Source organism: Hesperophylax consimilis, unplaced genomic scaffold (assembly GCF_061612785.1).
Source record: "Hesperophylax consimilis isolate HC1 unplaced genomic scaffold, BYU_Hcon_1.0 scaffold_32, whole genome shotgun sequence".
NCBI lineage: Eukaryota > Metazoa > Arthropoda > Insecta > Trichoptera > Limnephilidae > Hesperophylax > Hesperophylax consimilis.
The window spans coordinates 2,419,245-2,491,333 of NW_028301262.1; the positions used below are offsets into that span (position 1 = coordinate 2,419,245).

General features: G+C 38.0%; 1 protein-coding gene across 1 annotated transcript; it reads left to right on the top strand.

Annotated features, from left to right (window-relative positions):
• Positions 1 to 31,060: 31,060 nt before the first annotated feature.
• Positions 31,061 to 52,778, top strand: LOC149409290 (salivary endonuclease-like). The gene is made up of 7 exons (XM_089649995.1): positions 31,061 to 31,145; positions 38,044 to 38,202; positions 39,344 to 39,531; positions 43,179 to 43,473; positions 43,596 to 43,849; positions 44,387 to 44,542; positions 52,527 to 52,778. The coding sequence occupies exons 1-7, from the start codon at positions 31,061 to 31,063 to the stop codon at positions 52,776 to 52,778; spliced, it is 1,389 nt and encodes a 462-aa protein (XP_089506121.1).
• Positions 52,779 to 72,089: the final 19,311 nt, after the last annotated feature.

Here is a 72,089-nt window from a genome sequence, read left to right on the forward strand (position 1 = left end):
ATGGCGGAATACAGTGTTGTCTGAAAAAAAAAAACGCCAATACTTATGAAAAAAAGGTTGGAAATTAAAAATAAAGGGCCACTGCGTCCTGACCTCTCCTTAAACCAGGTTTGTGCCGCGAAAACCGAGAAATCTTCACTCGAGTTTTTAAACGTGAGTGGTACGCGAGGTGTACTTGGTGATTGCGAGGAAACCAATCGATTATTTTGCTTCCCCTGTTTAGTTTTTGGAGGCGACCCATCGTGGTGTAAAATTGGAGTAAACGATCTTTCCTTTATTAATAATTATAAATATAATTTAATTCCTATAAAACTTTTCTCATTATCTAATAATTGTGTCTAGTGTAAAGTGATTTAAAAACAATAATATGTAGGTACCCCTCCCACTAACTTTATTTAAGTTGTGTGACTGCTGCCGTATTCGACTATTTGACGAAGGACAACAGTAAGTAAATTTTAATTAGATAAGGTTATCTTCTCTTGAATTTCTGAACCCCCTGTTAAAAAGACCACGAACCGCCACTGGTGAAGACGGATAGTACTATATCTAAAAAATATTACAAAATAGGTAATGCATGAGGATTCATCACGTACGGAGCGAAAAATAGTCATTTGACTTAATAAATCACTAGAAATAATATATTATAGTTGCGTCAACGTCGGCGTAATTTTCAACAGTTATTTTCAACAGTTGAAACTCGTCAACGTTAACGACATCGTTAACACCCAGTACTTCAGTGTATCCAGGAGTTTGAATATATTTCTTCTGCTGCGGCGCAAGGCCATGTGTCGAGAGACTAGTTGGAGAGGTCAAAGGGGGTCCAAACCAGTCTCTCACTATCTGGCACTCCACGCAGCTGGCGGGCAGGTGCATCCTGATCACCACACCCACTTGGTGTGACCTATGGCAGAGGTGTTGGTTATCCAATAAATGGTATCCGGGGCGGCGGTACCCAAACCAGTCTCTCCCTATCTGGCACGCCACGCAGCTGGCGGGCAGGTGCATCCTGATCACCACACCCACTTGGTGTGACCTATGGCAGAGGTGTTGGTTATCCAATAAATGGTATCCGGGGCGGCGGTACCCAAACCAGTCTCTCCCTATCTGGCACGCCACGCAGCTGGCGGGCAGGTGCATCCTGATCACCACACCCACTTGGTGTGACCTATGCAGAGGGTTGGTTATCCAATAAATGGTATCCGGGGCGGCGGTACCCAAACCAGTCTCTCCCTATCTGGCACGCCACGCAGCTGGCGGGCAGGTGCATCCTGATCACCACACCCACTTGGTGTGACCTATGGCAGAGGTGTTGGTTATCCAATAAATGGTATCCGGGGCGGCGGTACCCAAACCAGTCTCTCCCTATCTGGCACGCCACGCAGCTGGCGGGCAGGTGCATCCTGATCACCACACCCACTTGGTGTGACCTATGGCAGAGGTGTTGGTTATCCAATAAATGGTATCCGGGGCGGCGGTACCCAAACCAGTCTCTCCCTATCTGGCACGCCACGCAGCTGGCGGGCAGGTGCATCCTGATCACCACACCCACTTGGTGTGACCTATGGCAGAGGTGTTGGTTATCCAATAAATGGTATCCGGGGCGGCGGTACCCAAACCAGTCTCTCCCTATCTGGCACGCCACGCAGCTGGCGGGCAGGTGCATCCTGATCACCACACCCACTTGGTGTGACCTATGGCAGAGGTGTTGGTTATCCAATAAATGGTATCCGGGGCGGCGGTACCCAAACCAGTCTCTCCCTATCTGGCACGCCACGCAGCTGGCGGGCAGGTGCATCCTGATCACCACACCCACTTGGTGTGACCTATGCAGAGGGTTGGTTATCCAATAAATGGTATCCGGGGCGGCGGTACCCAAACCAGTCTCTCCCTATCTGGCACGCCACGCAGCTGGCGGGCAGGTGCATCCTGATCACCACACCCACTTGGTGTGACCTATGGCAGAGGTGTTGGTTATCCAATAAATGGTATCCGGGGCGGCGGTACCCAAACCAGTCTCTCCCTATCTGGCACGCCACGCAGCTGGCGGGCAGGTGCATCCTGATCACCACACCCACTTGGTGTGACCTATGGCAGAGGTGTTGGTTATCCAATAAATGGTATCCGGGGCGGCGGTACCCAAACCAGTCTCTCCCTATCTGGCACGCCACGCAGCTGGCGGGCAGGTGCATCCTGATCACCACACCCACTTGGTGTGACCTATGGCAGAGGTGTTGGTTATCCAATAAATGGTATCCGGGGCGGCGGTACCCAAACCAGTCTCTCCCTATCTGGCACGCCACGCAGCTGGCGGGCAGGTGCATCCTGATCACCACACCCACTTGGTGTGACCTATGGCAGAGGTGTTGGTTATCCAATAAATGGTATCCGGGGCGGCGGTACCCAAACCAGTCTCTCCCTATCTGGCACGCCACGCAGCTGGCGGGCAGGTGCATCCTGATCACCACACCCACTTGGTGTGACCTATGGCAGAGGTGTTGGTTATCCAATAAATGGTATCCGGGGCGGCGGTACCCAAACCAGTCTCTCCCTATCTGGCACGCCACGCAGCTGGCGGGCAGGTGCATCCTGATCACCACACCCACTTGGTGTGACCTATGGCAGAGGTGTTGGTTATCCAATAAATGGTATCCGGGGCGGCGGTACCCAAACCAGTCTCTCCCTATCTGGCACGCCGCGCAGCTGGCGGGCAGGTGCATCCTGATCACCACACCCACTTGGTGTGACCTATGGCAGAGGTGTTGGTTATCCAATAAATGGTATCCGGGGCGGCGGTACCCAAACCAGTCTCTCGCTATCTGGCACGCCACGCAGCTGGCGGGCAGGTGCATCCTGATCACCACACCCACTTGGTGTGACCTATGGCAGAGGTGTTGGTTATCCAATAAATGGTATCCGGGGCGGCGGTACCCAAACCAGTCTCTCCCTATCTGGCACGCCACGCAGCTGGCGGGCAGGTGCATCCTGATCACCACACCCACTTGGTGTGACCTATGGCAGAGGTGTTGGTTATCCAATAAATGGTATCCGGGGCGGCGGTACCCAAACCAGTCTCTCCCTATCTGGCACGCCGCGCAGCTGGCGGGCAGGTGCATCCTGATCACCACACCCACTTGGTGTGACCTATGGCAGAGGTGTTGGTTATCCAATAAATGGTATCCGGGGCGGCGGTACCCAAACCAGTCTCTCCCTATCTGGCACGCCGCGCAGCTGGCGGGCAGGTGCATCCTGATCACCACACCCACTTGGTGTGACCTATGGCAGAGGTGTTGGTTATCCAATAAATGGTATCCAGGGCGGCGGTACCCAAACCAGTCTCTCCCTATCTGGCACGCCACGCAGCTGGCGGGCAGGTGCATCCTGATCACCACACGTAGCTTTCCACTTGGTGTGACCTATGACAGAGGGTTGGTTATCCAATAAATGGTTTCCGGGGCGGCGGTACCTAAACCAGTCTCTCCCTTTCTGGCACGCCACGCAGCTGGCGGGCAGGTGCATCCTGATCACCACACCCACTTGGTGTGACCTATGGCAGAGGTGTTGGTTATCCAATAAATGGTATCCGGGGCGGCGGTACCCAAACCAGTCTCTCCCTATCTGGTACGCCACGCAGCTGGCGGGCAGGTGCATCCTGATCACCACACCCACTTGGTTTGACCTATGGCAGAGGTGTTGGTTATCCAATAAATGGTATCCAGGGCGGCGGTACCCAAACCAGTCTCTCCCTATCTGGCACGCCACGCAGCTGGCGGGCAGGTGAATCCTGATCACCACACCCACTTGGTGTGACCTATGGCAGAGGTGTTGGTTATCCAATAAATGGTATCCAGGGCGGCGGTACCCAAACCAGTTTCTCCCTATCTGGCACGCCACGCAGCTGGCGGGCAGGTGCATCCTGATCACCACACGTAGCTTTCCACTTGGTGTGACCTATGGCAGAGGGTTGGTTATCCAATAAATGGTTTCCGGGGCGGCGGTACCTAAACCAGTCTCTCCCTATCTGGCACGCCACGCAGCTGGTGGGCAGGTGCATCCTGATCACCACACGTAGCTTTCCACTTGGTGTGACCTATGGCAGAGGGTTGGTTATCCAACAAATGGTTTCCGGGGCGGCGGTACCTAAACCAGTCTCTCCCTATCTGGCACGCCACGCAGCTGGCGGGCAGGTGCATCCTGATCACCACACCCACTTGGTGTGACCTATAGCAGAGGTGTTGGTTATCCAATAAATGGTATCCGGGGCGGCGGTACCCAAACCAGTCTCTCCCTATCTGGCACGCCACGCAGCTGGCGGGCAGGTGCATCCTGATCACCACACCCACTTGGTGTGACCTATAGCAGAGGTGTTGGTTATCCAATAAATGGTATCCGGGGCGGCGGTACCCAAACCAGTCTCTCCCTATCTGGCACGCCACGCAGCTGGCGGGCAGGTGCATCCTGATCACCACACCCACTTGGTGTGACCTATGGCAGAGGTGTTGGTTATCCAATAAATGGTATCCAGGGCGGCGGTACCCAAACCAGTTTCTCCCTATCTGGCACGCCACGCAGCTGGCGGGCAGGTGCATCCTGATCACCACACGTAGCTTTCCACTTGGTGTGACCTATGGCAGAGGGTTGGTTATCCAATAAATGGTTTCCGGGGCGGCGGTACCTAAACCAGTCTCTCCCTATCTGGCACGCCACGCAGCTGGTGGGCAGGTGCATCCTGATCACCACACGTAGCTTTCCACTTGGTGTGACCTATGGCAGAGGGTTGGTTATCCAATAAATGGTTTCCGGGGCGGCGGTACCTAAACCAGTCTCTCCCTATCTGGCACGCCACGCAGCTGGCGGGCAGGTGCATCCTGATCACCACACCCACTTGGTGTGACCTATAGCAGAGGTGTTGGTTATCCAATAAATGGTATCCGGGGCGGCGGTACCCAAACCAGTCTCTCCCTATCTGGCACGCCACGCAGCTGGCGGGCAGGTGCATCCTGATCACCACACCCACTTGGTGTGACCTATAGCAGAGGTGTTGGTTATCCAATAAATGGTATCCGGGGCGGCGGTACCCAAACCAGTCTCTCCCTATCTGGCACGCCACGCAGCTGGCGGGCAGGTGCATCCTGATCACCACACCCACTTGGTGTGACCTATGGCAGAGGTGTTGGTTATCCAATAAATGGTATCCGGGGCGGCGGTACCCAAACCAGTCTCTCCCTATCTGGCACGCCACGCAGCTGGCGGGCAGGTGCATCCTGATCACCACACCCACTTGGTGTGACCTATGGCAGAGGTGTTGGTTATCCAATAAATGGTATCCGGGGCGGCGGTACCCAAACCAGTCTCTCCCTATCTGGCACGCCACGCAGCTGGCGGGCAGGTGCATCCTGATCACCACACCCACTTGGTTTGACCTATGGCAGAGGTGTTGGTTATCCAATAAATGGTATCCGGGGCGGCGGTACCCAAACCAGTCTCTCCCTATCTGGCACGCCACGCAGCTGGCGGGCAGGTGCATCCTGATCACCACACCCACTTGGTGTGACCTATGGCAGAGGTGTTGGTTATCCAATAAATGGTATCCGGGGCGGCGGTACCCAAACCAGTCTCTCCCTATCTGGCACGCCACGCAGCTGGCGGGCAGGTGCATCCTGATCACCACACCCACTTGGTGTGACCTATGGCAGAGGTGTTGGTTATCCAATAAATGGTATCCGGGGCGGCGGTACCCAAACCAGTCTCTCCCTATCTGGCACGCCACGCAGCTGGCGGGCAGGTGCATCCTGATCACCACACCCACTTGGTGTGACCTATGGCAGAGGTGTTGGTTATCCAATAAATGGTATCCGGGGCGGCGGTACCCAAACCAGTCTCTCCCTATCTGGCACGCCACGCAGCTGGCGGGCAGGTGCATCCTGATCACCACACCCACTTGGTGTGACCTATGGCAGAGGTGTTGGTTATCCAATAAATGGTATCCGGGGCGGCGGTACCCAAACCAGTCTCTCCCTATCTGGCACGCCACGCAGCTGGCGGGCAGGTGCATCCTGATCACCACACCCACTCGGTGTGACCTATGGCAGAGGTGTCGGTTATCCAATAAATGGTATCCGGGGCGGCGGTACCCAAACCAGTCTCTCCCTATCTGGCACGCCACGCAGCTGGCGGGCAGGTGCATCCTGATCACCACACCCACTTGGTGTGACCTATGGCAGAGGTGTCGGTTATCCAATAAATGGTATCCGGGGCGGCGGTACCCAAACCAGTCTCTCCCTATCTGGCACGCCACGCAGCTGGCGGGCAGGTGCATCCTGATCACCACACCCACTTGGTGTGACCTATGGCAGAGGTGTCGGTTATCCAATAAATGGTATCCGGGGCGGCGGTACCCAAACCAGTCTCTCCCTATCTGGCACGCCACGCAGCTGGCGGGCAGGTGCATCCTGATCATCACACCCACTTGGTGTGACCTATGGCAGAGGTGTCGGTTATCCAATAAATGGTATCCGGGGCGGCGGTACCCAAACCAGTCTCTCCCTATCTGGCACGCCACGCAGCTGGCGGGCAGGTGCATCCTGATCACCACACCCACTTGGTGTGACCTATGGCAGAGGTGTTGGTTATCCAATAAATGGTATCCGGGGCGGCGGTACCCAAACCAGTCTCTCCCTATCTGGCACGCCACGCAGCTGGCGGGCAGGTGCATCCTGATCACCACACCCACTTGGTGTGACCTATGGCAGAGGTGTTGGTTATCCAATAAATGGTATCCGGGGCGGCGGTACCCAAACCAGTCTCTCCCTATCTGGCACGCCACGCAGCTGGCGGGCAGGTGCATCCTGATCACCACACCCACTTGGTGTGACCTATGGCAGAGGTGTTGGTTATCCAATAAATGGTATCCGGGGCGGCGGTACCCAAACCAGTCTCTCCCTATCTGGCACGCAGCGCAGCTGGCGGGCAGGTGCATCCTGATCACCACACCCACTTGGTGTGACCTATGGCAGAGGTGTTGGTTATCCAATAAATGGTATCCGGGGCGGCGGTACCCAAACCAGTCTCTCCCTATCTGGCACGCCACGCAGCTGGCGGGCAGGTGCATCCTGATCACCACACCCACTTGGTGTGACCTATGGCAGAGGTGTTGGTTATCCAATAAATGGTATCCGGGGCGGCGGTACCCAAACCAGTCTCTCCCTATCTGGCACGCCACGCAGCTGGCGGGCAGGTGCATCCTGATCACCACACCCACTTGGTGTGACCTATGGCAGAGGTGTTGGTTATCCAATAAATGGTATCCGGGGCGGCGGTACCCAAACCAGTCTCTCCCTATCTGGCACGCCACGCAGCTGGCGGGCAGGTGCATCCTGATCACCACACCCACTTGGTGTGACCTATGGCAGAGGTGTTGGTTATCCAATAAATGGTATCCGGGGCGGCGGTACCCAAACCAGTCTCTCCCTATCTGGCACGCCACGCAGCTGGCGGGCAGGTGCATCCTGATCACCACACCCACTTGGTGTGACCTATGGCAGAGGTGTTGGTTATCCAATAAATGGTATCCGGGGCGGCGGTACCCAAACCAGTCTCTCCCTATCTGGCACGCCACGCAGCTGGCGGGCAGGTGCATCCTGATCACCACACCCACTTGGTGTGACCTATGGCAGAGGTGTTGGTTATCCAATAAATGGTATCCGGGGCGGCGGTACCCAAACCAGTCTCTCCCTATCTGGCACGCCACGCAGCTGGCGGGCAGGTGCATCCTGATCACCACACCCACTTGGTGTGACCTATGGCAGAGGTGTTGGTTATCCAATAAATGGTATCCGGGGCGGCGGTACCCAAACCAGTCTCTCCCTATCTGGCACGCCACGCAGCTGGCGGGCAGGTGCATCCTGATCACCACACCCACTTGGTGTGACCTATGGCAGAGGTGTATGTTATCCAATAAATGGTTTCCGGGGCGGCGGTACCTAAACCCACCTCCCGAATCGAATATTAATATACTTTTTGTATGAATTTTTTTCAAATTTTTTAATAATATTTTCTAACGTTAATTATGTTCTTTGGTATTCAGATTGTTTTCGATTATTTTTAACTTTAAATGCTTATATTTTCAAATTACGATAAGGCAACATGTCAAAAAGTATTTAAAAAAAAAATTATTTGTTAATTTCTGTAGCTTTCAAATGAGCCTTGAAACTTAGTATGCCATAACCCCAAGCAACGCCGGGTAAAAGTGAGCTTGTTTTTAAACATTTATTGTTTTTTATTTCTACTTCCTTGTTCCTTCCCTGAAAACTCTTTAAAATTTTTAAGCTAAACCCTATCTCAGAAGCGGGTTAGACCCCTGGTTCACATGATCGTGTCATTCTTCAGGCATCCCTGACTTCTTGTAGCATCTACATTCGCGTCATGTATTCTCCGTTCACTCCTTTCTTCGTTCATCCGCTCTACATGCCCAAAACCAAGTAATAAAAATGCAGAATTACCTATTTTTATGAACGTGATGAATTCGCGGGTTAATTTATTTTATCTTAGAAATGTTGTGCATATTTTGTTCTGTAAGAGATTTCGAGTTATTGCTGATGGCTTATAAGCTTCTAAATGGTTTCTTCTTAACACCGGACATCCTAGTAGTGAAGTGGGATTCTGTCCCGGATAATCTCACGCGAGGCCTCTAACGCAGGTTTCTGAATCTTCCCATGTGCAGAAGTAACTTACCTAAGTTGATACCTGTGCCAATATTTACAATCTTCATCAGCCTGGTAGGAAATATTCATATTTGCCATATTTCCTTTTACAAATTTGAACAGGAAATATTATTTATTAAATTTGTTATTTATTTATTTACGCCTATTAAGGCTTTTACATACAGAAATAACAATATTTAAGAAATTATACTTATAAATAGTGCAGATAATGATTGTTTAAAACACATATTTCAAAAAATATATTGTTGAATTTGATCCACACTGTATGTAGGTACAAAATATAAATATAAAAAATCCAAAATATTTTTTTTCTTTCAGCCGATAAAATACTGTACTACTGTCAATTTAAATAGCTTTATCTAAATATTCCCCTACTTGATGCAAAAATCTTCAATAAGGTATGCTTATATAATGAAATTGATGTACTAAATATATCAACAACATCGGAGTATTTGTTTCCTAGCTGTTGAATCCGTCGCATAGGAGTGTTATATTGGGACGTTGATATAAAATTGTTACAACAATATGGTAGGTACTGTCTTGTAACCGACCTGCTTGGAGTATGAAAAGAGTTTACATATAATAAATCAGGGGTATCAAACATTGAATAAATGATTTCATACAAACAGGTTTAATCGGAAATGATTAACGATCAGATAATTTTATTAAATTTAATGAAGAAAGTACGTTATCGTAATTTCGGTTTTCTCTATGAATGCCCATTTTAAAATTTACATATCTTAAAAATTTATTTTGGATTCTTTCAATCGCATGTGAATGAACCTCATAATTTGGGGTCCAAACCGTGGAACTGTATTCTACACGACTCCTTACTAGTGACATATATAATGTTTTACAGTATTGACATTATTGAAATCACTAGATACCCTTAAAATAAATCCCAACATTTTCAAATCTTTATTGATTATATGGTCCGGCGACCCAAGAGCAATAAAACCATCGGCCAAGGATGGGCTTTATTGAGAATATTTGAAAGTCGTAGTGAAAATATGTATTATGAAAATATTTAAAAATAATTATAAATCTAGATATAAGAGTTTGATTGTAAACATAGCTTAAGAATTTATCTGCAAACTGAATATCAATTAAATTTAGGTGTGTATAATATTAATGTACCTATTAGGATTTTGCACATTACTTAGATCTGGAGATCAGAATGAGCCAGCCAGCGACATCTAGCGGTAAGAGTGGCGACGCCATCGCCATGGACCCAAACAAAGTCACGAAGTGGTGTAAAGCGGAACCACGACAGTTTAGCATCCCACGACAGGGGTGCGAGTGTCGCCAGATCGTGCAGCTGAAGAAAGATGATTCAGCACCAGTCAGTTACCATCTCACCTCCGCAGAGGAACCTCCTACCGTCCCCCTTGGAGCGGTCGCCGAGGCTCTTACCGTAACCCTGCGAACTTCCGCCCAGGAAGCTGCCCTCTCATGAATCGCTGCCTGCCGACTCCGCCCTTCGGAGCTTTGGCCCAGGCTGAACTGCGAGTGACAGCCCGACTATCAACAATATATTGATTCCGCCTTTCGGAATAAGCCCAAGTTGGCGCGTGTTTTTATTAATGATAAGTGTGAACTCGAAGATCTGCAGGTTCCAGAATCATCTAAAAGGGAAGTGCCTGAACAGTTTTGTATGTTTAATTTGTAACGCGAACTAACTTTTGAAAAATATTGAATAGACAATAAATTAGAATTAAGAAAAAGGACAATTAATTTTAAGAATTACAATTTAAGAATAGTATTAAGCCTAGATTAAAACTACCCTCAACTGTAAAAAAAAATTTAAATAAATGTTTAGTATTTTTGTAACCGCGTAACTTCTTTTTTTACTTTTTCCTCCTTTCTTTTTACATGCGCAGTTTTAATATTAGAACTCCCCTAAGTATAGTTAAAACAATCTGTAAAGAAGAATTCATACATATACATTAAATGATAAAAACTTAAATTGCGTCAGTGAAATTATTGACCTAGGTATATTGTTCGATAGCAAACTTACTTTTCTGTAGCATATTAATAACATTATCAATAAGTCTCTTAAGACTCTTGGATTTGTTTTTTGAATTTCAAAAGACTTCAATAATTTAGGCACATTTATCATGTTGTACAAAACCCTTATTTTTTTATAGTAAATACCTCACAAGAGTCCCAACTGCTCCCGTCTGGAGCCAGTGAGACTATGGCATCCCCAATTGGGGGATGTTGTGAGGCTGAAGGTAAGTGGGGAAGGGAAAGAGGAAGGTGGGGAAGTAGATGTAGTAGATGCCAACTAGAGTATAACTCTACATTATGGTCTCCCTTTTACAATATTCATTCCGATAATATTGAAAAGATTCAACATAAGTTTTTGGAGTATATAAACTATAAATTGCATATTCCTGTAGAAAACATTGATTATAACTACTTACTAGATAAATTGTCCCTATTAAAACTTTCTGAAAGAAGAATAAACACAGATTTAATAGTACTACATAAAATACTTCATTACAAAATTGACTGTCCTGAGTTAATCCAATTAATCAGCATCCACATACCCAAAAGATCTTGCCGAAATTTACTACCCTTTTATTTTTACAACACCAGGACACTGTCTTATCAAAATTCCCCAATTCCAAGACTTCACAGTCTCGGAAATAAATACTCTGATCTGGGAGATATATTTCATCTTAAAAATAATCAATATAAATATTGTTTATTTCTATTCTTTTATAGATCGAGACACAAATAGACATCTATAATTTCCGCAATATATGTATTTTTATTTTTATTTTTAATATCTATTGAATCTAATGTATCTTATTTTATTATATGCTTTTGTTGTAACATTTAATATTTTTTTTCTTTTTTCGTTGTATTATGTTTCCTTTATTGTTTTAATTTTGTAGAATCTATAATAACTGTGATACTCTACTATTAAACTTTGTAGTGTGTAAAAGCCCATTAGGGCGTGTAATAATAATAACATAAAAAAAATAAAAAAATAAAATAATTCTTTAAGGCTTATTTTCTTTCTTAGGACAGCGCTTTGTCAAATGGGACTTTGTGGTCTTGGGAGACATTTTACTTGTTTTAGGCTAATGAATTGAATTCGGCGGGTTCCGAAGCAGAATTATATTGTCTATAGACGCGCCTTTTTAAAAAATTTCTTCTATCTTTTGTCGATGGTGTAGTGTGACGTCACCGATGCCCGGTTGTCTTAAAATTTGCCAGATCTAATGTTAAAATCTTGACCAAACCAATTCTAAGGTCGAGTTCAGGGGCATTTAACTAAGCTTTAGCCTTGAAACTCATTTAAGAAAGCCACGCCCATTTCATTATTCTTGTAGAAAAAGAAAAGTGTGGCTAAAAGCTCAGATGTCATTGGTTAGATCAGAAGGATTTGTTTAATCTCTTACTCTCTACTATAGTAACTCGTGTAACAGAAAGAGAGGACGGAATGTTGTCGTTATATATATATATATATATAAGATCTCACTATACATGAATGTTGTCGTTATATATATATATATATATATAACGACAACATTATGTATAATCAATTAAACAAAATGAGAGTGGTTTATTTATACGCGCGAGTTGTCATTTGCTACCGAAATACTATCATTTCGCGTCGAAAATATTGCGTGTTAAAGTTGTTCGTGATAAAAATACAAATTTTGAGTATGAAATTTTTTTTTTCAAAAACCATTTTTTTGTCTTCATTTTTTTATAATTGGATTTAGAAAAGTTGTACAATAATCATACTTATTACCATAATATATATTTTTTGCCATTTGTGCTCTTGTTAGCAGCCCACCATGCGTTTTACGAACAAGCTTGTCAATTCCCGAACCACACGCCATTTTGAAATAATTCAATGAAGCTGAAATATAACAAAATTTCAATCGTAAATATCATGAAAAAATTTTACCAACCGTGTCCTGCCAATTACTAAGAAATAAACGCTTAACTATCTACAGAGCGATTGGCATTTAAAATTTTAAACACAGATGTCAATAATGTGTCCGTTTTTCGTTTTTAAGCCGACAGACATCAGACCCGCCGGGACGGCGTCGTTTGATTTTAAGACACATCGCCGTACACACTAGGGTGGAACACTTTTGTATGATTTTTTTTTTTTTTCGATATTCGAATTGGAATACCAGGTAAAAGTTGCTTTATGTAATTGTAAATAATACTTCTCAATTTGGAAGTTCTAGCTCGATAGCTTGAGGTCCCGCCATAGACTTGAAATTTTATTTTAAGGATTTATAGACGTTTTGTATTAAACACGCTATAAACAAAATAATAAGTGAATATAATATATTATGCATTGAATGACAAAATAAAAGTAGATTTTTATTAATAAAATTATTTATTTCACAAGTGAACACAGGTTCAGAAAGTTATGTTGGTATGAATAACATCATTTTTTATAGCAAAAATCCTTTTTCGGCTCAAACTTTGGCTTGAGTTTTCGAGATGTTAATTTAGATTTTATGAATCCCTCTAGTCTTGTCTTGTCGAATACACTTAGAGTTGCTTCTGTCACAACTTTTACTGATCTTCAAACAGCCTGGGTGTGGCAAGGCAGTCTCATAAACTCCAACACTGTATCTTCTCCATTTTCAGTAAGATCTTGTAACTGCTCATCGGAAATATTCATCAGTATTGGGGGTTCGTATATTATATTTTGTTGCCAGTCAATCATGTCTATGTAAGAACATGCATTTAAGTCCACTTTTTGCACCTCAAACATGCGCGAAACAGAATTTTTATTAACTTGACGAGCCTTTAAAATGCGTCTTGCAGCGAGTTCTCTAGTGTGTTTACGGGAATCTGTTATCATACCCAACAAGTTTTCTGGATGAGCAAAGTAACTGTTTTGAATTATAACAGGGTCCACTATCTCTAATAACTCGTTGGACAAATATCTAGTGCTGTTAATGAGCTTCCATAAATGATTTGAACCATCTTTGCAGGATGAATGTGTTTTGATAGCAAACCAAACAGGAGGGTATGATTATACGACAAACGTTGCTAAAGTCACAAGATTTTGTTGTGGATTTTCTTTAGAAATATACAAATGCAATATGCGATTAGCTCTTGTCAACCAGCGAGCATGGGGTAGTTTACCTGGGCTTCTCTGTAACAAATCAGGAGAGCAGGATCTATTTATGACAGCAGTAGTAATTTCTTGTAAATATTTCTGGTCTGTACTATTATTTGTGGAGGTAGTTCACCTTCTATCTTCTCAAAGTTGGCCAACGGCAGCGTCTCGCATATCTGGAATGCTTTACCAATTTGACCAACAAATGATTTAGGTCCTGCAGTAGGGCCGTCCAAATAGGTAAACAAATATCTCAATGGTAACTCATTGGCGTGTAAGAGACAAATTATCCATTGCAATGGTCGAGATAGTCTGTTTTCCAAAAGACGAATCACGCCTTCCACTTTCCCTGTATTTGTGTTAATTCCATCACAGCCAACAGCCATTAAGCCCTCTAGTGATATCTTTTCAGTCGTTAAAAAGCTGTGGATAGCTCTTTCAATATTTCTTGACTGCCCGATGTTGGAACCCCTTACCCAACATAAACAGTACCTGGTTCTTTTATAATCGAAATATGTTCCTCTTGAACAATCACTCTAAGCCTCTTCGATCTTTTTAAAATAGTTTTAGCCGTCTTGTCTTTCCTTCCATCGAAATATAATGAAGGAATTTCCGTTACTCTTTCTTCGGTTAAAATTTGCTCGCGTACTTTCTGTCTTATTCTTTTTAGTTTCATCCTATCTATTATGCCTCATTTCTTGTTTTAGAGTGCGTAATCTTCTATTATATCTGGATAAGATCCGTTCTTTCTAAAGCCATTAGTCAGTTAGTGTGATGGTCTTCTAAAAACATTTGTTCCTCTTTTGGCACTTTTTTTCTCTCAAACAAGTACAGTTTACAAATTATTTACATTTACTTGCACCTATGTCAAAAATCTTTCTACTTTATACTTTTAACTTTTCTAACTTTTCTTTTTTGAAGTTTCTTCAAAGTCTTTTTAAAATTATAACACTTCGAGTGATAACTTTTTAGTAACTGTAAGATTCGTTTGTGAGTGACAATTGGAATAAAAGATTTTATCCACAATTCTTCAATTTTCGTTCAAACCATTTCGGCAATTTCCAAAAACATAGGTTCTTTTGTTGTGTTATTCCTTACTTTTAAGTCTTATTGAACCCATTCGTAGAATTTCATCACATTTTCATAAGTAGGTAGGATATTCTCTTTCAACTCTGCTCTTACACCAGATATCGGACATTTTAAATTTTTTCTTCTAGAAGTAATGTTAATTCACTTAAAAAATGTTTATCAATAAGTACCCGTTAATATAATTGACGCGCGACCTTTCACCTTGAGACAATTATCGACACTAGTTTAAACAAAACACTGCATTTCGTAAACTGTCACGTGCCGCCCCGCGCTTTGTCCAAACTTTGCTCCAAAGTATATTAAAAAAGAAATATTTGATTGCAATAGCTAGTTAACTATATTTGAATATGTTATTAAATAAAATAAACCTATGTTAACCCATTCATGACGAAGGTGCCATATGGACCTCGAAAAAGTGTTGGACCTCAATTAGTCACATCATGCCGATATATTAAAATGGCGATGCGAAATTCAGTTTTATGTAGTCTACAAGCATGTACGAACACGTTTGTCTTAGAGGCGCTCAGTTCGTTTGCATGTGCCGGCGTGGACAGACGTGTATAAACGGAGTTTGAAAAAAAGTGCAAATTTTTCAAAATGTCAAAGCGAGTGAAGTAAGTAATCCAATAAACTTATGTGTAGATTTGATTTTTTTTTTCCAAAACCGTTTATGATCCGTAAAGAATGAAATTTACTAACTATTTATAGACATATTGTTACAAAAATAATCCTTATTGTATCAAAGAGAGTACTTTGAATTGAAGGTTTTGATTTTTGGCTCCATATGGACCTTTCGGCAGATCTCACTATACATAAATTGTAATTTTTCGCAGATTTCTTGTTTTTTCGTGTTTTTTAGGGGTCTGACTGTTGAAGAAGTGATGTTACTGCTTGAAGAACAATCGGATACGAATTTGGAGGATGATGAGGTAGTGGATGTGGATGTGTATGTGGAGCCGCCAAATGAGAGTGATTTGTCCGGAGCAGATTCAGCTGATGAAGATGACGGTGGAATAATTGCCAATATTTCTCGAGCGCAATTGTTTTCTAATTGCCAAATCGTAAATCGCCGTCGACACAAAAAGGGACAAGATACGCCCGATTATGATTCAGATCAAGAGAACCCTAATCTAGAGCATTTCGGAGACGAGCGTTTGGATTCAACTTTCAGTGACTTCGACATAAATTTATTCGACGCTTCAGCATCACACGGTCAAGCGTCTGCAAGCACTTCTTTCGAGCCTCCTTTGAAACGATGCCGTGTTAGTACTGGAGACAGAGTGAATGATCCCGCTGAACCACCTTATCGCATTCCAAAACGTATGCCTGGTCCGAAAACTATGTTTCAATGGAAGTCTAACAATGTGACGCTAATTGTTTCTAGCATATTTCCCGAAGGAAATTATACCGACGTAGCTGCTTTATCACCGGTGGAATTATTTGAACTAAATTTTGACAACGAAATGTACGAATTCATCGTTACAGAATCCAACAAATATCAGACCAAGCAAGACCCTGAAAATAGTCATAAAGTATCACCTTTAACTGTCGGGGATATCAAAGCGTACATGGGTATACTTATAACATCGGGATTATGCCCGATTCCATCAACTCGATTGTACTGGAGCAGCTCTCGCCCTTTCTACAATAAGCAGATTGCGTCCACCATGTCTCGTGATAGATTTGAACAGATACACAAAATGATACACTTTGCTTCACCAAATCAGTTCAATAGTGCAGACCGGATGTGGAAGTTACGTCCATTTACAGATAGGCTTATTGAACGGTTTATGCGAAACTTCCACCCAGAAGAAAATTTAAGTTATGATGAATCGATGATTCCATACTATGGCCGCTATGGATGTAAGCAATACATAAAAGGCAAACCCATTCGATTCGGATATAAAGTGTGGAGCCTAAATACACCCTCCGGTTACTTGATCAATTTTGAGATCTACCAAGGCAGCAATCCCCGGATTCCAAAGGAGTATGGTGTTGTAGGCTTGAATGCTTCACCACTACTTATGTTGGTCGATCAATTGCCAGTGGAAAAGCGCGAATTGCCATATCACTTCTACTTTGATAATCTTTTTACGGGTATGCCATTGCTGTACTATTTGCATTTTTATGGATACAATGGCACAGGTACAATTCGAGACAATCGGATTCCCAGTTCATCTCCTATCCCCAAGAAGAAGGCAACAATGTCAAAATACAACAAAGGTGTGCTTTCTCGAGGACATACTGAAAGTGCGCAGACATCATTTGGCATAACCCCCATCTACGTTACTCAATGGGTTGATAACGCTGTTTGTTCTGTAGCTTCAACAAAATACGGAAAGAATCCATTGGATCTAGCAAGCCGTTACTCACGGAAGGAGCAAAAAAAGATCAGTATACAGAGGCCATATGCAATTCATCAATATAACACGAATATGGGCGGAACTGACAGAATGGACCAAAACGTTGCATGTTATCGCATTACTGTTCGCCAACAGAAATGGTGGTGGTCCATTTTTACCTGGGCCATTGATGTAACCATTCAGAATTGCTGGCTTCTGAAGCGCAAAGCCACGGGAAATTTTAAATTGGGGCAGTTAGAATTCCGTGAAGAAATATCAAAGCATTACTGCGAGAAGTATTCTATCAAGAAATACTTCAAGGCACCCGACAAACTCACCAAAATAGGTCAAACGGCGATGCAGTATGATACCTCCGTCCCCCATTATCCTAGGCCAATACCGATAACTGAGACTAATAAGGGAGGAAAACTGTCTTGTGCATCTTGTAAAAGCAAGCAGCGCATCCGTTGCATCACATGTAAGGTCGGACTATGCGTGAAATGCTTCGAGGGCTATCACACTAAATAATGTTGTTGAAAATTACACTTTTTGAACAATAAAGATGAAAAAATGAAATTTCTGACTAGTTATTTGCCGAAAGATCCATATGGACCTCATCCTTCTCGAGGCTCCTGGGGGATGAGGAGACGATTTTTTCAAATTCCGAAAAAAACGTTATTATTCTACTTTCAAAACCAACCACTCTGTGAATTTTCTGCGCGAAATTCGAAAAAAAAATAGTTCGTCATGAATGGGTTAATACATTCTGTACTATTTTGTAGGCCTCGCAAATAGCCCCTAAACTGTCGTTTTTGTAAATGTTCGATGTCTTGGCGGGGGCTCGTACCGTTGTCTGATTTTTTTTAAATATTTTTAATTGAGGTAATTGATGGCAATTGGCAACTTAATACAACTATTCCAAATAAATATTTGAAAAAAAAAAAAATCGTTCCGCCCTAGTACACACGCCGGGACGGCATCTTTTGAGGCCAATGGGTTAAACAATGCTTCATACTTGGCATATGTCTTCCTCCATAACGTGTAAATTTTATTTATTATATCGATCAACTTATTGATGTTGTTGATTAGTGTTATCCTGTATTATTGTTTTGGTGAAATTAAAGATTTTTAAACATATGTAACCATGAGTTCAAAATAGTCATAAAAATGTCGGAATTCATCCTCGTACTGTCGGACAATCATGTTTTCGAAATTTTCTTCAGTGTTTTTGCAAATTTCTTGTCATTTTGGGTTTCTTCTTCTCAGATTAACAAGTTTCATCTGAGGGAAATACACTGAAAAAGTTTACTTTCTTAGTCAGATGAACCTTGCCCTTGAAATCATTTAGACATTTTTCTGCTTCAAGGACTTTTTTATTTTAAAAATATTGTTTTTGGGCTAGTGAATGAATGGAGTAGGCCGAGAGCAATTATATTGTCTATGGTTACATCTTATTTTAAGATGACCTTGAGTTTTTTCTACCTTGTCTACTGCTCTTTTCCACACGGTAAGTACTGCTTGTATTTATGTGGTTAAGTACTGTATAATTCTGTTGGATACAAAAAGCCCGAAGATATCGATCTAGAGAGTGGTATATTTATGGTCGGGTTGTCAATCTTTATGCATTCATGCTTTTGTGCAAGGACCCGGGATCTCTGTTTTACTTTAACTTTATAACGAGGTTGATGGATTCCTCGAGAGGAGTAAATGTTTTCGACGAAGTTTTACAAAAAAGACGAAACTAGTAAACGCAAAATCTCACAACCAACAAATTAGTGACAACTAGCTGGCGACAGGCTTTACCATAGAAATTACAGAATTAAGGTAATTATTTAGTTTTTGAGATGAAAACTCAGTGTTGCAATTTCATTTTTAACTAGCGTTCACGTAAAGGAAAATATTAATATTGGCAGATTGAATGCGATAGGGCCAAAATATTAATTTCCCCGTGAAAGTAAATTGGTTCTATACCATCATAAAATGGTAAGTTTACCCGACCGATTAGAAAACAATTTCTTTGTTTTATTAACCCGTATCCAAAGTTTCGAATCTTGTAATATTATATTTATCAGGTACATAACGGTATCGCGTTTTTTTCATATAAATTTTCCTATTACAAGCAGACTAGATCACAGCAGGTCTGTTGTTATTTACGACAGGCAATGGCTAGAGCCAACCACCTTTACCTAATTGCAAAATGAATGCATTTCTTAGCCGCCAAAGAGGAATAATTAATGAACCCGTGGGTAATTTTTTTCATCCATGGTCTACGACATTATTATTGTCTATGTAAAACGAAATTACTTTCTATATATTTGACATAACGCCTTTTGACTTTTTCATTGCCAGCCGTTTCAACTCGTTTCTACTTTGTAATTCTTCTACTTAATATCGCTTTAACTGTTTTACCCACGCAGTCAAATTTATCATGATATGCTTGTGATAGTTACTGGTAAGAACTGATGCTTATATTAATCGATATTATCATTTTGATAGCGGCCGTTATTCCAAATGGAAAACTGTTCTTTAACTTTGGCTACGGGATGCTTAAATGCACAACTGTACTGTATCTAAAGCGAGCGATTTTAACTTCCGCCCATCGGTGCATCTGAATTAGGTACTCTATTGGCATTTTGTTTGAGGAATGGTTAAACTATCAGTTAGACCTCAACCCATTTTAAAAAAGTGTTACGAAAGAATTTAAATTATCGATTAGATCAACAGATATGAAGTGTCAACTTCACAGTCAAGATAGTCACAATATGTAACCCTTATTTCAAATATCAGTTTCATATAAATATCATTGTTTTGACAGAATATTACAAGCAAACAAAATATTGTATTTAATATTATTAATTTTAAAATAAGGGATACATATTGTGACTATCTTGACCTTGAAGTTGACACTTCATATCTGTTGATCTAATCGATAATTTAAATGCTTACACGAAAGCTCATAGGATTACGTTACAACTATGTTTGTTTCAGGTATATATATATTTGTTTGTGCGTTTACCAATTACCAAACCCTGCAACAGCGGTGCCATGCATCTAGTAAATCCAGAAACTGTTTCCATCAAAACGGAACCAGGGCCCCAGGAAGAAGGCGGAGGTGAAATGCCGTACACTTATATGGATTTCGACCTCCCAGATGTAAAGAAAGAATGTTTGCGATATGCGGAAAGTACTCAGACAGCCAGTGAGTTTCATTGATTATGTTAAATAAATTGTATTAGACCGGTCGGTGGCTGAGTTGACATTGCGCTTGGGTCCCACCCAGGCGTAGTGTGTTCAATTCTTCGGCTGGCTAAGTGTTCCATAACAACATAAGCAACTTTTTCCGCTTAATGTGGTGGTAGTTGGAGATTTTCAAATGTTCTCAGGTTATTCGTAACCCGGGAATGTTTGTTTCTTAAAAAAATAAAAATACAAGTCCATTTTGGATTGCCATGGCGACAGAAAATTATATGTGTGTTAACGCTGTCCTCTTTAATGGCAGTTATTTTAGTTTTTACCAGATTTTTTTTATCTTTGCCGGAAACAGCCAAAGTTTTTGAGTGTAACGTATAGTTCTTATTATGTTATTTTATGAAATTTTGTAATATTGTCTTTTTTGTTCTTAAATCCATTTTGTAATTTTGTGTCTGAATTTATTTTTGTTTTAATAAATTTTATTTTCAAGTGTTAGACTGTTGAAAGCTTTTATAGCATGGTATTGATAGTGTATTTGTCCAAAACTTGTATTTACCGTCGGAGTTCTTATGTTTTCTTTGTACGCTTGTCTAACTGGTCTGTAAGTGATATTTTGTGCATGTTGAAATTTGTTTTTTTGGTCAAAAATTTAGTTTAGTAGTGTTTTAACGTATAATTGACGTATATCTAGTACGTCACAACTGTTGAATATTTTGTCTGTATCAGTCAGTCTATGTTTTTTTTAATATTACCTTTCAGATCGGTTTCTGTGCGATTTCTAATGAATCAATAGCCGAGCTTGTTGCTCTTCCCCAAGCATTTACTCCATATTTTTTAAATGATTGGCAAAGTGCCAAGTATACTGTGTTCAATTGTTTTATTTTATATAAATTTCTTATGTTTAGGAAAATGTGTATAGTTTTGAGTTTATTTATGATTTGTTTGATGTGACCATACCCTACGATCACAGAAGCCGCCAATGCTTACAATAAGTGCTCGATTCCTCAAGTTTCCACCTCATCCTCATTCGTTAAAAATACACATTGATGGAAGAAATACATGTTTGGCGTGTATCCCGACTACGCACCGGTGCCGAAGGGATCGATGACGCTAGTTCCTCAGAGCATCTTCCATTGTAATACCGATAGAACAACGACAGCATACCTACCTGACGCCCGTGCGCTTAAGATTGCAGTCCGTTTGTTAAGATTGGGGAATCTATCAAACGGACCGTCCGTTTTTGCACAGAGTCGAGGGTTTTTTTCAGGTATTTAGGGGCTCCGAACCAGAGATGGCTGCCAAATTCGATAGTAAGGTGCACTTGCGATTTGTACAGGGTCAGCAGTTGTGTACTATTAAAGTACCTGCGGGCCCTGTACAGTACGCCTAGCTTCTGAGAGGCCAACTTTACTCTGGCTTCGATGGAGCCCCCGTACCTGGAGCTATTGAATTAAAAAACAACTCCATACTGAAGGTACTCAAGAGCAAATGCTTATTCCTTCTGAAGCGGACATTCGGGGTCGTTCTTATTAATTTTCTTAAATTGACCTTGAACTCTCTTCACTTATTTCTCACTTCTGCAGGGTTAATCAAAGATTTATTTTATTGTTTCTAGTTTAAGCTTTTTTTACACGAGTTTAACATCGATGATCAATGTACGCACATGTTGTTTTATAGCTTGCATTAATGTGGAGACTATTACCGTCAAGGAGGAACTCGGACGACGAGAAGATAATGATGGGGGATTCTCTTGTATGGAAATTGACATAGACCTGCAGGATGTAAAAAAGGAATGCTTAGAACGCTTTGAAAGAATTGTCCAGTCCGGTAAAAACACTTTTTTTTTCTGAAATTTAACAGTTCTGCAATCGTATTTTGCTATCGATTTCTGTGCTTTTTTACGCAAAGTGTAGATATTAAGTCGTTTTAAGCCTTTATAATCGTACTATTTTATTTTTTCGACAGATCTCAAGACGCATCCTTTGGAAAAGCAATTATCTTTTCCTCATTGTACATACTCCCATTCTCATAAGTCGAATTTTAAAAGGCAATTACGAACCCATACTGGAAAAAAACATTTTTCATGTTCTGAGTGCACCCATTCATTTTATCTAAGTGGCAATCTGAAGAGACACATGCTGACTCACAGTGGAGAAAAACCTTTTTCATGTTCCGAGTGCAACAATTTATTTATTCAAAAGGGCCATCTAAAGAGGCACATGCTGACCCACAGTGGAGAAAAACCTTTTTCGTGTTCTGAATGCAAGTATTCATGCTCTCGAAGTGGCAATCTGAAGAGCCACATGCTGACTCACGGTGGAGAAAAACCTTTTTCATGTTCGGAGTGCAATTATTCATGTTCTCGAAGTGGCCAATTTAAGTACCACATGCTGACTCACAGTGGAGAAAAAGCTTTTTCATGTTCCGAGTGCACTTATTCATCTTATCTAAGTAGCAGTCTGAAGAGCCACATGCTGACTCACAGTGGAGATAAACCTTTTTCATGTTCCGAGTGCAACATTTTTTTTTCTCAAAAGTGCCATCTAAAGAGCCACATGCTGACTCACAGTGGAGAAAAACCTTTTTCATGTTCTGAATGCAAGTATTCATGTTCTCGACGTGGCAATCTGAAGAGACACATGCTGACTCACAGTGGAGAAAAACCTTTTTCATGTTCCGAGTGCAATTATTCATGTTCTCGAAGGGGCGATATGACGATACACATGCTGACTCACAGTGGAGAAAAACCTTTTTCATGTTCTGAATGCAAGTATTCATGTTCTCGAAGTGGCAATCTGAAGAGCCACATGCTGACTCACGGTGGAGAAAAACCTTTTTCATGTTCCGAGTGCAATTATTCATGTTCTCGAAGTGGCCAATTTAAGTACCACATGCTGACTCACAGTGGAGAAAAAGCTTTTTCATGTTCCGAGTGCACTTATTCATCTTATCTAAGTAGCAGTCTGAAGAGCCACATGCTGACTCACAGTGGAGAAAAACCTTTTTCATGTTCTGAATGCAACTATTCATTTTCTCTAAGGGGCACGCTGAAGAAACACATGCTGACACACAGTGGAGTAAAAGCTTTTTCATGTTCCGAGTGCAATTATTCATGTTCTCAAAGTGGCAATCTGAAGAGCCACATGCTGACTCACAGTGGAGAAAAACCTTTTTCATGTTCTGAGTGCAATTATTCATGTTCTCGAAGGGGCGATATGAAGAAACACATGCTGACTCACAGCGGAGAAAAAGCTTTTTCATGTTCCGAGTGCAACAATTTATTTTCTCGGAAGAGCTATCTGACGAGCCATATGCTTACTCACAGTGTAGAAAAACCTTTTTCATGTTCTTAGTGCAAATATTCATTTTCTCGGAATAGCTATCTGACAACACACATCCTGACCTACAGTAAAAGGAAACCTTTGTCTCGTTACGAGTGAATATTATTATTATCTTTTCTGACGAGCACATGCTGACTTACAATTAAAAGTTTACGGAAAACATTTTGAATTCAATTATTCAACCACACTGCTATTCACATACTTCTCTATGAAATTCAAGGTAATATATGTTCACCTGAAAAAAGTTACAATCGTTAGTAATGCTAAGGTTAAGAAGCTTTATTTTATTAAATATTTTTTGGAAGCAGCTCCGACTCACACAGCTCGTACATCTGAGAACGTTAAACGTGTATCTCAATTTTTAATAAAAAATTAAATACGGCCAACGAGATCGAATTTATGGATCTGTTGAAGAACGATTATGCCGGCCAATTGTCAGTTTTCGATATTATACAAAAAAATCTAATGATTAATAAATTACTAACATTCTTCCAACTACCCACCTTCCTGTATTTGTTACTCCTGTGATAGCCAGAGAAAAACATTAAATTAATTTTGTAAGTTTACATATTTCATCTCGATTATATAAACATTATAAATAACACTATAAAATAGAAGTAAGCCGAGTGACCCATTTGGAGCATTGTGAACCATGTAATTTTACTTTCTTCATTATTATTTCTCTTTTTCTTAATAAATGTAAATTTGAATTCGATTATTTACATGTATTTTTGTAATTATCGTGTTTCCTTAAATCATTATTGATAACAAACATATATATTCTTCATCTTGATGCTCACAACTCCTTTAAAAACAAGCACTTGCTTCTTTAGAAGAACAACATTTCAAATAGGAAAAGCATTGAAGAGTAATTTTACGAATTATTTTAGTTAACATAAATGATTACAATCTGTAAATTGATTATTATTTAATAAAAAATAAAAATAACGACAAAAGTTTGATACAAACATTCGTCTTTTAAGATCTTGTTGTATGCACCTATAATCTTTTAGTTTTAAAGTTCATATTTTAAAAATAATAGCGAATCCATCAGTATTAATCAAACTTTTCAATTATTTATGTTACTTATGATTTTTTTTTTATTCAAAAAGCAATTTAATTTTCCAAATTTAATTTTTACATCAGATGTAAAAAAAATCCACAATTTAGTGCAAATTTAGCCTCGAAAGATCAACATCAAAGGAAATCAATAACAATCCAAAAAGTTTTAAATTTCTAACAAAGACTCTTTTCAAATGAAAGCGTATTTTTAATTTATTAAAATAAATGTTCCCATATCGAATCATGGATTATGCTTTAACCTTTCCTCATCTGTGGTATGTTTTTACTACACATTGCTTCTTATTACTTAAATAACTCTATAAATATATTAAATTCTGGGTTCAGATTTTAGGTATTCTTCCGTTATACATTTATGCACTGAATTAAAAAAAAATAATATTTTCCATTGTTTTCAAATTCAATAAGAATAAGAAATTTTTGTTTAAAATCGGGAACAAATACACCAATAGAATCAACCGTGCGACACGGCTATGCTATGTCCCGCTTTAGTTCGCTATGTGGGATCATGAGAAATCCACACGTTCGCAGTTGTATTTGGACCTTCGATACCTACGACCGCATAGCTGTGTGTGTGCGTTTAGCGCCCATCCAAAGCCAGCAGTCAGTCGGTCGCCGGCTGTCGATATGGACTCCACGCAGGTTTTTTTAGCATCTGCCGATGGTTTGATCATATTTTCAGCAATTAAATTATAATTTTAATCTTTTTTGATATAAAATATTATAAACATAAGCGATTAACTATGAACATTCATATTTTTCAGATATAATAATAATAATAAATTCTTTATTCCAGGATGTGGGGAGGTTAGTGCAATCCCACACATCCCATAGAGAATATAAAATATAAGTACATATAGTATTTACATATAGTATAATAAATAAAAATAAAAATAGAAGATTAAAAATTAAAAATTAAATTAAACATGAAATTAAAGCAGAGAAGCACGGGAATCCATCGGATCTAAGATTGTGGGAGCAAGTATCTCTCTCCAATGGTCTTCAATGCTCGATCCTGAAGTCAGACGGGATTCTATGATAAGAATGTTTCTGGAATGGTTTATCCTTCCCCTCAGTCCTGCAATCCTGGTTCTTAACAGAGCTGCAAATCCTGGAACTCGCCCTTCTGTAAACATCGATGAGGCACTGCAGTGCCTGGGGAGTCCGAACATCAATCGGTAAGCGTTATTATATTGCACCCGAAGTCTTTCCATTGTTCTTTTCTTGAAATTAGCCCAGAGCTCGCATGTGTACAGGGTGGTGCAAAAGGCTATGAAGAGCGTCCTTTTCACTCGTGGACTACAGAGCCCAAATCTTCTACTGAGCATGTTACATTTTATACTCAGTACACGCCTCTGCCTGTCAATATCTTCATCATCCGTTAACTTGTTGTTGATGACATGTCCTAGATATTTTGTGGTTTCAACTGTTTTCAGAATCTCACCATTCAAAAAGACGGGGGGAATGTTTTTCGGGCCTTCCCCGTGTTTTATGACCAACAGTGCTGTTTTTTTCGCATTATAGATCATGTTGGTTTCGTGAGCAAATTCTTCACAGATTTTCAGGAGAATTCTCAATCCCCGTATTGACGGTGCCATCAGAACCATGTCATCTGCGTAGCTCATATTATTAACACATAGACCTCCGATGTGTCAGCCCACTCCAGCATTGTTTAATCTGTGGGTTAATTCGTCCATGTATAGATTAAACAGTACTGGGGACATACATCCTCCCTGTCTGACCCCGCTTTTCAAGAAATAGGGTTCTGAGAATCCGTCTTTCCACTTTACAAGGTTTTCTTGCTGACGGTGCCATGATTCGAGAATTTTTACCACTTTCCATGGTATCCCTCTTTCCTTTAGTTTTTTCCGTTTTCTTCTTCCTGTAGTATTCTAACGTTATTTTTACGCAAAATATAGCTGAGTCAGTAGAGCATTCTCTCTTGAAACCCATCTGATTATCTTTCGTTGTCATATGGTATCCGACTTGGTCTAAGAGAACTCGTTCAAATATTCTAGCGATGGCCGTGGCGATGGATATCGGTCTGTAGTTTTCCTGTAAAGTTATGTCTGCCAGTTTGGATTTTATTATCGGTATAATAATTGTCTTTGTCATGTCTTTGGGTAGATAGCCACTCTTTATGATGTCGGTGAACAGTGTTGCCAGAAGTCCCATAATCGCTGCCCCTGCATGTTTGACGTGTTCGGTGCTTAAACCATCATGTCCTGCAGACGTTCCAGATTTCATATTACTAATGGCCGATTTTATCATGTTAGTTGTGATGGTGAGATCGATATCATCATAAGCCGTTAAATGTGATTCACTTGAGTCAATAGTCGGTGTGGTAGTTGCAAAATGTTCTTTAAAAATGTTTGCAATTACTTCTGGATTCGTCTCTCCGTGTATGTTGCACGAGATTTTACAACGCATGTTTAACAGTTTATTTGACTTGTTCCAAAATTTTTTGAAGTCACGATTATCTAGATCCCCTGCTATTTTGTCCATCTGGAGTTGAGTCGAGTTATTTTGGCATTGTTTTAGTGCTGTTTTAAAGGCAGCACGCTTTGCCCTTCTATCCTCTGCGACAGGACCCTCGCCTGGTCTCCCGTTAGTTATCCAAGTGAGCATCGCTTGTCTGGATTCATCGTATTTATCCGCTACAAATTCATTCCACCCACATACTTGCTTATGTTTTTGGATAGTACGCTTAGTAAACACAGAAATGGCACTGCTACGTAGAGCATTTACTATACTGCCGTATAGGTATTTTATTTTGGCGTGTGTAGGGTTGCCACCATCCTCAGTAAATGTTTTATTTGACTTGATTTTGACGAGATAGGTTTGCGAGTAAGAGTTATATTTTCCGATATCGAGTATATTATTCGGATTCCATAGTGCTGGATCCCTCAACTCAGATGTAAACACTTCCGTTGTTGCTATTCCATCTGTTTGTAAGATCAGCTCGAGAGGCCGGTGATCTGTCCAATCAATATCGTAATATATTTTCATATCAACAATTTGCTTCAAAATATTTTTCGTTACCAGACAATGGTCTAACCACCTGGTAGAGCTGTGTGCGTCACTGATATAGGTGTAAGAATCCGCAGGTAATAATTCGATGTCGGCACATACGTATTCAAATTCTTGACAGAAAGAGATTAGCTCCAATCCAAAGAGTGAGTCGGGATTAGCGTTGAAATATAAAATCGCTCATTTTTAGATGGGTATTGACTACACAGTACCGGAACGCGTGGATTTTTTTAGCACAGTAAGAGAAAGGTTAATGCCACGTTTAATAGGAACTGTCTGTTGGCTGTTGTTTTTGTAATAACTTCTCGTTAAGCATTTGTTTATAATCCCCTGTTCTCGTTAGTTGTTATCCGAAATTATCTTTATTCCATTCGTCCATAAGACAATATTGCTCATCAAAATATGTTTCGTAGAACTTTGGTAAAATATATACGCTTAACTAGGGATACTAATACAAAGATTATTGTAGTGAAAGATGTGTTGCGAAGGTTAAAGATGTGTTTGTTGTCAACCTTTTAAATATAAGGAAACCAAATTCATAGATGTTTGGGACCAAATTTGGTCTCCTAATAATTAACGGGTTGAAATTAAACTATGTAACATTTTGTAATAGATCCATTCTATTGCGGGGATAAAACTGTGAATAGATTTTGACAATATTTTACATACCACAAGTAATTAATTATAACAGACAAAGCAAGCATTACTTAATTAATCGCGGCAAGAAAGGACAGGGCCGCCGACAGCTAATCTGGGCCCCAAGTCTAGTAGACTATACCGGGCCCCCTCCCCTCAACTTACCGGGGGGGGGGTGAGATAACAATTAATAAGTTCATGCTTACCTGCTACTGCTAGGAATACTACTTCATTACCTTTTCTTATACCATTATTCCAATCATTCGAATTTAGCATAATTATTCAATGGAAATGTTTAAAAAGTTATGGTGAATACTCAAAATAAAATACTTGTGTTTCTTGTTTGTGTGTATTTACATATTCTTCGTTAATCAAGATATCTTGAGGCTAAATTAAATTATTATATTAGAAAGACAGAAAACAGGTAACAAAAATAAATAATCAATTTTCAAAACCAATGGAAAATAAATTAGGAGTACCGCAGTGATCGATCCTTGGCCCCCTATTGTTCATACTCTATAAGTCTATATTAATGACATGGTGAAAATATGTTCAAAATGCAATATACGACTATTTGCCGATGATACACTTATATACTTAATTGGAGATAACTATAAAGAACTAATAAATATTTTAAATAATGAACTAGATGATGTATCAAGATGGCTAAAAATAAATAAGCTTAAATTAAAAACAAAATATATGGTGATTGGAAATAAGAAGACATTCAGTGAAAGCAAAATTAAAATTGATGGTGAAATTATTGAAAATGTTACTGAAATCAAATACTTAGGAGTTATATTAGATTCCAAACTAAACTTCAATAGACATGCCGAATATACCCAAAAGAAAATTGGCAAAAAGATATCTTTTTTGGGAAGAATCCGGCCTAAAATTTCCAGAAAAATCGCCATCACCATTTACAATTCAATAGGCCACTTGCATGGATTTCATAACGACTTGGAAAAAATCGTGTGGATAGATCTTTTTACTAAGATTACGAAAATGTTAGTAAAATTTTGTAGAAATGTACATTTATTTTTATTTTTAAATAAATAAATCCATTATTTGGGCTCGTGTCGTCACTACATGAAAATGTCCCGTCTACTGAAAATGTTCCTATTAATTTTGTAAAATTCCACACTGATTTAATTTTTTTATATGGCATCACTTTGATTTCAGGCGAATTTTTGAATTCGTTCACTAGATTTATTGTTTGTTCTCTGCGAACTTTTCATTTGGTTTGAATTTTTGACAGATGTGAAGAGAACCCCGTACAATTTAGATGTCGGTACGTGTTTTAGAGGTATAATGGTTATGGTGCTTATTTTATCAAAATCAAATTTTATAATATTCTTATTATTATTATAATTTACAAGTACAAGTACATTACATTGGATTTATTAATATAGACGTTGTACATTATAATGATTTATGATCAATAAGATGGATCAAGCAAAAAAAAATTATGAGATGTAATATTTTTGGTATGCCTCGTTATTTGGCTGTGTCATTCGTGTGGAAAACGTTATTTTTTTAAAATGATTTTCGGCTATGTAATCATTGTTTTTTCTCACCTATAAAATTATGTCCCGTCTTTCCGGTTTATAAAAAAAGGTCTGATTTTTCGGAACACGCTCTGACAGTTGGGCCTACGGAGCGTGCGGGCCTGGGCGCCCGGCCCACGTCCGTTCCTAGTGTCATTGGCATTTTTTAGTAAAATATCCGGGCCCCGTCCCGGGCCCCCCTTAGGCCCGGGCCCCAAGTTTCGGACTTGGCTAACGTGCCCTCTCGGCGGCCCTGAGAAAGGATTAAGTTGTTTTAATTAGCTCATTAAAGATATGTATGTAGTAGACTGCCTGAGCTATATCAGGTGCGAATGCATCGAGATTCATCCAGGGGGTAGGTAGATGGGCAGTATCTACGGTGTGCTCTAGTACATTCCCATGCTATTCAACTTGCACCAAAGAACGTTCCCGAACATTTTAGTTACTATCGCTACAATATGTTGCCGAGTACAAATGGGGATCTCTTACCAGACTCGTGCTGACTCACATTGGAGACAAACCGTTTTCATGTTCTTAGTGCAACTATTCTTCTTCTCTTAAGGACAGTCTGACGAGCCACATGCTGACTCACAGTGAAAAAAAACCTTTTTTTATGTTCTGAGTTCAACAATTCATGCTTTTGGAAGGGATGTGTAGACTGAATGCTGTAGAATTGAAAATCTTGAGGCAAATGTATTGTAAAACCATTAATGATTGTATGAGAAATGAGGAGATCCGCAAAAAGTGTAAGGCTGGTGTAAGCGTAATGAGTGAGATCAAGAACATCACGCTTAGATGGTTTGGGCATGTAGAGCGAATGAACGAAGAAAGGAATGTAAGTAGAATATAAGCAAATGTGAATGGTAGCAGAATTCGGGGACGCCCGAGGAAGACATGACACGACCAAGTGAATCAGGTACCTACTTGAGTCGGGTCATGTCAAGAGTCAGAATTATACAATAGTATCTATGAGACGATGTATGAATATGAGTGTGTGGCCAAGACTGAGTTGTTTGGCGGTCCGTCCTCTCTGCTCCCCCCTGAGGGGAAAAAGCTTGATGGTTAGTTAGTTAGTTAGTTATGTTTTACGAAACACAGGTTATGACACAGTGGATAAAAACCATGTTCATGTTCTCAGTGCAACTATTCATGTTTTTCAAAGGGATGTTTGACAAAACACATTATGACTTATGAGAAAAACCATTTTCATGTTCTAAGTGCATGTTCTCAAAAGGGTAATCTGACAAATCACATGCTAACTAACCGTGAAGGTACACCTTTGTCATGGTACGAGTGAAACAAATACAATTTCGAAAGGTGTTTTGACAGAAGTTGTAATTCACAGAAGAGTGGGAAAAAGAGTTTTCATGATCTTATTGCAATTATTTATACCCTCGAAAAAGTTTTCTGACGAACAACATGCTGAGTTGCTATAAAACATTTTCGGAAAACATGTGTAATTAAAGATTTCAACCACACAGTTATTCTCAAAATTCTCAATGAGATGCACGGTAGTGGTAAACATAAAAAAATCATTACTCGCTCCACGTCGAAGGAGAACAGTCGCGTATTTTTGTGACAAGTAAATCAAGTAATATAGTTTACATTAATAACTCGCCCACCTGGGCGATCCATTCCATCCAATATGGAAACTCAAGAAATTATTAAAAACATTAAAGATTTAATAAACAAGATCACTTCAGTGAAGGACTCAAAAATAAAATTAACACTGGAACAGAACATTATATCACTGGAAGAAAAAATTCAACATGAACTGATAGAAAAACTTTTCTGCATCTTTTTTTTTTTGACATGAGATCAGTAATTTTTGCCCTCCGATTTTTTTTACTCCATTTACTCCAACTTTTATTTTAGTTAAATTAATGTTTTAATGAATTTTTATTTTTATATCTTCGGCCTTCAAGGTGTTTTTAGATGTAATTATGATGGCGGATGTAATTATGATTTAGATGTAATTATGATCGGTTAACTAACCGAAGAAATTAATAAGGTAATTGGAAAAGAAATATTGGCCTAAGAAATTAAAAAAAAAAGAAACCGTGTTTAATGTTGAAAAGGCTGCAATGCCAATTGACTGAAGAGGAAATTATAGATGGGATTGTACAACAAAATGAAGGATTAATCCTGGAAGACAAAAACAACATCAAGCTTATCAAGGAACTAAAAAACAAATACAATGAAGGAAAAGAAAAAGACACCACTAACTACATTATTGAAACAACCGGTAAATTAAGAAAAACGCTACTAGAAAAAAACAAAATAAACATCAAATTCCAAAGAGTATACATAGAAGACTGTAACCCGCTTACTCAATGCTACCACTGCCTTAAGTTCGGCCACACAGCGCAAAGATGTCTCGCCAGGACGCAGCCCCCCATTTGCCCTCATTGCACAAAGGAGCACATTCTGTCTAAATGTGAAAATAAAAAACAACCTCCAACATGCAACAATTGCTGTCTTCAAAACAAAAGATTTAATATGAATTATTCTACATAACACAGAGTTGATAGCATGAAATGTCTCTATCGGCAAAAAATGCTTCAACTAGCTAGAGAGCGCATCGACTATGAATAATATGGTAAATTTCATTTTTTTAAACTCTAATCTAAAACTTAAAAATGAATGATTTTTTATGTAACGCATTAGATAAAAAAATGTATATTGAAGAAAATTTATGTTAATCTATGAAAGATTTTAACTAAGTTTGCTCTGAAAAAGGATTTACCCTATTTCATGTAAATATTAAAAGTTTAGAACGAAACATGGATGAATTAGTTATAACATTAAAAGAATTAATTTTTTTCCCGGGCCTGATTGTGTTAACAGAGACACACTCTGCAAGCGAAATCAATTACACTATTCCAGGCTACACCATGCGACAATAAACAAAATGAACAAAAACTCAGGTATCGGATTATTTATTTCTAACCAGTATAATGTTCTCAATATTAAAGAAATAATTAATGTTAGTAATGTTAACATATTAAATATAGAATTTAAATACGTAAATAAATATTATAACATTATTGCTATTTATCGTACGCATACATCGATAATACCTCAATTTATAGATGAATTAAAAAATATTCTCTTAAATTTTAGAAATAAAATAATATTATTGTTGGAGATATAAATTTAAATATTGCAAACCACTATTCTAGTAAAGATAAAGACACATATCTAAATATGTTAGCAGAACTCAATTATTTATCGTGCATAAATTCTTATACTAGAAATGTTAAAGGTCAACGCCCCTCATGCTTAGATCACATTTTTACAAATATTCCTGATATCCAAAATATAAAATCAGCTGTCATTCATACATCTATCACTGATCATTATTCATGTATTTTTAACTATAAATTAAGCAATCCAACTTTGCCATTACTTAAACAAAATAATTACTCAAAAAAAGTACTTAATATGGATACATTAAAACACCAATTAGAATCAGAAAATTGGAATAAATTATTACAATGTAATGATGTCAATATATGTTGTAAAATGTTTGAAGAAAAAATATCTAAATGCATAAATGACTCGACAAATAATAATATAATAACCAAATCCAAAGTGTCGAACTTGAAACCTATAAAACCATGGCTTACTCATGGTTTAGTAGTATCTGTACGACATAAGCAAGCTCTTTACAAATTTACTACTCAACAACCAAATAATAAAAATTTACTTAATCATTTTAAAGCATATAAAAACAAACTTTCATATATTATTTATTTATTTATTATATTTTACGCCCAGAGGGCTTTTACATATATACATAAAGGCAGTACAATTTAACATGAGAAAGAAATATACATACATACATAAATGAATTAAAAATAAATGCATTAAAAATTTAAATTTTAAGTTCAGTGAAAAATAAAGACCAAAATTTAAAGTACTGTGATCAGAGAATCACAACATTATTGTTACGGTATTGGTTCGGTATTGGTTTAGCATAGTACGAAACCGCTGTACCGGGGAATTAGCTAGTTGCAGGAGTTCGCAACTGTCCGATTTGTATTTTAATATTATATACAAGTTAATTTTAATGATGAAAAAACTTTTTTTTATATAACTAAATAATATTACAGATTATGATGGTTTTTAATGCTTCTATGAATCATACATTTAATTTGCCGATGTAGTTGATAAATTTAACAATGAACTTCTTTAGTGAGAACTTGTATCATGGATAAATGATTTGATTATTTCATGTTTATATTGTATCAGTGACATATTCCATACATCTATGTGCGAATACATATTTCCCAAGTTTTGAATTCTGTGGAGTGGTATATTGAACTGCGTCCTGTTCGTAGTATTACCACAATAAAACGGTATTACTGACCTTGTGTTTCTGGCTGGCACATTCAAATTTATGAGCGCCAATAATTCAGGGCTGTCAATTGTATTATGCAAGATTTTAAATAGAAATACTAGATCGAAAAAAGTTCTTATTATAAAAAATAAGGAACAAAAGTACTATAAACAAAAGTTGAATCAGGCTGAAAATGATAGTAAAAGAGTGTGGACAGTTATAAATGAAATAATTGACAAGAAAAAAAACAAGAATAACGACATCGCCAATATATTTCATGACAACATGAAAACATGTTGTAAAGAAAATCCCTCAAAAGCTGCAAACATATTTAACACCTTCTTTGCGACCGTAGAGGAAAATCTTGCCAATCTCATTCATACTGACCCAAATATAACATTTCCAGACTGTAGTATTGATATTGACAATAATATAGCAACATTCCAAGTAACCACAGAGAACGAAATAATATCAATTATAAACGGTATGCAAGGAGGTTCTGCCCCGGGTTTTGATGGAATAACAGTTAATATTTTAAAAAATATTAAAAATCAAATTTCTAAACCGTTAAAACACATAATAAATGTAAGTTTCCAAAGCGGAGTGTTTCCATCAATCTACAAACAAACTACCATTACTCCAATATTTAAATCTGGTAACCCAGAAGAAGTTAGCAATTACCGACCCATATCAGTAATCTCGAACATAGCAAAATTTTTTGAAAAGATAGTTAAAAAAAGGATAAACCAATTTGTAAAATGTAATAAATCAATTAATGAAAATCAGTTCGGTTTTATGGAAGGTAGAAGCACTCAGGATGCAATTGCAAAATTAACTAGTCTTGTTCATAATTCATTAGATAAATCATTAAAATACATTGGAATTTTCATAGATCTTAAAAAAGCTTTTGATAGCATATCACACGACAAACTTATAAGTAAATTAAGAAACATTGGATTAAGTGATACAGCTATAGAATGGATAAAAAGCTTTCTTTTCAATCGCCCTCAAGTCTTAAAAATCAACGATGTACTTAGTCAACAAAAAACAAGTCACTTCGGCATACCTCAAGGTACAGTCCTGGGACCGTTACTGTTTATCATTTATGTAAATGACATATTCAATCAAAGATTAAATGGAAAAATAATATCTTATGCTGATGACACTGTCATAATAATTGAAGGTACTGATTGGAATAATGTTAATAACTTAGCAAATACTGATATTAATATACTGAAAAATTGGTTCGATAAAAATCTCCTCTCATTAAATACTGAAAAAACAAAATGTATCCCATTCTCTATCAACAAATTAAAATTAATACCAGAATTAAAAATTATAATACATCAACTTAAATGTAACAGAACTAATTGCAATCAAGAATGTTATATACTTAGTCTAACTTCTGAAATTAAATATCTTGGTATATATATAGATCAACATTTTTAATGGAAAAAACAAATTTGTGAACATGTCAAAAGAATTAGAAAATGTATTTATATATTTATTAGACTTAGAAATATTCTTAGACTAGAAAACCTAAAAAGAGTGTACTATGCAATTGTACAATCTATATTACAATATGGTATTATTGGCTGGGGAGGAACTTATAACAATATATTAAATCCACTTAAAATAGTTCAAAGATTGATAATTAAAGTAAAAATAATAATAAATATTTTTGGCCGCCGAAATCCAGTCCAAGCTATACTGAAACGAGCAAACCTTACTACATCGCAAGCAACGAACGATGCATTCGAAAATCATCTCAGATACTCTTTCATAATTACATCTTTTATCATGATCCTTTACCGTACATACTCCTTAGGGATCTCATTTTCAATTCAAGTTTAATTTCGTCCTACTCTCAGAAACATACCTCACTGTTTTTCATTTATTTCAATTCATTTATTTGATTTCAATTGATTCAATGACTGCGCGATTAAATTTTAGTTTAAAACGATATTTTACCATAATTTAAAAATTGGCATGTTTTACAAAATGTTATATAAAAAACATTCTGAATACCCAAATCTTATTATGACCACCGTGTATAGAGTTTATTGTAACGGACGATAAGTTGATACAATTTGCTGATAAAAGATTGAAATATTATTTATCTGTTGCATTTTCCAAGAAAAAATTGTATCGTTCTCTACAGTGTACATCTTTAGGCACTGTGTGTGTTGGAATCTCCCAGAAAGACACTAAAATAACTTTGTAAAAAGCAAAATCATAATTGAAGATATTTACTTTTGTTGCACTAACGAACCAATGTATGGTATAAAAGCAATCACGTGGCCATCCCGCTGTGCTGCCATTGGCTGTTTCATTTAAGATATGGCTTGGATGTTGGATACATTTATATGAAATGTAATTTAAAGGCCGGCTTAAAAATGAGGGTCATTTTGGCCAACGTGCGGATGTTGGATAAACACGCTCGAAGTATTGTTTAATTTTGGTGTACTTAAGACAAACTGCGTTTCAAAAACACATTAAAAATACATATTGATTTTATTCACCTGTATCGTATAAATAAATGCTTTCTGAGTACAACTGTGTAGGTACTTAACTCAATTTCGCCAAAAATGGTCTGTTGGATTAAAACGAACTAGAGCGACGTTTTCACTATCATTTAGAGAATTTCTTCCGGAAAATGTATGTACATAAAACATGCATATTATATTGCGCCCCTGAGGTGATAGCTCACAAAAGCGGCGCTATAAAATTGTCCAATATTATTATTATTATTATTTGTAGAAAGTAGAGAAAACTCGATGTTTTTTAATCAAGTCGTAAAAATCTATATTTTCAGGCGCTACATTGCTAACTCTGGCTAAACCTTATGAGATACATCAAAATAATGTACAACGGAATTGTATATCTTAAAAAGGTCTGGAAGTCCGTGATGGCATGTGTCTATCTCCAAAAGTTAACCCCCAGAACGCCGGGTACAAGTCAGAGAGTAAAAATTAAAGTAAAAACAATCAGATCCATGTACAATAAGGAATCAGGATTAGTAATGAAATCTCCCTTTGCCAGATCTGATATCTCAATATGATCGTGTAGGTGGAACCAATGAATGAGAAAAAATTATTTTCTAAATGTTTCCAAAGTTAGGTAAAGTCTGCTAGTAGCCATAAAGTAGAAAACGTTTTTTTAAGTAAATTATGGTTTTCTTTATTCAAAATTAAATAAGTGATGACGTTTAAGTTTTTTAAGTCCAATAATTTTCCCAAAATTGACAGTTGTACAGAGGATCGTTTTTATCTAAATTATTTAAATCGCAATATTTAAAGCAAAATTAACTAAGTATAATGTTTTGTTGTGAATTCAAAGAATATCATTTGTAATAAGACAAAGACAAATACAAAATTAAACTAAATATTAAAATAACAAGTGATTTTTAGCAAAAAATTTAAATGGAAAAAGAAAATCGGTTATCAATAGAAAAAATCAGAAACTTGTAGTGACTTTTGAAAATTATCCATTCATTAATTAAAATCAGAAATTAAATTTAAAATTGGTAAACTTTAACAAAATGTGGCCGAGGAGTATTTTGATATTGGTATGTTTATTGGCGTTTCTGGTATCGGTGAGAACATACGATGTGCCAGAAATTGTCAGGTCCTTGGAGCTGGAAGGAGTTCCCTTCGAGAACCTTCCGACACCCGAAGAACAGATGTTTCGCTTGTCAGAGGAGGAATTTCAAGACTATTTCGAGTTTTGGATGCACCTCAAAAGGCAGAGCATGACGGGTTTGCCACACGTTCGAGGTTGGTAGCAATAACGTGATTGATAAGTTGGTTTTTCAGGAGGTCCTGAAGAAAATAATTTCACTCAGGGGCTACGTCATCTTTGAGGATGGTCTGTGGGGGGGTCTTTTAATGAAAGGAAAAAGGGGTGGGTAAGAATCTAGGGATCAGTGCGTCCAAGAGTGACGAACATTTAAATCAATCCCCCCCGCTGCGGAGTAAGACAAGGGTCTCCCTGAACCAGCCTCTCCCGATCCCAGGCGCATCCGCCGCCAAGACCTAAACACACCTCGTCAAATCACTAAACGCAACGAACCACTTGGTGTGGACCTATGGCAAAGGTTTATAGTGATTTGTTTTTTGGGGTATTGTGCCGTGTTGCGCTACTTCCTTATTTAGTAATCTTGTAATCTGATTAAACATCTGCCCTTATGATGAACACTGCAACGCTGTCCGAAACGTTGGCTAAAGAAGGAGGTAGCGCAACACGCCATAATAACCGGGCCCTTTACACCTTATGATAACTAGATGGAGCCCCCGTGGCTGAGCTGATCACTTGACATTATATGTTTTTCCTTCTCAGAAGCTCCACTCCTTCTTTCTTTGAAAGACCCTCCAGACAAAGTTATTCTTACCGCATGAGGAAACCCTATCAAGTGCCCCCCACTGTTGAATTTGGCAGTTACCTCTGGTCTGGAGCACCAAAATACCTATAAAAACCCTAGACTGCTGAAACGGGCGGTCCGTAGATTCGGTCATAGATTCCCCTATCTTAAAAAACGGATCGCAACCTTTAGAGCAAAGGCGTTAAGTAGGTATGCTGTCCTCGTTCTACCGGAATTACTAAATGCTCTGAGGATCTAGCGCTGATGAACTCTTCAGCAACCGCGGCCAACACATTGCCATTTGTTACATGAGAACGGGTCACTTCTACGACTCGGTCTTGAGTTCAACAACTTGCTGTGGAACGATTTGTCTGCTTCTGTGTTTCCTCCCTTCTACAACATGGATCTTTTTAAGACCCACGTTCGCTCCTTCCTCTCCTCCAAAAAACCCTCCACACGGCATTGATGACATAGGCCCTAAGGAATAAATTTCTCTCAGTGTGTTCCTACTTAATTTTTTGTGCCTCTCCAACACCATAATTTGTTGACGGTTCCAGCCCGATGCTCCGTACCACTTCATGGCTTCAATCCGTCCCGGCCGCAACCTGTTTACGTCTCCAACGGTTCTCTGCTAACTACCAAAGGCAACGGGTATCTGGTGTTCCCGTACGGTGGTGCAGTCACCGTTGCTTGTCCAGGAAGCTACCTAGTGCACCCCAGTGCCACCGTGCTGAAGACGGAGGCGGTGAGACACTCAATCCAACCTCGCCAAAATTAATATTACATAATATAACATAAACTAAACTATCCTAGCTTCACTTTACCTTAAGATTACCATGTCTCTAGCGCTTTCCTGATGCACCCATTGCTAAAGACGGAAGCAGTAAGTGTCTTGGTGGGCGGTGAAAGACTCATCCCAACCTAACTTAACATGATATCACATAACATTACAACCTCACCCAAACGAAACTATACTAGTATCACTTAACATAAAGAATACCATGTCTCCAACGATTTCCTGGTGTTCCTGAGATCCATTGCTAAAGATGGAAGCAGTAAGTGTCTTGGGGGCGGTAGAAGACACATCCCAAACATTACATAACACCACCTAACCTTACTTAAAAATAATGCACCGTGCAGAAGACGAATTTCAGCGAAAATAAATCCAATCAAACCTAATTTAACCTAACCAAAATATGTCCAAAAGTTTGCAGCTTAAGAATTTTAATTTTGTCGCCGAAAACCTTTATTTTATTCAAATTTATTTAAACATGTTGATTTCATTTTATTCCGATATTCTGAAATTTTGCACACTTGACTTTCAAAACACGAGGAAAGTCACTGTCTACATTAGATTTCTAAAAAAAATTAATAAATCCCAGGAATTCAAATAGTTGACAGATGTATGTTATTATTATTTGTAGTAATAAGTATTGCCTGTACAAAGTGTCTAAATATTTAGTGAGTGTTCCGTGCTGACCCCAACATGTAATTAGTAGCACTTGTTCAGTAGCCCGGAGTGAAAGAGGTAGAAAAAAATTTTTCTTCGTATTTCAAAAACCCTATTATCATTTAATGTTGCTTTAGATAAATAGCTGTTGAAAAATATTTTTTATTTTTTTTTGACATATGATCTTCAGGTGGCGCAGAGGACCTGAAATTTTGAAAAAATGATCGATTCTAGAAATTTAAAAAAAATTTAAAACAAAATTATTATAATATTTAACTTTATTATTTGCATTAAAATATAAGGAACATTAAGAATATATACATTTTATAATCATTTCAGCATTCAGTCGTGTCATATGCGTATGGGGTAGCTCCCTGAATTCCAGAGGAAAAGTGTAATTTTGTTTCGAATTTCGGCATTTCTTTTCCTGATTTTATTCTTGCTCGAATATATCCATCGCGTACTGTACTTCCGCAAAAAGCCAAGCTAGCTTCAGTGACCAGCTTCACACCTCTCTCCACAGCCTGTGTGTGACAGGGAAAATTTTCAATCCGGATATTTATATCTTCGCTCATAATTTTGTCACCGTATTTTGTTGTGAATGGTGGCTCGAATATTTTTTCTGCCTTCCAGTTTATCAAATCATAATAATCGTTGGCTTCGAAGTTTAGGAGTCAAGAATGTCCTTACTTTTTTCTCCTTTGCATTTTGTCGGGCTTTAAGAATTCTTCTTACTGCTAATTCTTTTATATGCTGTCTTTCGTCTTGTAGCATCGCTAATAAAATATTTTCAGAATGAGTGAAGAAAGAGTTCCGCTCGATTATTCGAAATTTCAGCTCATATTTCAAATAGGAGCATCTTTTTATCGTACTAAGGACATGTTTCGGACCATCTTTACATGAAGGTTTTGTTTTTATGGTGAACCATATGGGCGCATACACTTTTATCACAAACGTAGCAATCTCAACCAGACTATGAGTTGGAAACTTTGTTGCTACATATAGTCTCAATATTCTATTTGCACAGGTTATCCAACGAGAGTGTGCCAGCTTTCCTGGTTGCTTATTAGCTAAATCAGTTTTTACGCTGCCTTGTGTTACAGCTTGACAAATTTCATACAGATATTTTTGATCATTGCTTAGAATTTTCACGTCGATATCGGGTAAGACTGTCGTAATTTTATCAAATTTCACCACAGGGAGGTCTTCACAGTGCTGTAACATCTTGCCAATGACTCCTGCGAACGTATTGGGACCTGAAGTACTGCCATCCAAAGTATTAAAAAGATGACGCAGTGGTAATTCGTTGGCATGCAACAAACATATAAACCAGTGTAATGGTCTATTTAAATGTCTTTCAATCAATGCGATTGCTCCATTCTTGAAGCCCGTGTTTACGGCCGTTCCATCGCATCCAATGGCTACAATGGTTAATAAATCTCCGAAGTGCAAATTTAAAAATTCTACAATTGAATCCTTAATAGAATTAGCGGTTCCAGAAGGAGGCGCGACGTGGCCAATGTACTGAGAATCTGGCTCGGAGAGCAAAACAATATGTTCTTCAGTAATGGTTCTCCTGTGGTACTTGTTATCATGTTTTTCCTGCACAATGGTCTTGTCTTTCCGACCATCAAAATATAATCCACTTATTTTACCTTCAGAACTCCCGAAGCTCGAAATCTGCCTTCTTTGCAACTCTTCTCGAACTTTTCGGCGCTCGCGTCGTAATTTACTTCTATCTATTACTTTTGAGAAATCTTGTTTAGAAATAAAACCAATATCTTGAAGAACTGCACTGGCGATGGTTGATGCTGATCTATCGGAGACACCAGTCCTGTCACAGGCAGTGGCAAGATTTTTTAATCGATGCCTCATCTGATTTGTTTGTGATTTCGATGTGGATGGCGTGGAGTATGCCGGAAAAAGTGTATAAAAGTCTGGATCTTGATTGCTGTCTGATAATTTTACACTATCATCCGAGGTCTCTGAAGTCTCTGGTGAGGGGCTCAGAGGTTTTTCAACAGTCTGTTTTTGAAGTAATTTATTTTGCCTCATCAGTTGTAATTGCCTACGCTCCAAAGCCTTGGTTGCCACTATATCTTTTGAGTCGATATACATTTTGCAGCTACTTCTCTGATCTTGCAGGAATTCTAGCTCCTTCTTGGGTATTTTCACTAAACATTTACAAAAATCGACACAAATGCACTTGCAAACAGCAATATCAAAGAGTTTTTTTGTTGCATCTTCATAAAATTCAGTTTTCTTTTTAGGTACTCGACATTTCTTTAAGCATTTGTACTTGTGATAATACCGGGTTAGTTTAGTTATAATTTGACGTTCAGTTACAATAGGAATAGACGCTTTATTCTACAATGTAATTAGATCAATTGCAATTATTTCAAATATATCTTTCACAGAAGGATCTTTTCCATTTGATAACCACTGCAAGTCATTTCTAATCCACAAATAATACTTTATTACATCCGAATAAGTTGGCATCACATTGTCTTTTCGTTTTTCTGGGCCACCAAACATACCTAGAAATATACCCTAACATACCATACAAAGAAAGCACAATCAAGTTTTCGCAGGTGTTCCAACGAACGTGCACTCCGCGCTAATGTCTGTTAATTACTGATTAACTGCATCTGTTGTTATGCAAAATAGTCTCAAAGGGTGGGGGGAAGAGGGGTTAGTTAGATGGCTAAAACTAAAATACATTTTGTGACGTTTAAGCTGGATTAGATGATGTGCTTGTTTACTAACAAAATCTGAAAAAACACAATTTTTTGTAGAACTTTAGGGTCAGTGCGCCACCTGAAGATGAAGTTGGAATTTAATGATATTTTGTGTACTTTATAGGGTACTACCAAGGCACCCATTGGTAATATAGGAAACACGAAATTTGAAAAAAAGTTTTTTCACTCCGCCCTATTGTTCAGGTCTTCCTTTGCACTGGAGGGACGTTGTTCTCCAGTCCCAGCTGGCTTCCCTCGCCAGCCGATTTCAACTCCTTGTCCTGCTTCGCCGACCCGTCTGCCTTGGAGATTCAAGCCGGCGCATGTGACGGCGGGGACTTTGCTGTCAGCGTCGGGCTAAACGTATCCGGCTCACTCCACGAGCTGTACTCGAGCTGCTTCCAGCGCCGAGAAGCCCAGCCGTCGTACGTGACGTACAGGCAGGAGCCCGAGAACTCGGACTTCATGATAAAGGTGCCGCGGCCATTCTTCATCCAAGGTGAGGTGGGAAGGGCAAGGTCAAAGAGGGAAGGGAAGGATTTGTTTTAAAATTTTCTACAATAATACTAGGAAATCAGAATAAAACAAATCACACTTAGAAAGATATATTTTTTCTTTCAGACCAGAAGTTCTTCACAGACCTCGACATGAACCGCCTCTTTTCGCGCGGCTCTCAGCTAGCCGCCTTCGACTACACGCTTGGCTCTGGCATGGGTAACCAGTACATCAGCAATTCTAACTTTATCAACCGTGGCCACCTGGCGGCTAAGACGGACTTCTCCCTGGCCGCCGGGCAGAGAGCCACTTTCTCCTTCCTCAACGTGGCACCGCAGTGGGAAAACTTCAACGGGGGTAATTGGAATACTCTAGAGCAGGTAATTTCTCTTTCATTGTAGCCTCTTGGTGAACTTCAATGCGGGCAATTAGAACACCCTAGAGTATGTGACTTCTCTTTCAATGTATTCCCTTTGTGAACTTCAACAGGGGTAATTGGAACCTTAACGGGGTCAATTGGAACACTCTAGAGCAGATGATTTCTCTTTCAATGTGCCTAGTCCCTTGGTGAACTTAAACAGGGGAAATTGAACATTCTATAGTAGGTTACTTTTCTTTCAATGTAGCACCTTGTAACATGATAAACGAATACGAAAGGTTTGGGTTTTTTCCTTCATTTATCTTTACTTTTCTTTAATGTTCTATTCATAGAATAAAGAAAAAAGTAGTCTTGCCTTCCATTCAAATTAAAAATTGTAACATTTGTCGCCATTGACTTTTGGTTCTTATCCATTTTAGTCTCTCTTACGGGTCATTTAGCCTGACCTTAAATATCATCATCCCATTTGAATTTCGTAATCATGGTTATGCACAGTTTTGCCTATTTATTAAAGCGACTTCACTTTCATCTTTTCCAGGACCTGAAGAGGAGGATTGCTCGCCAAGGCGCCAGGACGAAGATCTATACCGGCACCCTTAGGATACTGAAGTTGCGGGACCACAGAGGTAATCTGCAGAATATGTACCTCAGTCCGGAAGATATGAAGGTGCCCATTCCTCTCTGGTTCTCTAAGGTAACATCAAACTTTACAGAAAGTCATTTCTTTTCCATATAAACACTACCTTGGTATACTATTATTTACAGATTACAGTGTCACACACACGTCATTTTTCGCTCTCTTAAAGTAATTGCTTTCCTACAGTTAAAACATCAAATTGTATCATTGAACCTCGCAAAATTTTTCAGTGAACTCACATAAAATTGACTCTTATATAATCTCTACAGTGTTGATGTTAATTTGCTGTGAAACCAATATTATAAAGTCCAGTAAGGTGCAGTTCCGCGTAGCCATATTTAATACTACCTACTAGTGGCAGTGCAGTGCCGTGCTTGCTCTGACAGACATACATACTCAGCTATATATCCACTTCATCGCCGGTGCCCGACAATCCAGAGGTGCCCAACCTTTTCAACATGAACTGTTCTAAGTGCCAACTAACTATTACCGACGGCATCACGTGTTACTCCTGCAGTAAGCAGTTTCATTACGAATGCGGAGGAACATCTGAAACTACATTCAGAAAGGCTAATAACGAGAAAAGAAGAACCTGGCGCTGCACTTCATGCAAAACTTCACTCCAATCATCCGCTACGTCAACCAACCCAATAGAAGATGTAATGGTAGAAATAAAAAATATAAAATATTCTGAACTTGCCTCTCTCAAAACACTTAATAAGCAAGTCAAGGAAGACATGTCAGAACTGAAAAATCTGTGGACTTCAACAACTCAAAATTGGATGACTTTTCCAATAGATTCCAAGCTTTCGAACAGTCAATGAGCAAAGTAGACTTTTTGGAACAAGAAGTTTCCTCCCTTAAATCGGCCATCAAACAAATACAAGAAGATTCCAACAAAAGGGAGCAATGGATGAGACTACAGAATGTTGAAATAAAAGGAATACCTCAAGATAACAATGAAAACATTCCAAACATTCTATCAGAGATAGCAAACAAACTTGGCTTACACAACTTTAAAACTAACGAAATTGAGTTCGCCACCAGAGTCTCGGCGAAAGACCCACTTCATTCCAAATTAATCAAACCAATAATTGTTAAATTCACCACCCGCTCGCGTAAAAATGAATTCATCACCGAAATTCAACGAAGGAAAGGAAAAAGCACGAAGGACCTGAATTACCCTGGTGACGATAGAAAAATCTATGTCAACGACGATCTGATTAGTTCTAACAAAAATCTCCTTTTTCGGGCCAAGGGGATTGCCAAGGAGAAGGGATTCCAGTTCACGTGGATAAAAAACACCAGGATATTTGTGAGAAAAAATCCCACTTCGCCTCCCATACCAATTTTCAAGGAAGAGGACCTAAAGAAAATAGCCTGAGTCGATCTGCATTCTCTTCGCGTCGTAAAATGGATTTTTCATACACTCATGTGTCTCCCCATACATTTCCCCCCTCCTTTTATCCACTCCTATTACACTCACCCTCCCTCTACCATTTCACCCTCTCCCACAAACTTTCTAATTCTTTTCTAAATCAGTCTACACTTCTCAAGAACCAACCTGGAATACATTTTACCGCATGTTGGCGACCCCCTGCACTCCCGACAATCAGACCTACTCGACGGACAATCGCGGTCTCACACACACTAATTATATTCTCCGCCGTGGTAAGCAAATTACCGTATACTCATTTGTCAACAAATATTTCACTCAAATATAAACTGAATAGTATTATTAACCGCTCTTACCTCAAATATGGATATCTACCTCTATCTAATTATATCAACATCAGAATAATATTATCACTAGCCGAGCCAGAGATGCGTATTACAAGATTTTTATACCATTATTATTTTAAACTACTTTATGCACCCATACCAAGAAATTATTGTGTTAGATGTACTTACTTTGTAAAACTGCATCACCACTATAACCGAACTCACTTATTGAAGTTATCATTTATATGTATAACTTACCGCCTACTCACTAATATTTATTCGAATACTCCCCATGTCTTTAGCAATATATCACCAGAACTGTAGAGGTCTTCGTACCAAGACTACGACGATCCTTCAAAATACCTTTTCAAACGATTACGATTTAATTGCCCTCACAGAATCATGGCTCACCAAAGGTATCAGAGACGAAGAACTTTTCGATCCTCGATACTATGTATATCGTAGAGACCGCGATTACGCTTCCACCGGTCAGCGTCTTGGCGGTGGTGTAGTGATAGCTATTAAACAGGAGCTGATCAGCGTCGCCAGACCAGAATGGACTTCTTGTGCTGAAGACATTTGGGTCACCATTCGCACCAATACTACACCTCACAGTTTGGTCCATATATGTTGCGTGTACATCCCCGGAGGGACTCAACATCAATATTTAATCGAAAATTTCCTGAACATGTTATCAGACGTAGTATCAAATAACCCCAATGATTCTTTTATTATCTTAGGTGACTTTAATCTTCCTGAAATTTCATGGATCCAAACTACGCCATCTGCTCACTATGCAGCTAGTAATTACTCTACTCACGTTAGTAATTACTTCATAGACTGTATGCATTTTCTGAACCTCTCTCAATATAACGGTGAACTAAACTCAAGCGGCCATATCCTAGATCTGATTGTGTCAAATCTACTAATCTCCGTCGAATCTAATGACGACCCGCTAGTTCCCGAAGATGAACATCATAAAGCTCTATCCATTAGTGTGCCATTTCAGGAAACTCCTTCATTGACAAATGCGAAAAGAAAAGTTTTTCTATATAATCGTGGGGACTACGATTCAATTAATTTCGCCCTTGAACAAGCTGACTGGGCTTCCATTTTTTCTACCTCTCAAATAGAACCAGCGCTTGACGGTTTCTATACGTTTTTGAAATACCTCATAAATCTTCATATTCCTCATAAACTTTCGTGGAACTCGAAATATCCTCCTTGGTACAGTGCTGCCCTTATTAAGGTAACTAAGGAAAAATCAAAATACTTTAGCAAATATAAAAAAACACAAGAACCAGGCTGACTATGACGCATTTTCCCTGCTTCGTAAACGGCATAAAGACTTATGTCGGAAAAGCAAATCCCGTTTCTTGAGTAATATTGAAAACAATATTTCCTCAAACCCTAAAAACTTCTGGAGCCACGTCAAATCTTCTAACGCATCCCAAAATGTCCCAAAATGTATGTATTTTGGAGAGCTGAAAGCCAATAATGGAACGGAAATTGCAAATTTATTTTCAAAATGTTTCAGTTCAGTTTTCAGTAAACCCTCCGATCCACTTACCCTTGATCCAACTGACGTCGGGAACCATACATCCAATATAAGCAATATTGAGGTGACACGAGAAATTGTCTTAAAATACCTTAAGGAAATTGATACTCGCAAAGGTGCCGGTCCTGACGAAATACCTTCAATCTTTATCAAACAATGTGCACACAATCTAGCCTTACCCATTTCTTTAATTTTCAATCGTTCCCTAACCGATTGCACTGTCCCTGTTATATGGAAATCTGCTTATGTGTCTCCTATTTTCAAAAATGGCAAAAAAACAGACGTCAAAAACTACAGGCCAATCTCCAAACTTTGTAAATTTAACAAAATTTTTGAAAAAATAGTCTATGACCAACTATATTCTGCTCTTAAGCCCAGCCTGAATACGACCCAACACGGTTTCATTAGTGGTAAATCTACAACCACAAATCTTTTAACCTTCACAGAGTACCTGCAGGATAATTTGGATAACAGAATACAAGTGGACACTGTCTATAGTGTCTATACCGACTATAGTAAGGCGTTTGATAAGGTCGATCACTCAACCTTGTTGAACAAGCTTTTAAAGATTGGTATTCACGGCAATCTTTATCGTTGGCTCTCTTCTTATATCTCCAACCGTAGTCAAATAGTAGTGGTTGCTGGATTTAAATCCGACTCTGTTGCTGTAACATCGGGAGTTCCTCAAGGCAGCCTGTTAGGACCGTTACTATTTAATATCTACATCAATGATATTGGTCACTGCTTTTTACACTCGCAGACCATCCTATATGCAGATGACATGAAAATCTTCTCACCTATAAAATCAATCGAAGACTGTCACAAGCTGCAAAAGGATTTACAACGTTTAAACGCGTATGTTAATGCCCATTGTCTGGAATTAAATATATCCAAATGCTTCATCGTACGCTTTACTAGAAACAAAAACATATTTATACACGAATACTCAATTAATCATCAACCTTTATCTACCAAATCAGAAATTAAGGACCTTGGGGTTATACTTGATAGTAAACTGAATTTCAATAAACATATTGACCACGTAGTCACTAACGCATCTTCTATGCTGGGTTTCATAATCCGTTCCTGTAAACAATTCAAAGACATTGCTACTTTCAAAACACTGTATTTCTCATACGTTCGTAGTATCCTTGAATACGCATCACAAGTGTGGAACCCAGGCTATGCAATACATAAAAATAGAATTGAAAGTGTTCAAAATAGATTTTTAAGGTACCTTAATTTCCGCTCTTTTCGATCTCATATCAGTAATGAAGACTCTGCAAAGTTCTTCAATATACAGACGTTAACTTTCCGAAGAAATATAGCAGATTCGGTAATGTTATTCAAAATCACACACAATTTAATCGATAGTCCTGATCTTCTTCAACGCCTATTATTCCATGTTCCCAATCGCAACAGCAGACAGTCGCTTACTTTTAATCTCCCTCATTGTAAGACGAATTCCAAACAAAACTCATTTATCTACAGATCCACACACTCTTTTAACTTAAATTATAACCATATTGACATATTTAACTCGACTTTACGCGACATAAAACAAAAACTCAACAAAACTCAAACTAGAAGTTCAATTCCTATATATTCCCGTCCTTTGCCTCTTAATCCTTATCCTATATTTCCCCCTCCTCCCCCCCACCATCCTTTATTTTAATATTTTTAATACTTTCTAACTAAACAAGAAATTAATTTAAGAGAACATCTCTATGCCATTGTACACCATTGTAACACCATTTACTATTCATCAGTGGAAAGTTCATAATTGGCATAATTAATAATATTATTATTGTATCATAATATAATTAAAGATTTGCCGTCAACTTTTCCAAATAAATAAATAAATACAGAAGACAGGGACGCTAAATATGCACTTTTTATTATTAAAATACTTTGCATTAATGATAATTTATGTGACACCGTTTTCAAGGGCACTGATTAAATATATATAAATTATTTTTTTATTATATATAAGTGGGTACAGTAATATAATATGAGTACATAAAAAAATATATTTTCATTACAAAATATATTTATGTTCGCAATCTAACCAATGAAAAAACTGGTTCTTGTGCTTGGTGAGAGAGTTACACTAATTATAAGAAAAATAGGATATCATTATGCTATAAGTAAGTATATTATATATGATAGGAACAATATATAAAGAGACAAAATCTAAATACAGTGGAGATGAGTATAGACTGATAATAAATATCAATGAAGGGAAAAACAGGCAATTATTTAGTTAACTATTTCTGAAAAAGTAACTTTAGTTTTAGTTTAAGTATGTTAATATCCTTTAATTTTTTTATTTCAATCGGAAGGTTGTTGAAATACTTTATTCCTAAATATTTATAGTTATTTTGCATTTGATTGGTATTACATTTTGGAATTTTGATATTGTATTGATATCTTTTAGATAAGTGGGTTTCAAATTTTGTGATTATATTATCTTTATAAATTTGGAAAATTATTGCATTTTTCTCTCTTATTCTCTCTCTTATTTCTGTATATCCTAACATTGAAATCTAAAGAAATATGGCTACCATAATACGGGCATGTGCCTAGTATGGTGGTTGTAGAAACAAAACCGTAATCATTTAAATTTTTATGAATAAAGAAGCACATTTTTTTTTATTAAATAATTAATTTCTCACGAAAACGGCGCTATATAAATTAGCCAAATATTATTATTATTAATACTAGAACTACTGACTTAAAACTACTGACTTACATCTAAGACTTATATCTAGTGACTTATGACTAAGATAATAATGAGAAGTAAATATTTCAGTTTCCGGAAATGGAAAATAATGCATTTTATTAGTTACTAACTGACGTGAACCCGGCGTTGCTCAACTTAAAACCCTATCAAACTCCGTTGCATACTTTAGAACAGAGGTTCCCAAAGTGGTCTATATGGACCCCCAGGGGTCGATATCGACTTGCTGGGGGTCTATGTCAGCGAGAATAAAACTTGGGGGTCCACAAGATTCAAATGGGGATACATACGAGCAGACCCCCATTTACCTCAAGTCAACATTTAGTAGTTCCGTAAATGACACAATAGACCTAACACAAATATAATAGACTGAGAAATCACTTATTTGATATTTGTATATTTATATTTCGTAAGGTTGTCAATTGAGGTTTATAAATATAAACTGACCGGTCAGTGGTTGAGTGGGCATAGCGCTTGGGTCTCACCCGAGCGTCGCTTGTTCGATTCCTCGGCTGGCTAAGTCCTCCATCACAACACAAGCAACATTTTCGGCTTTCTGTGGTGGTAGTAGAAGATTTTCAAACATTGTTGGGTTATTCGTAACCCGGGAATGTTTGTCTTTCTTTTTAAAAAAAAAAAAAAAAAATAAAAAAAAAAAATAAAAATAAAAAAAAAAATAAAAAAAAATATGTGGACTAACCACAGTTTGAAAATGGCCTTGTAAGCCGAAACAGCTGTCACAATAATAAAAAACTAAAACACTTGCAGAACTTAATAATAATATTATCAAATTTAATCTAAATAAAATTTATAAAAAAAATTAAATGGAGTTCTACGAATTAAACACAAAAACAATAAATAAATAAAAATTTATAAATATAGTCTATGTTCCTTTTTTCGTCAGAATTAATATATTCAAGCAAAACATTGCACATTGGAAGCCACGAATTTTCCTAGTTCCCCAACTTGATTTTCAAAAACGTCCAGGACGTTTAACATTTAAATGCACTTCACACAGAATTCAAAACTAAGTTTGAGGACATTTTGACTAAATGACTGGAAATGGAACGTTAAAGAATAGGATATCATGTGACAAGAAGAACTGACCGTAACAGACTAAAACAGAATCAACTGAACTATACCAAAAAACACTTCATATATATATATATCAAAAAACATCTTACTTATTTTAAAATTATTAAAAAAAAAATATATGTATATATATATATATTTATATATATTGCATGATATTTGTTCATAATTAAATTTATTTGTAACTTTGATGTAATATTAATTATCCTATAACTAAATTATACATAATATGCAAATGAAATCCTCAGCACGGGAGATCCCAGTGAGGATATCATTATATCTATTTATTACACAAAAAAAAGATAGTAAAACACTTATTATTATTATTATTATAATCACCGACAAGAAGAACTTAAGGGGCAGTTCTGTAGGGCCAGTTACAGAAATAAATTCCCGTTTCTTATCCTGCTTCATTTTTATTTGGTGTAATACCTCACAAGGGCACCCCTGTCTGCACAGTGTAAAGATAGAGGAACTATACCGCCACCCGGTTGTTGGACAGTCAGGGGATGGGATGGGAATGGGAATGATTATCAAATGGGACGTTAATAGTTTTTGGAAAATTCAATATTCGGCAGACAGGGGGGGTCTATGGAAAAAAAATGTTTGAGAACCTCTGGTTTAGAAGAACTAAGCGGAAGAACAGACAGATGCGGATAGTGACTTTGTTTTATACTATTTAAAGATACCAATGTATTGTCACGATTACGAATTTACTAAAAGCTTATCAGGAAACCGGCCTGTAATCCTGTTTTCAGTTCATTATGATTCGGGATGCTCCAGAATGGACCTTCTTCGCAGATGGGGGATAGAGGGCTACCACACCATATAACTCCCTTGATCGTACGGGGACTCGTTTCTGCGTTTAGCGGCACGCACATGTTGTCGAAGTTTTTTGTAATGCTACCAATATTGATATTTCTTTTCAGTTGGTGTACGACCGTGCCAACAACAAGTCGGTCGTATTCCTCGGCCTGAACAATCCTTACGTCACGGCAGAGCAGGCTGAGCAGGAGCTGGAGCCGTGTCGCGATGTCTGCGCAGGCAATTCCGCCTTTCGCTGGCTGACCTGGCAGCCGCGCGACATGAGGCGCGGTTACTCCATCTGCTGCGAAGTCGGCATCTTCCGGAGGGCCGTGCGGCATTTGCCAGACTTTGCGGCAGGTGAACTATTCACGTGATGGATTGTTTGATTTAAATAAACAATAATGGAGTATTCCTTAATTTTTAAAAATGCCCGTATCGAAAATCCTATCATGCATCGAAACATTATTCTAAAAAGAAGCAAAATTGACCTTGGTATTATTTTTGATAATAATTTAACTTTTGGTCCGCAAATAAATGAAATAAATAACAGTGCAATGATATAATATTTGGTGTTTATTTTGAGGACAGTGAATAATAATTAATGAATTAATTCATTAAAATTATTATTTACTGGGTTTGTGAGAAGCAATCTAGATTATAATTCGACAATCTGGGCTCCACTAAATAAGATTCACCAACAAAATATCAAGAGAATGAAGCGTAAATTTGTAACATTTATTAATTACTAGCTGACGTGTACTCGGCGCGGCGTTGCTGGGGGTTATTCTTAGGAGATATAACATTTGCCATCCTGGACTTAGGAGATAGACATATGCCATCCTGGACTTAGGAGATAGACATATGCCATCCTGGACTTAGGAGATAGACATATGCCATCCTGGACTCTTTTGTAGGCCTTTTAAGGAAATACAAATCCGAAGCAAATTATTTTGATCGATTAAGGTAGGGGCTGTAGGAAGGGATTTGTTAATGCGGGCCTTGAAGAGGCTCGGATTACAGGAGGGAGGAAAACAGATGCCGGTTGCTCGTTCCACATACGAGCCGACTTACACAAAAACAAGTCGTAAAAACGGCCCGTTCTCATTAAGCCAACGTCAACCGTGAACGGGTGTTCAGCTCGTGTCCGTCGAGTTTTGCACACGTGCACCGGTGCATCAGGAATCAATGCTGCTAGCTCCTTGGAGCAGGCTCCATTGAAATACCTGTATAACAGACAAAGCATGCCTAGATTACGTCTATGCATTAGAGAAGGCAATCGGTCTGTTAACAACGGATTGTCAATCAGACGGATCGCTCTCCTTTGCACAGATTCAAGCAGGTTTATTAAGTATTTTGGGGCACCAGCCCAAAGGTGGCTTCCAAATTCAATAGTTGGGTGGACTTGAGACTTGTACAGGGTCAGCAGCTGGTCACTGTTGAAGAATCTCCTAGCCCTGTACAAGACGCCCAACTTCTTGGAGGCCTGATTTAATCGGGCTTCTATGGATCCCCGATACTTGAGCCGGTCTGATATAGTAACTCCAAGCATTTCAATGGAGTCTTTATTGGGGAGAGTGCTCCCATCAAATTGCACCAGACAGTCATTTATTTATTTATTTATTTATTGATACATTACTCTACAGTACTTCACATATCAATTCAGCAACGTTGGCCTCACTGGGTTGTTCACCCGTGCTGAGGCCCCCATTTTAAAATATACGAATTTATAGATTTAAACAAAAAACAACATTAAAATAAAGATAAATTTACACCAAAAATAAAGATTAGAAATTAAAATCCAATTCTCACACCAAAATAAAAACATTAGAAGGGAATGGAAATCATTGATCTCCCTCTTTGCCGAAATCAGACACGCTTGGGTTTTTGTGACGTTGAAACTGACCATGTTGGCCTTACCCCAGGAACGAAACATCTCGAAGTGGTGGTCAACTTTTTTGCTTCAAAACTTCCCGAGCTGTTCGGACATCATAGGTGGAAGGAGGCCTGTCAAAAAGATAACCCTCGTAAATGGTGCTGTCATCACCGTAGCAGTGAATTCGTCCACATGCAACGAGATCGTTGATGTGCAACAAAAACAGCGTCGGAGACAGCACAGATCCTTGTGGCACCCCCGCATTGATTTGGTGCGGTGAGGAAGAAGAGCCGTCAACCACGGCTTAAATTGTTCTTCCCCTCAGAAAGTCCGCAATCCAACTATGCAGGGTTGGGTGGATCCCATACGATGGTAACTTCCCGATAAGCGCCCGGTGCCAGACTCTGTCAAAGGCTTTGGAGATATCCAACCCAACGGTTTGAGTTTCACCAAAACGCTCCATGTACCGCCCCCAAATATGCGTCACATATCCGAGTAGATCGCCACACGATCGGTTTCGATGAAATTCATATTGCCGATCGCTTAGGATATTGTTATTCTCGAGATATGTGAGCAATTTGTTGTTAACCACCCTTTCTAATAACTTCGAGAGTATGGAAGTGAATGCTATGGGGCGGTAGTTAGAAGGGTCGGAGCGGTCCCACTTTTTTGGGATTGGGTGGACGATTGCCTTTTTCCAAAGATCTGGCACCTTTCCACCATTGAGAGAGAGCCTAAATAATTTCGCGAGCACTGGAGTTATTTCTGCAGAACATCTCATATATTTTTTTACGACTTGACTACAAAATGTCGACTTTTCTTTACTTTATTTAAATATATTACTAATTTGTTATTTACAAAAATATCATTTTCTAAATGATAATGAAAATCCAATCAAAATCCGTTGCGTAGTTTAAAAGAAAGCGCACAAACAGACAGACGCGAATAGTGACTGTTTTATACTATTTAGAGATAAATTAGACCGACCGACTTATCATCAAGGCGCACAATGACTGATTTTTTATTTATTTTTATTCCAGGATGTGGGGAGGTTAATACAATCTCACATATTTTTTGTACAGTAGGTATGTGAAATTGTAGAAGTGATTAATAATGTGCCCCAAGTATTTCACGTTCGAACATGTATTTAATTTTGCATCGTTAAAGTATACGGGGAGCATTTTACTTGTATCTTGACTTTTTCCGTGGTGGAACGCAATCAATTCCATCTTCTTCGGGTTGTACATCATATTATGCTGTTTTCCATATTCTTCACAAGTGTTTAGTAGTAATCTTAATCCCTTGATCGACAGAGCTAGGAGGATCATGTCGTCCGTGTAGCTTATATGATTCATACATATACTGTTAACACGACAGCCCGCTCTGATGTCCAGGCGACTTGACAACTCGTCCATGTATATATTAAATAGAATGGGGGACATACACCCTCCTTGCTTTACTCCTGACCGCAAATATATCGGCTGGGAGTATGTACTTGCCATCCGTACAACATTTTCCTGCTGGGAGTGCCATCGGGATAGTGTGTTTATAAATAAGAGAGGTATATAACTAGCTTTCAATTTATCCCATAATGTTTTATGACAGACCCTGTCGAAGGCTTTACTTAGGTCTAAGAAGCACTCGTATACGGTAGTTTTTCGTTTTTTGTAGAATTCTATTATTTGCTTTGCAGTATATATTGCTATATTAGTGGATAATCTTCATTTAAATCCCATCTGGTTATCTTTAGGCATTAGTTTATCATGTATCTCATTTAATATTACCCTTTCAAATAATCTTGCAGCTATAGTTGCTAAAGATATTGGCCGGTAATTGCTGGATTTAGTTTGTCTTTTCAAAATAGCGAATGACAGATTAGACGCCATGCATTTATCGAACCATATTACTTATTGTGTACCCACGCGTAATACAAGACAGACTGCTCTCCATAATATTCCAAAGTCTGCTAATAATTATTTGGAAAATTCGCCAATTCAGAGGCTACACAAACCAGGTAATAATTATATACCTAGTTCAATCGATGTTTACCGCCACCACTCAGTGACCAAACTAAAAAACAATATATTAGAATATTTGTAACTGATCCACAAAATGTCTTCTTTCTTAATTGCACACTTTATCTCAATATAATTTTTTCTATGTTCTATATCGGGAGTAATAATTTTTTTTTGGATAACAAATTTGCTTTATTACAAACCGTTCTTGTTTATTCCTATACTAAAGCTATGTTCTGTATAGTACCCAATCTGGCATTATAAAGATTTGCTAAATACAAACACACTCAGCTTACTTCGTGGGGCCTTTAAGAAACCAAGTAGGAGTAGAGAGGAGAGATGAGGCCGTCTTACCTCGTGGGGCCTTCGGGGAACCAAGGGGGAGTTGACCATTTCGTCGTGGGGCCTTCAGGAAACCAACGGGGAGTAGACTCTTCCCCATTGGGGCCTTCGGGGAACGAAGGAGGAGTGGATAGGAGAAATTAGACCCTCTTCCCTCGTAGGGCCCTTAGGGAACCAAAGAGGAGAGGAGATGAGATATGAAGCCACCTCCGCGAACTCTTCCCTTGTGGGGCCTTCACTCAACCAAAGGAGAATGGAGACGAGAGATGAGGCTCTCTTCCCTTGTGGGGCCTCCAGGGAACCAAAAGGGATTGGAGAAGAGATATGAGACCTGGGAAGACACATTGTGGAACCAGAATACATAGCCACTTATCCAAAGATAACCCTGGTGAACTTTATGAAAGGGACTGTTAAAGGAATGAGGTAAAATGGGAGATAGCACAATGGGCCTATGGCTTAAGTGCTCACGGGAACTACACTGTCTCTGCTCTATAAATAAATAAACAAAGTCAACAATAAACCTTTCATATTTATTTGACCAACATCAACAATGTTATTAAATATAATTACTCTACTACTTTCGTGATACCTTTAGTACCTCTCTTGTACTCTTATTATTTCCCAAATCATATTTCTGACAAGAAATAAAATATTAAAACCGTGGATCACTCAAGGTCTATTAAATTCAATAAGAAAAAAGTAAGCTGTGCAAACAAACAATTAATTTCCCAAACGACAGAGAATTAGATTGTAATTACAAAATATATAAAAATAAACTGACGCAACTAATTAAAATCAGTTAAGATGACTACTACAGACATAAAATAATAAGTTCTGAAAACCACCCTAAAATAATCTGGCAAACAATCAACTGTGCAATAGAAAACACTAAACAAAAACAGTCAAACAATGAAATTAAAGATGAAAATGACGTCATAATAAATGCCAAAGAAAACCCAAAAAAATGTGCTAATGTTCTCTAAAACTCCTTTTTCGCAAAAGTGGGACAAAACCCAAACCAAAAAAATTAATATTTCAAAGGGATCGAAAACACTACCAACTATTAAAAATACACAAAAAATAAACTCAAAATTTCGTTTTAAAATGATCAGCAAAAAAGATATTTTAAATATAATTGAAAATATGAAAGAAGGGTCGTCTCCTGGTTATTTCAATATAACAGCACAATTTTTTAAATCTATTAAAAACCATGTGACAAAACCATTGATTCACCTAATTAATATAAGTCTTAAAAATAGAATATTTCCATCTAATTACAAGAAAACAATTATTTCACCCATATTTAAAAGTGGAAATACCCAAAATGTAACAAATTATCGAACAATTTCCCTCATTTCTAATATAAGTAAAATATTTGAAAAAAATGTAAAATCGCAACTAATGGAATTTGTTGAAAACAACGAAATACTTCACGACAACCAATACGGATTCCGAAAAGCGCGAAGCACACAAGATGCAATTGCAAATCTCACGTCACGTATATCCTACATGTGTTGGTATTTTTATAGATCTGAGAAAAGCTTTCGAACGTATATCGCACACAAAACTTATGGAAAAATTAGATAATCTGAACATCAAAAAGAATGAAGTAAATTGGATAAAAATCTACCTTAAAAATCGCCCTCAAATTGTCAAAATAAACAATGTATACAGCAATGAAGATACGTTTGACTATGGAATTCCACAAGGTAGAGGACTGTGTCCAATATTATTCATCTTATATGTAAACGGGATATTTTCTCAATCACTTCATGGTAGTATAACATCCTATGCGGACGATACAGTCATCATTGAAAGTGACAATACATTGGAATTAGTAAAACTAAAAGGATAAATACTGTTTTGACATAAACTTACTATCTCTAAATAGTGAAAAAAAACTCATGTTATACCATTTGAAATAAAATTAAATGAAATTTCACAAAATTTTGACATAATTATACATGATAATTAAAAAAAAAACATAATAAAAATGTTTTCGTAGAAAGCAATCACTTTGTGGTTTAACATTTGAATGAAATATAAACAATATTTTTTTTTTGTTTTAAACCACGATTTTTTATTAATTTTAAGACCGACCGGTTTCGCTACACTCGAGCATCGTCAGGGTACAAAATTAAACTGATACAACAGTTTTCTTTTGTATCCTGACGATGCTCGAGTGTAGCGAAACCGGTCGGTCTTAAAATTAATAAAAATTCGTGGTTTTAAACAAAAAAATATTGTTTTTATTTCATTATAATAAAAATGACTGCACAATTAACTGTTCCACATTGAAAAGTTCAAATAAAATTAAATACTTTGGAATAATAATAGACAAAACAAAAAGCTGGAAAGATCAAACCGACCAAACCGTCAACAAAATAAGAAAATTAATTTATATATTTTTGAATATTCAAAATTTCCTTCCATTAAAAAAACTTACATCAGTCTACCACGCTTTAGTTCAATCAAATCTCCAATACGCTGTAATCAACTGCATACAAAACAAATCTACTCCCTGTTGAAATTGTACAACGTCTAATTAAAAAAATAATATTGAAAAAACCAAGAGATTATCCAACATAATTTTTGAAGAATTTAAAGCATTAAAATTTAATGACCTTGTCCAAAAAAACATAATAATTCAAATAATAAAAGAAAAACAAAATCACAGCTTTTTACTGAAAATCGTACTCGTCAACAGAGATGTGCTTTATTTCAAATAAATCCATTTCAAATGGAAATGCAAAATGCAAAATGGGTATTTTCCATTTCGCATTTTAAATGTTTTTCTAAAAACCATTTTGCATTTTGCATTATGCTTTTCTCGATGCATTTTCCATTTTCCATCACAACAATACTCTTTTGACAGTGTTAATATGTTTTGATCTACTTCCGTCAAAATTAAACATTTAACCTATTTAACCTGGCGAGGCTGTGGTGGCAAAATGTATCAATGAGTATGTGGTGGGGTTTGACATGCCCAGTTATTAAATTGGCCATAAATATCATAATATCGATAAACTAAGTTCTAATCTTATGTTTTGTGATATTAATATAAACAATAAACAGCTTTTAATGAAAAAACTTTAATATTTTAATATTTTTTTTATTATTATTTAGGAAAATATAAGAAACTGAGTTTTTTTTAATCAAAAATAGGCCTTATCTTAATAAACCTCTAAAATAAACAAAAGCAAAATTTTACTTTAAAAAACAACTACTAAATAAAGGAAAAAACATCAGTCTTTGAATTAGAAATAAAAAACTATCATAATACTTTGGAACAGCTTAGGAACTAGGGTCATCATCACAACAATTTTTGCAGGAAAATTTAGCATTCTCTATACATATGGCCTTCCCACATGTTGAGCAAGAGTGTTTTGTCTTTCGATCTTTTTTCCTTGGACAATCAGCACATCTCCTATATCGCCCAGTACTATTCTGAAGTGAACGACTTGGTTCTTCATTAATTTGCGAACATCATTAATTTGCGATCCTTTTTCGAATATAGACTGGAATGTTTTTTTGGTCTTTCCGTAATCGTAAATGTTCATACACCAGAGCTAACCCTAGATTACGGATAAACTCTGTTTGCTTTATGTTTTCATTTTTGTTTTCCCGAAAAATAATAGTTGCGTTTGAAGCAGCTATGTTTAGTATCCCATAAAAGATGGTCATAGGCCACCGCTTGCTGTTACGCGAAACATCGTAAGTACCGCAGAGTTCATGGACAACATCTACTCCTGCTTTTGTACCATTATAAAATGTTATAATTTCAGGCTTCTTTTTATCTCCCGTGGTCTCATCAATTCTATCATCATGGTGTAAAGTGGACATAGCTATAACCACTTTATTCTTTTTCGGGGTGTAGGACACTAATGTAATGTCCTTCTGGAAACAGAACAATGAGCTTCCTGGTTCTTTTCCAGTTTTCAATAAAGCGGACGGAATGCATTTTTTGTTCTTTCGAACTGTTCCTGTAGATGTAAGCCTATGGTTAGCCAGTAGATGTAGCATTAATTCGTGACTAGTAAACCAGTTGTCGAATGTCAGGTTGCGGTTGGACTGTGATATGGGCTGAACAAGTATTTCCACAAGATCAAACGGTTTGTTGCTAACTGCATAAGGTCCACTGGGTTGTTTCCCTGCATAATTTCTAAATTGAATGTGTAGAAAGATTTTGCATCTACAAGAGCTTGGATTCCATACTTAGCAGGTTTGCTCGGAATGTATACGCGAAATCCGCACTTCCCTCTAAAGGCTAACAACATTTCGTCAATGGTCATATATTCATGAGGAATATAAGCTTGCTGGCAGCTATCAACAAATTGGTCAAAAAGCATTCTGATATGAGTTAAGATATCAGTTTTCTTTCGCTCGTCCCTTGTCGATTTATCATCAAAACGTACACAGTTTTGCAGGAAGTAAAATCTTAGTAGGGACATAGTTGTGCGAAAAATATCAACACCTGTACCATCCGTTCTCCACAAATCTCGGAGGCTCTGGCGACTAGATCTGTGGAGTCCAGCAATATATAGCAAACCAACAAAAGCGTCGAATTCCGAAGCTGTTGTCTCTTTCATATAGTACATTTTTTTTGGATCACTACACTTTGTTTGCCTGTTAATAATTTCTTTATTTGTGTATGTCAAAACAGAAGTTTTCATTTGTTCAGTAAAAAGAATATTCCAACATTCAACTTCCGTTTTAGCTAACTTTGCAATTCCTTTTACGCCAGGCCGTTCGAAAATTATGTTGTCGCCTGCGAGTACGTACATTAGTCCGCGGTGGTTTTTTGAGCCATTTCTGACCATCTTTGGACTCATAATAAGGAACTTGAACAGAAGAACAACGTCGATTTCTCAAAACTGACAGTCATCATAGGTTATGTTCGCTGCAATGATCAGATTCGGGTTCGGAGCTTGACTCGTCCGAACATTCTTGGAAAACCTGCTCTATCATTGACTCAAAATGCCTTTGATCTCTTTCGAAACTCATTTTCGTTCGAAAACTAAAACAAATAATAAGCTAATAAACCAAAAAAACAATTTTAAATTTTACCGAAATAACCACACACCAACTATGTGGCGGGGTATTACGTAACCGACAGGAGTTTGCACACGTATATCTCAAGCGCCGGTTAGCGCAACACTGCGATCACGCCACTATCCCCTCCCGCAGCTCCTTAGCTCCAGCTATGCAGCGAGACAAACCGTTACAGCAAAAATTTAAAACAAAACGATCGTTGAAGTAAAGCGTGGGGTATGTCACACCCCACCACAGCCTCGCTGAGTTAAGCAAACCGCCCTAGGTAAAAGTCCAGGATACGACGGTATTGGTATCGAGCACATAAGGTACGCAGGAAATCATCTCCATACTATTCTAGCCGCCCTGTACTCAAGCCTCTTACGACACACACATATGCCCATGGACATGAGTCGAGCTGATATCATACCAATCTTAAAATCCAACCAACTGGATGCATCGAAACTAGGAAACTACCGACCTATTTCCCTAGCGACAATGATCTCAAGACTATTTGAAAAAATTCTATTCACGCTAGTAAAAGACAAGCTATTTACCCTAGACAACCAATTCGGCTTCAAAAGCGCCTCATCAACCGATATGGCCATCTATGGAGTTAAACAAACAATAGAATACTACAAAAAAAGAAAAACCACCGTTTATGGATGCTTTCTCGACCTAAGCAAGGCCTTTGACCGTGTTTCTCATAAATTATTGTGGGAAAAACTCATAAAACGAGATGTGCCAGCAGCAATGGTTAATATGTTGGCTATTTGGTACGGACAGCAAAAAAATTACGTTCAATGGGCAGGAGCTTCTTCAAGACCCTTATTCCTAAAAAGCGGAGTCAGGCAAGGGGGTAATATGTCTCCTATTCTATTTAATGTGTACATTAATGACCTCTTACAAGAACTGAATGATACACGAATTGGTTGTCATATCTGCGGTCAAGGCAGTAACAATATTAATTACGCGGATGATATGGTGCTGTTGGTGCCTTCGATTAAAGCGATGAGACGACTTGTTCAAATATGCGAAGAGTATGCGATCTCACATTACCTGCTGTACAAAGTAAAAAAGTCAGTAATCGGGGTTTTTAAATACAACAACGAGCCAATAAATATTCCTCCAATCTGGTTAGACGGAAAAGAACTACTTGTAGCCTCGCAGGTTAAATATCTGGGACATATCATAACCGAAGATATGAAGGATATAGAAGACATGGAACGACAAAGAAGGGCAATCAATATACGGGCCGGAATGCTCTCAAGGCGGTTCTACCACTGTAGCGATGATGTCAGAAAACTACTTTTCAAGGCATTCTGCACTGCACTGTACACATCTGAGCTGTGGACACAATACCCAGCAGCGCAATGGGACAAGCTGAGGGTGTGCTACAATAATGCATACAGGCAGCTCATGCAACTACCGAGGTTCTGCAGTGCCTCCACAATGTTTACTGAAGGGAGGGTGCACTCATTCCCCGCCTTACTTCGCCACCGACTAGCCAGCTTCTGGGGTAGGACTCAACCAACATCTGCTGCATCCGAGTGGCTCAGTTCCCCACTCAATGAGCGATGGATGCAGATGATGCGGCGACCTCCCTGATGGACGGTTTGATTAAACTTAATCTAATTGTTTTTTATTGTATTTATATGATTATTTTATTTTTGATTTAAGTTTTAATTTTATATTTAGGTACCTGCCTAAATTTTTTTTCCTCTTTTTTTTATCTTATTTCCATTTTTATATATTTTTTTACTTTATTTTATTGTTTCCCTGTTTTACTGCATTTCATGTAATATGGCAGACTGGGATTGCACTATCCTCCCAGTCCTGCTGGATTAAAACATAAATAAATAATAAATAAAATAAATTTTAAATCTGTAGCAATTTATGAACATAAATTCGCCATTTCAGGCCATTTCTGGAATTAAGGTCCCACTACACAATACGTTTTCGATTATTTCGTTTTATGATTAATTAATTTATTTTAAATTTGAAGTTTTGAATGTATTTTACAAAATATAGGTATTTACATTAATTATTTTGAATATAAAATATATAGTGGACTAATGAGAAGCAGAGGGAGACGAGGGATTGGGCCAGCCGCTGGTGCTTATGTTTAGGTACCTGCCTAATATATATTTTTTTTTCTTTTTTTTCTCTCTTTGTTTTATCTTATTTCCATTTTTATAATTTTTTTTTCTTTGTTTTACAAGATATAATTAAAATATTTTGTGATCATCGATTATTGTACCTTATCAAGTCGAAATTATTGGTTCCTAACTAGGCAAATTGCCCGTTCCAAGAAACCAAAAAATATGTGAAATTAAGTGTGGGATTTGTGTATGTCTATAATATATCTCATTAATGTTTTAATTTGTGATGTTTAATCGTTACAATCTTATGATAGAGTCGAACTTGAGCTGTTGTGTATGTTTCAATTGTGTATGAGCAATAATTAGAATAATGGAAGATATATATAGTGTGTGATTAGTCTATGTCTATTTATTACGTGACGTTTTTTAACATTTTATCAGATTCTCCTCTGCCCAGTCCAATCAACCATTTAGTTATTATTGGGCCTATGTTTGATATATTACAAGTTTTTATGTTTAATTCAGGGGGGATTTTGTTGTACAATTTAGGTCCCAAGTATGTGTGTGTCTTTTGGTACTTTGCCGTATTGCTCGTTGGGATCATAAGGTCTTTATTTTATTGTTTACCTGTTTTAATGCATTTCATGTAATATGGCAGACTGGGATTGCACTATCCTCCCAGTCCTGCTGGATTAAAACTTAAGTAAATAAAATAATACATTGTAATGATTTAAGGAAATATGATTATTTATAAAAATTATGATTATTATAAAAAGCATGTAAATAAACAAATAAAAATTTATATTTATTAAGAAAATGAGAACTAATAATGAAGTTAGTAAAATTACATGGTTCACAATGCTACAACTGGGCCACTCTGCCTACTTCTATTTTACAGTGTTAATTATAATGATTATACAATCGAATTAAAATATGTACATTTAAAAGAAATAACATTAATTTATTATAAATAACTGGCTATCATAGGAGTTACAAATAAAGGTAGGTACGAGGAAAAATAATTAGAGTTTTTTTGTATAATTTCGAACACCGATGGAATATTATTATTTTCACAATAATATTTGGAAATACTCAAGTAGCTCGAAGGTACACAAAGAATAAAGCGTTCCAAATATCACATTTAAATTTATTAATAATCATTCGCCCATTTTGCATTACTTTCAGAAGATGTTTTTAAAAAACGATAATAATTAAAAAAATAAAGCGAGAATAATAGGTAAGTTTCAGTTTTAGGTACCATCGGTTACAGTGCATCCGCTGTCGTTAGCAAGACTTTGATGATGGATGTGTATATTTGTTTGTAAGATCATTTACATCGTTCAATATCTCCGTCCCGAGTTCACTCCGAGAAAAGTTTATTTTTTTTCTAAACCAGGTTATTAAACCAGAATAGCTGGTACTAGATAAAAAGTATCTTTTTTGCGAAATGTAGATCATTTAGTCCAATTTAAATTAAGCGCGGCCAATTGGCCGGCATTATCGATCTTCAACACATCCATCATTTCGTTCGGGTTTTCCGAATAATCATTTTTCTTTTTGAGATTCACTTTGAACGTTCGCAGATGCACGAGGGTAACCCCCATTGTGGGTAAGCATGTGGTTGGTCAGTAATATTTTTCGAGAACTTGAATAATTGCACTCAGAACATGAAAAAGGTTTTTCTACACTGTGAGTCAGCAAGTGGCTCTTCAGATTCCCTTTTCGAGAACATGAATAATTGCACACAGAACATGAAATTTTTTTTTCTCCACTGTGAGTCAGCATGTGACTCGTCAGATTGCTCCTTTGAGAACATGAATAATTGCACTCAGAACATGAAAAAGGTTTTTCTCCACTGTGAGTCAGCATGTGACTCGTCAGATTGCCCCTTCGAGAACATGAATACTTGCACTCAGAACATGAAAAGGGTTTTTCTTCACTGTGAGTCAGCAAGTGGCTCTTCAGATTCCCTTTTCGAGAACATGAATAATTGCACACAGAACATGAAAATTTTTTTTCTCCACTGTGAGTCAGCATGTGACTCGTCAGATTGCTCCTTTGAGAACATGAATAATTGCACTCAGAACATGAAAAAGGTTTTTCTCCACTGTGAGTCAGCATGTGACTCGTAAGATTGTCCCTTCGAGAACATGAATAGTTGCACTTAGAACATGAAAAAGGTTTTTCTCTACTGTGAGTCGGCATGTGTTTAGTCATACATCCTCTTTGATAACATGAATAATTGCACTCAGAACATGAAAAAGGTTTTTCTCCACTGTGAGTCAGCATGTGCCTCGCTAGATGGCTTTTTTTAGAATATGAATAGTTGCACTCAGCACATGAAAAAGGTTTTTCCCCACTGTGGGTAAGCATGTGATTGGTCAGTAATATTTTTCGAGAACTTGAATAATTGCACTCAGAACATGAAAAAGGTTTTTCTACACTGTGAGTCAGCATGTGACTCGTCAGATTGCCCCTTCGAGAACATGAATAATTGCACTCGGAACATGAAAAAGGTTTTTCTCCACTGTGATTCAGCATGTGCCTCGTTAGATGGCTTTTTTGAGAATATGAATAGTTGCACTCAGAACATGAAAAAGGTTTTTCTCCACTGTGAGTCAGCATGTGACTCGTAAGATTGTCCCTTCGAGAACATGAATAGTTGCACTCAAAACATGAAAAAGGTTTTTCTCCACTGTGAGTCAGCATGTGACTCGTCAGATTGCTCTTTTGAGAACATGAATAATTGCACTTAGAACAAGAAAAAGGTTTTTCTCCACTGTGAGTTAGCATGTGACTCGTAAGATGGCTTTTTTGATTAGATGAGTAGTTGAACTCAGAACATAAAAAAGGTTTTTCACCACTGTGAGTCAGCGTGTGCCTTGTCAGATAGCTTTTTTGAGAACATGCATTGTTGCATTCGGAACATAAAAAATGTTTTTTCCATGTATGGGTGCTTAAGTGACTTTTGAAATTCGACTTATCAAAATTGGAATAGGTGCAATGAGGACAAAATAATTGTTTTTCCACAGGATGCGTCTTCAGATTTGTAGAAAAAAATAAAGAAATACGATTATAAAGGCTCAGTACGACTTAATATCAATACTAAGGATAAGAAAGCACAGAAAATTGATAAAAAATAATAATAATAAAAAAATAAGAAGGCATAAATTATAAACACAAAGAAATTATTTTTACCGGACTGGACAATTCTTTCAAAGCGTTCTAAGCATTCCTTTTTTACATCCTGCAGGTCTATGTCAATTTCCATACAAGAGAATCCCCCATCATTATCTTCTCGGCGTCCGAGTTCCGCCTTGACCGTTATAGTCTTCTCATTAATGTAAGCTATAAAACAACATGTTCGTACATTGACAATTGATGTTAAACAAAAAAAAAATATATAAAATTTTTTCGATAGAAAAAATCGTTGACTAACCCTGCAGAAGTGAGAATTAGGAGAAGAGAGTTCAAGATTAATTGAAAAGAATTAATAAGAATGACCCGGATGTCCGCTTCAGGAAGGAAAGGGTATTTGTTCTTAAGGGCCATCTCAAAACATTTTTCGAAACTTTACGCCGATAGATGGTGTTATTTTCAATATCGTCTAATAAAACACTTTTAACACGTTATGCTTTATAATGTTGAGATGAATTATTGGTTTGCGAACGTATATAAGTAATATTAATCTGTATAAATTTTTTATGGTACCTATAATTACATAATCGTAGAAAACGGCTGAAAAATACACAATTTCATTGCAAAAAATACGTACAAAAGACATTTCACGCAGCTCCGCGCGCGTTGGTACAGGAAATTTTTATTTACCCAACCAAAACCATTTGCGAAAAAGACTCCATTTCAAAAAATTTACGATGTTTCGCATGAGTATGAAAGAGACACGAGATAGAGGTTTGTTCAATTCACTAAACTAAATCAATGCCTGGGAAGATTAAATAATTTATAAAAGGAGCCGGCTAGGAACAACGGTATGTGTGCCGGGAGCTGGCGTTAACTGGACCTTTTTTTTAAAGGCCGCTTTTGCTAAATGAACATAATCATACCAAGCGATGTAGGTATATACCTACATAGTAACCATGTATTCGCGCTTTTGCTTGCTCACAAATATTTCGCGAATAAGTCAAAAGGTTACACTTTTTCTTACATTTCTATGGGGCGCATTCATCAAACCAACGAAGTGGTTAGAATTGCCAGACGGAGAAACAAATTTGTCATATGCATAAGTCAGAAAGGGCTCTCGTAATATCAAGCATCTAAATAATATAGGCATTGTTTTGAAATCAGCTCGCCACGTGCGTCGTAATATATGAGTGTCCACAAAGACGATGCCTACAGTGTGCATATGAAGTCGCCTTTTCACATTAAAAAACTTTTTGTATTTTGTAAATGGGTATATTTTATTTTCACAAATGACAAACATGTCATGTAAATAATAGTAAATCCTTTATAGGGCAGAAAGGTGATTGAAAAAAAAAACTTTTTGTACAAATATCTTATACACGGTGTCCATAAACTAGTTGTAAAACTGCCATCACAGTAAGCGGAAAGCGTTGTCTGGGTCGTGATGGAGGAATTAGCCAGCTGTGGAATTGAACTCACGATGCCTGGCGGGAACGACGATAGTAAAAGATTTTTTATTTACTTATTTATTTATTTTTTATTCTTTTCACATATTCTGTCCATATTTCTTTTTTTTGTAAGATCCTTTTTCTTTCAATGTTTGTTTTAATATTTTGTCCGATAGCTTGAATTGGTCTACTTTGTCCAATTAATTCATCATCTTTCTCACAGAGAAGCAGTCCTGGATTTCTCCACAAAAATTAATTTTAGGGGTCTCGTCATTCGAACACTTGTTTTCTTTATTTCCGCGCCAGTGTTTGTGGGAACTAAAAGATATAATATAAAGGCATTAAAGGAGTATAATTTTTGAGCAACATTACATATGAATCACCCTATACCAAACGAGCGACATGGGTCATAAAATAACAAGCGTGATGGTTAGTTAGTTAGGTAGGTACCGAGAAAATATTTAAAAAATAATAAAATATTTTGAAATAATTTCATAATACTTACCTGTATTCCGATTCGCCGTGCTGACGTTTCATCCCGTTCGCACTTAAGCTGCTGCCACACGCAAAGCTCACATCAACAGATAATATAAAGCACAATAGCGCTCGCCATACAATCCCATACAGACCCGACACACGTAAAAATATAACGCGCTATAAGTGTGGTTCTGAACTTCGCTAACCGAATTTATTTTACGTAACCGCTCCCGACGCGATATTTGAAAAGTTATGAGTCCCCCTCTCCGCCGTAAAAAGGAGAGGGGGTCATTTTAAATTACGGAGCTACCAACTAAATTCCGTGTTCCCTTTGACAGCCATGACATAAGGAGCCTAATAATGCATTTCTTATTTATTATGTTAGCTCATATCGTCATGTGTGCTAGTAAATTTAGGAACATAAAAAAAAACTTTATTTGGCAAACATACTTAACATATATTTAAAATATAAATATAATCAATATTTGAATTTGAAGTAAACAAATTTTCGCCCTTTCAAAATTAATCATATTTTTAATCTCAGTATGTTTATATGGTAATATCATTCGGTTTTTTGATAAAGTTGGACGGCTTGGACGAAAGTTGAGCTTATTTTACAATAATTTATTATATGTCGCTTTCGTCGATCGGCGTGCGAACTGCGAATTTCCTGATTCGACGGAGAGGTTATGTCAGGTTATGTGAAAATGCGCTATTTACGCGCAGATTGTTTAAAATCTAAAAAGTTTTTTAAATAGCATTTATAACTATATAGTTGGCGGCATCTTCATCTGAGGATGAGCTGTCCAACAGATCCAGCAATAGGCGACAAGTATCATCCATTTCGAAAACGTGCTCAAGCTGTCAGTAAGTAAAGTTGTCACTTTGACAAATGAAATTATGTTCCTCGGCCGCTCTCGAATTCAACTGACCCCCTCTCCTACCATAGGAAGAAATATTTGATAGCGTCGTGTGTCGGTAGAAAAGATGATGCGCTGTACATTAACTTTTGATGTGAGCTTTGCGTGTGGCAGCAGCTTTAGTCTTGGATTCACTCTTTTCCCGGAATACTGATGATTCTTATAAAGGGCACGCCTCATTTTTATGGAATAACAATGCTGTACAAAATCGAAAAAAGTCACTTCAAACCGCGGCAGACAATGACTGTTGTAGCCCAGCTACACTACTCGCGAAGTTGATCGAAGTTGACCGAATACGATAGTGTGGGCACGAACTTCGCTTCGCTTCGGTCATCTTCGCTTCGCTTCGCCCGACTTCCGATTGTTGTCGGTAAATGCGCCCGAGTCAAAGGACTCGAAGTTCGAACACGAAGTGTCTGCCCACACTACTCGGTTCACTTCAGTTCGCTTCGAGACGTCGTGTTTGGTGGTTGTGCGTGCGCAGAGTCATAGTGACTATACGTAATAAAATATGGCTTCTACACTGTGGTCACAGGACCTAATTTTTTTGTTCCTAGAAACACTCCAATCCGAGGCGGTTATTTGGGACCCAATTGAAAGGGACCATAAAGATAACTAACTAACCTTGAATAAACTTGACGGCCGGCATAGTCCAGTGGTAACGCATTGGACTGCCATTCCGAAGGTCGCGGGTTCGAACCCGGCGTGCGCAAATAAATTTTATTTGATTGATTTGTGTTATTTCACAATTAATTAATTAAAATAATATATAGTATATTTGCGGCACGTTCCAGAGTGGAAGATACTACCAGTATCGCCCTGGTGTAAGACCACCATTCAGAATTGAAACGTTGCTCCAAATGGCTTAAGCCGTGTTTAGTGACTAGATCTGAATAGCCAGGTACTTCCCCACCTTCCTCTTTCCCTTCCCCACTTACCTTCAGCCTCACAACATCCCCCAATTGGGGATGCCATAGTCTCACTGGCTCCAGACGGGAGCAGTTGGGACTCTTGTGAGGTATTCACTATAAAAAAAAAATTAAAAAAAATAACCATCACGCCGTTTCCCCGCAGGGGTAGGCAGAGAGGACGGACCGCCAAACAACTCGGTCTTGGCACACACTCCTTGCCTCATTCACATTCATACATCGTCTCATACATACTCTTCTATTATTCTGACTCTTGACATGGCCCGACTCGAGTATCTGATTCACTTGATCGTGCCATGTCTTCCTCGGGCGTTCCCGACTTCTGCTACCATTCACATTTGCATCATATATCCTCCTTACACTCCTATCTTCGCTCATTCGCTCTACATGCCCAAACCATCTAAGCGTCCCTTTCTTAATCTTACTCATTACGCTTACATCAGCCTTGCCCTCTTTGCGGATCTCCACATTCCTCACACGATCAAACATGGTTTTACCACACATACGCCCTTGAGGTGATTTTTCACAAAAACGGCGCTTTACAAATTATCCAATTATTATTATACGCCTCAGGGATCTCATTTCAACAGCATTTAATCTACTTTCATCCTTTATTTGCCACTTGAACGTCCATGTTGCCTAGTGCACGGACTCCGAGAGACTGAGCTACTCGCGAAGTTGCACGAGTGTGTGGGCACGCACTTCGGACTTCGGCTAACTTCGTCGAGGATTTCGTCGAAGCGCCGAAGCGAGTAGTGTAGCGGCCGCTCAAATGAATGAGAGAATGTGAATTGGCGGGCGTCTAGCTAGTGATAGTTACAGATTTAAGAAAGTTCTAAATAATTACAACCGCTCTCACTATAATTATTATACAGTTAATTTTGCCTTTTTTACTGCGTGCCAAAACCGCAAATGTTCCTTGCGACGAGTAATACTGGAACATTCGTAAAAAAGCAAAACGAACATTCTATCAGAATAACAAATCAAGCCGCGCAAATTGACATTTTTACTACAAATTTACTGACCACTTTAACACCGTAGGAATGGGCTAATAGCGTGCACGTGAAACATATGGCTCGCACATATGTTTGTCTCCTTCTAACACGGATTCGGGCATTTCGGCTGGCGGTGCCCGCATAAAATAATTACTTTTGTTAATTTAATTACTTGGTTATTATAAGTGATAGAACAGTGAAATTTTCGTTCGCGATAAACTCATTACGAGTATTATTTTTCGGTACTAAAATAAATAAAATATTATCTATAGTTTTCAAATGTGGCTGAAAAATAGATTGTATGGGAATTGTCACATCTGTTTCACCTTAAGCACCTTCAGTGTGGAGTCATTTTAAGTCAACGAAATGATGTTTTCTTCCATCAATATGTATTTTTAACGTATGAGTATAA

Coding starts and splice junctions, on each gene's coding strand:
- LOC149409290 (XM_089649995.1), top strand. CDS start 31,061: ATGTATGAATATGAGTGTGTGGCCAAGACTGAGTTGTTTGGCGGTCCG. Junction 31,146..38,043: donor TGAGGGGAAAAAGCTTGATG/GTTAGTTAGTTA, acceptor ACGATGTGCCAG/AAATTGTCAGGTCCTTGGAG. Junction 43,850..44,386: donor ATTGGAATACTCTAGAGCAG/GTAATTTCTCTT, acceptor CATCTTTTCCAG/GACCTGAAGAGGAGGATTGC.